Here is a 72089-nt window from a genome sequence, read left to right as displayed (position 1 = left end):
ACATATATCTGATGCATATATCCAGCATTCATCAGGAAAAATAAATTTAAGTTTGAAATATAGGAGTACTAAATTATTACGGAAGCTTATGGACTATGGAAGCTTAAAAAACTTGGAATCTTGGCAGGTGAACTTATTATAAAGCTCTCATTATCATCTGAACTTGACTCTAGGTGGCTTGATAAACTTCATTTCAAGCTTGTGTTTCTATGTCCTGGTACTACCTCTAAAGCAATTATTTCCAAAACAGAAAAATGACCTATTTTGAAGCCAGAAGTACTAAACCAGAAAACAACTTGAATTCATTCTATAGCTATTTATTGCCCATGCTATGCTTGCAGTACACAAAGCTATCTTAAAACAATTGATTTGGGACACAGAACAAGAAAAATAAATTGTATGAAAACAAAAAATGGAATCTGTAGTCCACATTAGGTGGCTGTAACAGCCTCTAGGAACAGCAATAGCCAGTTCAACCTATCCAGTTCTCACAGCTACTAACAGCAGATCTCTCTGGGAAGAAAAAAAAAGTACAGAAGTAATGTACAATTACACTTTTCCAGAACACCATCTCAGTCTTCAGCAATGCACAGCTCAAGAAGTCTTGAGGCAGAGAATATTTCTGTATTTTATGGAGTTGCTGGACTTCTGTCTGTGACTTTCAAACTATGTGGGCCCTTAATATAAAAAAAATACCTACTGACAAAGTACTCCACAAACAACAAAATGTACAGAAGGTGTTTCATCTGCAGTATGCTTTCTATATTTCACTTTCTACAGCTGGAATCTCACACACATACTGGAAGCAGTTTTCTATTTTCTCAAGTTTACCTTCAGAGCATACATGACTTAAAGACCTCCAGCATAGCCTCCTTCAGCCATCTCTTTTCTAGGCTAAAGACTCCCTGCAAAAAATCCATTCCATGCTTCTGACTGACCATCCTTACACTCTATTTCTGGAATCAGCAGATTACTTTTAGTTAGGGAAAGGAACACAAAAACCACAAGCAACAGTCAAGATACGAGTAAATCACAAATTAACACAATGGAGTATCAACGTTCTTGACTCTGGTGTAGTCCTCAAAGAAGCCTTCACAGATCTCCTTGCAAAAGTCAGCCTCGTACACAAATACAGTTGATTTCAAAGAGTTTTGAAAACCACAAACTTTTTTTTTTTTTTTAATATGCTAGATTAACAATGGTTAGATTAAAGCTGCCACCACATAACAAAAGTCTTTACTAGATGAAGAACCAAGACAGGACAAAGGAAAAAAAAAAGAAGCAAATATTTACAAGCTGAGAAACAGAGGAGTTTTACACCTGTGCTGCTTATGGCACACCTGAAACTACAGACCTTGTCAGAGGTGCAGAACTAATGCATATGACCTACCAAGTCAGCATCTTTCCTCTCATTAAAGAAAATGAAGTCATGCAGTTCCCTTACCCTACATCCCATTCTAATACCAGAGACTCAACACCAAGTGGCCTGGACAAAGTCATACATGCAGTTCTCCTGTTATTACTGAAGTGTACACACTGAAGTGAAATATATGACCACAAGCACATTTGTGGTATAGCCATACCACGCTTCTACTTCAACAGCACCATGACACTTCAACACTCACAGCAGCAGAGAAAGCATTTCCTCTGCTCACACAACCAGAAGCCTCCTCACTTCAAAGCAATTACAGGCCACCAAATGTCATACTTTTGCGTACCAGGAGCAGACCATCTGAAATGGACTGACATATTACTACGAGGGAACCATGCAACTCTAATGCACAGTGATAAGAGCAAGAAGAAAGCATCAACACTGTGCCTGTGCTGGACTTAGATCTGTAGCATAAGGTATCACTTTGTCATACAAGCAGTGCAAGGCAGAATTTGTTAAGCCACCTACTTAACGTTTGTACAAGATTCTGCAGAGGTTTGTATCTGAATAAATCCAGAAGAGATTTCCACAGGGACACTGAAAGAACACTGTGAGCTTCCAGGTATCACCAGCTTAAACACAAGGCATACTTACAACACTGTAAGCAAAAAGCCTGTCAGGACAATCATTTTCCTCTAAGTACTTTCACTCATTTTACTCATTTTATTTTCACTTATTTCTCATCATTTACTGAGATCAAATACTTCAAACAGCTAAATCTGAAATCAAACTCAAGCATCAAGAAAATCCCTAATGTTTAAGGATCAAGTTATTCAACTTATTTCTGTTCCTTCATTCACAGCTGTTTGCAGACTTCCACACTTCCTCCCAACATTTTAGTTTTCAAATCAAAATTACCCTTTTTCCCCCCCAAAAAAATTACAATAATTAACAACTTACTCAGCTCCTAAAGCCATTCAAATTACAGAAACTGTGACTGGACATAAATCACATGTCAACAAAAAAGAAAAAAAAAAAAAAAAAAACACAGAACAATGAAACAAAACCTGATCCAGAAGAATAATCCACAGCATAAAGGTAGAAGGAGTGGCAACATAGGTCCACCTAAAGTAAGGCTATCTGCTAACAACTAAAACTCTTATTTTAACCAGACAAAGCCCAGCAGGAAATCCAAGGTCAAAAGAGCTTAACCAAAACAACTACAGTCTAGCAATACTATATTTTGTAGGCAGAAATATCACAAGGGAACTGAGGAACTGGAATGCATTTTGTTTGTGAAACTCCTCTACAACATCTACAATAATCAAAGTAGTTTCCCATCAGGCCTGAGAGCAGAACTGATCAACAGACTGAAGAACTTCTTGCAATATTCACTAGAAGATGTATACTGAACTCCTTTAACACCTTGAATTAACCTACAGTTAGCCTGTATTTTCTTAAATATGCTGCACCAACGAGAACAGAATCAAGAAAAACAAAACACAATTTCTTGCTTGAGTCAACAGTATAAGCTACTCCCAGGGGAAAAGTCAGTAACTTACACATCACAATTTTGAACAAGGGAAATGAAGTTAGAGTAAAATTTAAGTTCACAACTTAATGAATTATGACACAGGATACTATTTGAGAAAACTGAAGTATGTTCTAATGCTTTATATACCCGAACTACAGCAAGATTTTACAGCACAGTCAACATTTCTTCAGAAACTTCTTGCAAGAACCTCCATTGTCATTTGATTACAGAACTAATATTGTCCCTGTATAAGATACTGAATTCCTTCAACATGTCCTATTAATCTCTAAATCTAAAGGACAATCAAGATCTGAACATGTGTCTCATCTGTTTGGAGATATGAAGAGTTAAGTCATCAAGCAACTATAGACATATTTTACTGGACATGTATCAAAAACCTTAAAACTTACACTAAGATGTTATCTTCAAAACTCCACGTATATTAAAAATGTATCTGAAAATACATTTGTTTTTTGCATGGGGGACAGAGGAGATCAGGACCTCCATAAAGCAAAACCAAAGAACAAAACCAAATACCCCATTCAGCTTCATACTGAAGAAATATTCCCCTGCAAAAGACAACTACAGGAAAAAAAAAAAAAAAAAAAAAAAAGTGAGTTGACTGCAGAACCAAGAAATGGTACAATCAGGAGCTGAGAAAGGACCACAGAAGTCCTTAATCTCCTCAATCAACTTTTTTTTTTTTTAGTTACATATGAAGTCACCAATTTTTCTGCTGCACAATTACTGTGCCTGTTCATAATAGCCTAGTGAGATTACAATAATTAGCATTTTACAGCACAATGTTCTGAACTGAATACATTACTGTGGTAACTGTACACTTACATTTGCTGCAGAATTGTTTACATTGTTTAAAAATCAGGATGCTAGACAGAAAATAGCATCAGCAAAAGTTAAGGACCAGTAATTAAAGAGCCTGATTTTCTTCCCTTTTTTGTCACATTTGCCATAAAAACCTCAGATACCAGACCAAGAACGGATTTTTTAGTTTGCTCAAGTTTTTCTTTTTAAGCAGAAACTAACCAAAGATTTTTATCTCACATACAGCGGCTCTCATTCTGACCTAACTGCTGTTTTATCCCATCCACTTACTTGAATATTGTTTCCTGCCTCAGGCCAAGGAAAAGCAGCTGCTCTTACACCCATCAGTACCTGTACTGAGGCAAAAGCCAACCACCAGCTGCCCAAGCCCGCTGGCACCGCTCCACTCGTTTCAAGGATCAGAAAGCAAACCATGCCTGCTTTCCACACTCCTGCATGGAGAAGGGCCTTGTGCGAGGCATGCACTGCAGTGCCAGGCAGACCCAGAGCAAGGCCTGAGCTGCTCCGCATCACCACCTTCACGGCGCAGGGTGACAGAAATACTCTGCATCACGCTGCAGCTGAGTTTATTTTTTTGTGAAAAGTGCTTAAGAACTGCTACTTTAGTAACTCCCAGGTAACTTCTGTTCCCGCTGTCGCTCACGTCTCAAAAAGAGCACAAGCAGATACAACCTACAGCTCAGCAACGCCCGAACAGACGCTGCTTTCTTCGAGTCACCTCTTTTCCCCTTACTCTCACACAAGAAAGCGTGACGATGCTTTCTGCAGGAGGACGCGCTCGGCCCAGCGCAGCACCTCGGTGCCCGTCCCGCCCCGTCCGGCAGCAGCCGCTGGCGGCGGACCGGCAGCGGAGCAGGTGCGGGGTGCGTGCCGACACCAACGGCTCGCCCCGACGCCGCTTCCAGCCACGTTACGTCAGGCACATCCTACCTGTGCCGAGAAATGAATGAACCGCAGCGTCGGGAGAAGCCCCGCGGGCACCCCGTGCCGCGTGCTGGCCGCCGGCGGACAGCAGGGGGCCGCCAGCCCGCCGCCAGCGCCCCGAGCTCCGGCCGACCTACGGAGCTCCGGGCCGGAGCGGGACCGCGGCTCCCGCTGCCCGGCACTTGCCCGAGGCTCCCCCCGGCCGTGCGCAGCGCGGCTCCCAGCCCAGCCCTCCCCGCCGCCAGCTCCAGCCCCGGAGCCCTCCCGCCCCCGGAGCCACCGCCCGGCCCGGAGCCGCCCCACACCTGTCCGAGAGAAAAGGATCGGGCGGCTGCAGCGAAGAGAGGCAGCCGACTGCGCTGCGCGCCGGATATGCGTTCTCGCCCCTGCTGCCCAGACTGAAGGAACACTCCCAAGCTTCCACCCCTCGTTCTCCCCGGGACGACTTCTTCCGTGCGCTGATGACAGCTGCGCGCGGCGCATGCGCGTAGCCCTCGCACGCCCGAGGTAGGGAGGACCAGGAGAGGAGAGGAGAGAAGCTCGGAGGCCCAGCGGGAGGAACACGTGACGGGGACGAGCGCTCACGTCACGTGCCCAGCGGCAGCCGATGCCGGCGCCGCCCCCGGGCGGAGCGGCTGCGGGCGGGGAGGATGCGCTGCGCGCGGCGGGTCACGTGGCGCCGGCTGGCAGGCGGCCGGGGGGTCGGTGTGCTGTGGGGCGGCTGCTGCCCCGCACCGGGCGACGCGCGGGTCGTGCAATGCGGCGCGGGCCGGGTTTGGCGGTATGCAGTCTTCGGTCAGCTCTAGTCGGCTTCTGTGTGCCAGTCCTGTACCGTCATGTCCCGTCTTGCCTTGTCCCAGTCTTTAACGTGACTTTTATCCCCGTATGGCAGAGGCTGAGCCCTACTATGCTGTCATGTATTTAGTTTTTATCAGTTATCGCTGTTTATCTTCCAGCTTAGCTTTCAGGCATTTATGTTAAAGTAGCAAAAAGTGACCAGAAGATAACTAAAGGAGAAGTCCCTTCAGGCGTTGGGATTTGGGATTGTTCAGCTTGGAGAAGAGGTCTTCCAGTAGAGAGTCCTAGGAAAGGGACCGACCTTGTACAGAGGTAGTGATAGCACCAGGGAGGGTGGATTTAAACCGAAAGAGGGGAGGTTTTGGTTAGATGCTAGGGAGAAATTCTTCACTCAGAGGACCATGAGGTACTGTGCACATCCCATCCCTGGAAGCACTCAGGGCCAGGCTGGATGAGTTCCTTCATAGTTTGATCTAGTGGTTGGCAGCACTGCTCACAGCAGTGGGATCGGAACTGGATGAGCTTTGAGGTCCGTTGCAACCCAAGCCATTCTGTGATTTGCTTCTTCAAATGTGCCCGTTATCATGAGAGAACTCTTCTTTTAGACCCAGATTTAGGCACTGACAGAACCTGAAAATGTAGCAGAACCTGAAAACGTTCCTCAAAAATGAGTGTATCTAATGCTATAACTTTGCTGTGCTAAGAGAATTTCATGCTGATTTGGTATCTGGTCTCAATACTACACCTCACAGACTGCAGTCCTATGTATGCAGTGTCTCCAGCCCCAGCTGCAGCTGTATTTAAAGATTCTCTATGGCACCACTGCTTCCACTAATGTCTGAAATAAGCCATCCTCATCTGCCTTAGGAAAGGAGTTTTATTTTGTACATTAGAAATGGGAGAAACAGAGCAAGTTTTGCCTTTTTTCTTAATCTTTTGCAGGAAGGGGGAAGAAAATGTTTGTGTAGTGGTTTCTCAAAGATAAAACAGCCCAACTGAATAGAGATTTTCTCGGTTCTTTCACTGACTCTGTGTTGATTTAAGATTGTTTTCAAGTAGGCTCTCTTTGGCTGAGGCTGACTACAGTGACTGTTGAAGCACTGGGTGAGCAGCACCTCTTTTCTCCCAGTCTTATGTCTGGCTAGAAGTGTGTCCTGTAGTGCTGATGAAGCATGTACCTCTGAATGCCACTGGTTCAACTTGTAAGGATGGGCTGAGGAAGCATCAGGGCAGTTTGATTCTATTAACCCTCATCAGAGTGCTACAGTGTGGATGATTGTGCCTTGACATCATTTTTCAAAGACCACCTCACAGCACTTCTGTCTTACTAGGTGGAAGTACAAAGACTGTTCTTCTTCAAAATGTCTGTGAAGCTACACATGGTCATTTGATCAGTATTTCACTTTTGCTGTGATGCAGTGCTTTCAGGACTCACTGATTGCCTTTCCTTTAATGGGTTTATCTTGGAGTACCTGTGGGATCAAGTGCACCCTCAACAGGTTTGCAGATGAGATTAACTTGAGTGGTGTAGTTGATATGACAGAATGAAGGGATGCCATCTAGAGGGACCCAGAGTAACTTGAAAGGTGGGCCCATGTGAACCTAGTGGTGTTCAACAAGGCCAAGTGCTAGGTGATGTGCTTACATCAGGGAAATTTCAGAAATGTATAGAGACTGGGAGAGGAAATCCTTGAGACCAGCCAGGCCAAGAAGAACTTGGTGGTCCTGGTAGATGATAAGCTGGACATGAAGCAGCAACATGCACTCGCAGACAGCAATGCCAACTCTATCCTGGGCTCTATCAAAAGATAGGTGGCCAACAGGGCAAGGAAGGTGATTGGCCCCACTCTGCTCTACCCTCATAAGGATCACTGCATCCAGGCCTGGGGCCCCTAACACAGAAAAGATGTGGAGATGTTGGAACAGTTCTAGAGGAGGGCTGCTAAGATGGTCAGAGGGTTGGAGCATCTCTCCTATAAAGACAGGCTAATGGAGTTGGGCTTCTTCAGCTTGAGAAGACTCCTGGGAGATCTCTGAGGTGAGGGTGGTGAGGTACTGGCACAGCTGCCCAGAGAAGCTATGGATGACTCCTCCCTGTAGGCATTGAAATCCAGATTTGATGGGTTTCTGAACAACATGATCTAGTGCCTGATTTAGTAGTTGATGATCATGCCTGGAGCAGGGGATTGAAACTAGATGATCCAAAGGATCCTTAACAGTTCCTTCCAGCCTAAGCCATTCTGTGGTTTGTTGACGTTCTACTGGCATAAGTTGTTTGTTTTCCTAACTGAGATCTCAGCAAGTTTTTATGCACTTTCCTTTTGCCTTTCATGTCTGGGACTATACATATGGGTTAGTGTTGGTTAGTAACACTAGTTACAAGACAGCATCTTTCATCTGGGAAGTAAAGGTTGGGGGCAGCTTGGGTTGTAGTGATCATGAGATGGCGGAGTTCAAGATCCTGAGTGGAAGAAGCAATGCAAAAAGTAGGATTGCTGTCCTGGACTTTAGGAGAGCCAACTTCAATCTCTTCCGGGACCTACTTGGAGCTATCCATGGGCTTGGGTGTTAGAAGGTGAGGGGGCCTCCAAGAGCTGGTCAGCATTTAAGCAGCTCTTCTTCCAAGCTCAGGATCGGTGCATCCCTGTGAGCAAGAAATCGGGAAAAGGTGACAGGAGACCTGTGTGGATGAGCAAGGAGCTCATGTGCAAGCTCGAAGGAAAGAAGAAGGTCCATGAAATGTGGAAAAAGGGTCTGACCACTTGGGAAGAATATAGGAATGTAGTCAGAGCCTGCAGGATGCAACAAGGAAGGCTAAAGCCCGCCTGGAATTGAATCTGGCTAAAGTGATAAAGGATAATAAAAAAGGCTTTTTTAAGTATGTTAACAGGAAAAGGAAAACTGGAGAGAATATGGGCCCTTTACTAAGTGAGGGGGGTGTTCTGGTAACGGGGGATGCTGAGAAGGCAGAGATACTGAATGCCTTCTTTACTTCTGTCTTCAGTGAAAAGGCTCTCCCTCAGGGTTCCCACACCCTGGAGGTTAGTGAGAGGATCTGGGGAATGGGAGACTTTCCTTTAGTCAGGGAAGAGGTGGTCCGTGAGCGCCTAGGCAGTACTAAGGCCCACAAGTCCATGGGACCTGATGGGGTGCATCCACATGTGCTGAGGGAGCTGGCAGAAGTCATTGCCGAACCTCTCTCCATCATCTTTGAGAGGTCTTGGATAATGGGGGAGGTCCCCAAAGACTGGAGGATAGCCAATGTCACTCTGGTCTTCAAAAGGGGCAAGAAGGAAGACCCGGGTAATTATAGGCCTGTCAGCCTCACCCCTGTCCCTGGAAAGGTGATGGAACAGCTTGTGCTGGATGCCATCTCCAGACAACTGGGAGAAAAGGAGGTTATCAGGAGTAGTCAGCATGGGTTCACCAAGGGGAGGTCGTGCTCAACCAACCTGGTGGCCTTCTATGATGTTGTCACATGCTGGGTGGATGGGGGAAGAGCGGTAGATGTAGTCTACCTTGATTTCAGCAAGGCATTTGATACCGTCCCCCACGACATCCTTATAACACAGCTGAGGAAGTGTGGGATAGATGAGTGGACAGTGAGGTGGGTTGAGAACTGGCTGACTGGCAGAGCGCAGAGGGTCGTTGTTGGTGGTACTGAGTCTGGCTGGAGACCTGTAACCAGTGGTGTCCCTCAGGGGTCGGTGCTGGGTCCGGTCTTGTTCAACATCTTCATCAATGACCTTGATGAGGGGACAGTGGCCACCCTCAGCAAGTTTGCTGATAATATGAAGTTGGGAGGATTGGCTGACACACCTGAAGGCTGTGCTGCCATTCAGCGAGACCTGGACAGGCTGGAAAGCTGGGCAGTAAGAAACTGGATGAGGTTCAACAAAAGCAAGTGTAGAGTCTTGCATCTGGGGAGGAATAATTGCATGCACCAGTACAGGCTGGGGGATGAGCTGCTGGAGAGGAGCTCTGCAGAGAGAGACCTGAGTGTCCTGGTGGACGACAGGTTGGCCATGAGCCAGCAGTGTGCCCTTGTGGCCAAAAAGGCCAATGGCATCCTGGGGTGCATTAGAAAGAGCGTGGCCAGCAGGTCGAGGGAGGTGATCCTCCCCCTCTACTCTGCCCTGGTAAGGCCTCATCTGGAGTACTGCGTCCAGTTCTGGGCTCCCCAGTACAAAAAAGACAGGGATCTCTTGGAAAGAGTCCAGCGGAGGGCCACAAAGATGGTGAAGGGCCTGGAGCATCTCTCCTATGAAGAAAGGCTGAGTGAACTGGATCTATTTAGCCTTGAGAAAAGACGACTGAGAGGGGATCTAATCCAGGTTTATAAATATCTGAGGTGTGGGGGCCATAGTGGTGAGGCCAGTCTCTTTTCAGTGGTGAGTGGAGACAGGACAAGGGGAAATGGACACAAGCTGCAGCATAGGAAGTTCCACACAAATGTGTGCAAGAACTTCTTTACGGTGAGGCTGACGGAGCACTGGAACAGGCTGCCCAGGGAGGTGGTGGAGTCTCCTTCTCTGGAGATGTTCAAGACCTGCCTGGATGCCTACCTGTGCAACCTGCTGTAGGGAACCTGCTTTGGCAGGGGGGTTGGTCTCAATGATCTCTAGAGGTCCCTTCCAACCCCTGCAATTCTGTGATTCTGTGATTCTGTGACACTGTGTAGCATTTAATCCAAACTAGTTCAGAACGTATATTATTGTTCTTGAATGCAAGTAACTGCTACATTGTGTAGCAATACAAGGAAATCCTTTCAAAATTGTAAGCAGTGTGTTTGCTTAGCGTGCCCTTAGCATAGCTATCTAAAGATGTGCTCAACTTTTGAGGAAGAAACCGTTTGCAGGTACAATTCCACTGCAATACTGCCCGAAATTCACGAGATGGCAGCAAATACCAGAAATTAACGTTATCCTCCCTCAAGACAGAGGCAATGAGAAATATTTTGTTCCTGTTACTTCTGTCCAGGCTATGCGGGTTGTTGCCGTTACTGTTACACCATCCTGAGCTAAGAATCAAAACATGAATGCTCACTGTTAGGATGTAATGCTGACTGAAATTTTCACCAGTGTGCAATTCAGTGGTGTTTGAATGTACATTGGGTAGGCTACAGAGGGAGCATAAAGGATATTTTTAACAAAGTAAGTGTTGTCAATTTTGTATCTTTGTCGACATGTCCTCCTCCTGAAATTGTTAATAGCATTATGTGAGCTTGTATCTCCTAGCAATCTGGAAACTTATTCATGTATGATACATACATTTAATTCAATATAGATTTTTCTTGTTCTTGACATTTTATATTAAACAGATATTAACGGATATTAACAGATATTTTATATTAAACCTTATTGTGTATAATGCTGATCACCTTCATGAAAAAGCTTACCTATCCAGAGAGTGTTCCTTTCAGCCAATAGATCTTTTTCCTCACTTACACACACACACATACACACACACAGATATTAGGATAAAGTAGAAAGACTGTATGTAAAAGATGCCTGTGAGACTGACTTGCCCAAGAACAGCAGTGGAGCAGTGCCTTTAAGGTCTCCTCTAGTGTGGAGTATCAGCAGCCCAAATTCTGGTCTCCCAGCCAGCGCAGATCAGCTATCAGATCAGTGTTGTAGATACACCTTTAAGTCTCGATTCCTAGCAATAAGCAAGCAGGCTGCCAATGTGCACCGCTTCCCCCTTTCTTTCACTCTCCCTTTCTGGCCCCAGGGTGTGGGCACACATAATATCGGGGCGATAAGGGAACTGGCATTACTAGAACTAAGCTGCTGGGTCACCCTGAAGGTGCGAGGAGCACCCCCTGTCGTGGTAGCTGAGCCCCTCAGCGTTATGATCAATGCACTGGTGCTGGAGTGCCAGAAGATGGCGATACCCACGCTAGAAGGGGAGATCTGACAGCACAGGGAGTACTGCCTATAAGGGGATGCTTAGACAAGAACCTCTGCTGACAGCTAAACCTGCGGTCCTTCATGACCAGAGATATCTACACTGCTTTCTTCTTCTTCCACAGACTGAAAAGTCCATGCAACTGAGAATTCTAAAAATGCTGTGCAACTATAAGCTACACTTATACACGATAATTTAGATAGATAATGAACTATGCTGATTGTAGCTTGTTTGTTGCTTTAAAGCAGGAATAAATCACTAATTTGACAACAATAATCATTAATCTGCCTAGGGATCCCTAAAACAACTTGCCTGTCCTCCGTAGTGTGAAGTGGCAGCCAGTCAACCTTTATTAGTACCCAAAAGTACACGTTGAATAAGGCTACGTTATTTGATGATACTAGATTTTTCTTTTACTTGTTAATGATTTTGCTGTCAGTTTTATGATAATTTTGTGCTAGCCTCCAGCACTATTGGACAGATGGCTGAGAATCTTGGTTGTACCGTAATGTGATAAAGGATTAAAAATATTAGGTCATCTTGTCTCCCCACTTGACCAGTGAAGTTGTATTCCTTTGAGTACAGCGTTGTCTGATACACTTTTAATAGCTTTAGTTCAAAATTTTCATCTACTTTCTGCGCATTGTCTATCAACTCCCACGCAATTTCACTCATTTTTAAGAGTTTTGTATGCATAAAAGGCAGTGCCCAGGATAATGACAAAGTGAAGGTGAGTATTTGGACAACAGTGAAAAAAGATTGTTGGTTTTGTTTTGTTTTGTTTTTCTTTTCACTGTAAATAAATAAAAGCAATATATATCTATATGCATGTACTTACCCAAAATGGGATGCAAAAACTTTTTCTCATTAAATATCTTAAGGCAACTTGTACCCACTATGTATTTGGCTTGTTGATATCAGTATCCACTGAAATACAGGAAAAGAAGGAGGATTTTTTATTACTTGTAAATTGGACATAAACTCATTTTTGCTGTGATTGGCTCATCCCACTTAGATAACAATTAATAAATTAGAGAGGAACCAGAGTGTTTTTACTGGGAAAGTGCCAGAAGTGACTTTCTAGGCTCACGACAAACAGAAGAGAATAACGCTCTCCATGTTTTAGAAGAGAAAGTTCTAGAGTTTATTTTGATCTACTGTGAGATTGCCTGCACGTTCTTTGTTGCATATAGAATCTGTGTTTTATTTCAGAATGCAATAGGTGGCAGTCTTTATCTTCTGTTTTCTTGTTGATAAGCATCTAACATGTCTTGTCTTCCACATCTGCTTATAATGAAACAACGGAAAGGCTGTAAAGCTTATCTCTGCCAGTAATCCAACTGGATATCAAAACTGACAAACATGATCCTGCAAGCAAGTGGTATTTAACCATTGCTGTCATTTTTTGCACTTGTCTGATTTGAAGGGCTGAACTAAGGAGAACGTATTCGCTTTCTTTATAAGGCAGAAATGTATTATTTTCTTTCAAGTTTGACCATTGAATGTGACAAGGATCATCGTTGTTTGTGTGTTTGTTATTTTCACTATTGCCAGGAAAAGCATTTCTCTGCACAGGAAGAGTAGGGTTAAGAGGAAGCATTAGACCCTAACTAGGCAAGTATTTACAGTAGGTTACCAAGAAATAGCGAAAAAGCAAATTTGGGCTGTCTGCTGAGAGTGATTTGAAACCATGAAAATAAATTGATTTGGATGAAATACTGTTGCTGTTGTGTTGAGGCTTTTGTTTGTTTGTTCACTTTTGTTTTCTTTTTTCCAAAAGCAGTTCAGAAACTCTACCAACCAAAAGAAGACAGCAGTTGGACTACGCCAGGGTTCTGCCACAAGTTGACCTAGACATCAGTCTGAAGTCAGTCTGTCTGAAGGCAAGTCTAGTACTTCTTTGATAGGAAGCAGAAATTGAGAAGGCTTAGTAAAGAGGTAGGCAGAGAGAGTGGAAGCATTCTCCTCATCTACATTTGTTATTCTGGATTGTTTTATTTTGTTTTTAATAACCCTTTATGCAGTAATACAAGAAGAAACTTTATTTTTGGTTAATTGTGTGGAACAATTTTAGTGGAAAAAAAAATTAACCAAGTGTATACAGCTGAGAATGTTCCCTCAAAACTCTATTTCTGTAATTGGCTCTAGCTTTAATATTCTTGATTCGTACTGACCGAAAGTTGCAATATTTATAATTCTTAAATTCTTAAATATAGTATCTTACAAACTACAGTGATTGTAGAAAAGAATGTAAACTTGAAAATTCTAGTTAGAATTAACATAAAACTGATAAATCTTACTACAATTGAGATTTTTAAAGGCCAATCATTATGAGAGTTAATGAGAATTGAAACCTGAAACAAATTTTGACTTGATTTTAACACGATATTCCTTATTTATTTATTTTCAATTTTAAAGTCTTTACAGAAATCTTTGCCAGGATCATATATGTATGAAATGAAATTTAAAGCACATATTGCTGTCACAGCTGTGAGAGGCAACATGAATTCAGAGCCTTTAGTGTCTGACAATATATCAACCAATAAATTCTTAAAGATAAATATATTTCTGACCCCACAGATGATTTTATGCAGCCTTTAGTGTGCTTAAATGCAGCCATCCATCCCATTAATAGTGCTGTATTAATACATACAAGATCACAGTACCTGAGGAAGACCAAGAAATATTCTTTCTGTCTTGACTTAACATAAATGATTTATTTATATTGGTGCTTCTATCTGTAAATCAGTTAAGCATTTAATGTAGTGGACTCAAACAAAGATTATATTACTGATGTTTCTGGGATGCAAATAGGAAAAAAAGTCAATATGTTTCAAGAGGAATGGTGAGAATTTTTTCCCCTCTGCACTGCCTTCTTTTCAGTGCAGTTGTGCAATACATATAGTAATCTGCTGGATGTCAATATGACACATGCCATGAAAAGCAAGATTCTTTCCTGTCCTGCTTTTAAAGGCATTAAGGAACTTTCAGATATATGACTAGGGTAATGACAACATTTTAAGAGACAATAGTTCAAGGATCTTTGATTTGAATGACATCAGTGACAGCTCCTATCCAGAGGTCATCCAAGGAAAGATAAGAAAGGGTCAGAAGTTCCAAAAAAAAACAAAAGTCTTTCATCAGCCTGATTTTCTTTCATTTCTGCCTTTTCACTCAGCTGTGCAAAGTCTGACAGAATTCCTGTTCAGCTCTAAATTCCCATAAATAAAAATCCTGGCACAGTGTTAGATTACTATTTGGATTACTCCCAGAGAAGAGGTTTAGAGAATAGGGAGTTTTAAGCATAGTTCATTGATGGAAATGAAATCTGTTCACATAACTTCCATTCTCCTAAGATATCCAAAACTTTAAAATGCATGAGCTGTGTTACGGGTTCAAGACAAATCCATTTCACTGGGACTTGCACAGCTGGCATAGCTTCTAATTTTTTTTAACCAGATGAAAATCTGAGGACATCATAAAATTAATTATAGGACCAGAACCTCAAATTAGAACTTCTTTTCAAAATGAGCAAGTCAGCTGGCTTAAGTAGGTTTTTGGAAACTCTCATTACTAAATTAGTGTTACTGTGCTCATACCGTTTATTTGATTTTTTTTTAAGAAGCAGATTCACCATTTGATCTCAGAACCTATTGCTACTAGTAATATTCTTTTCCAGCTGAGCCGCAGCTAACATGCCTTTTATTCTTTCTCCTCTGCGTCACTTTTATCACCTCAGTGTGCTCTTCCATGTGTTGCAAAGTACAGATGGTGAAATGTGTTGGGTCATCCAATGTTGTCTTTTAATTCTTTTGTGAGCTGTGGTGCCAGCTAATCTGCATTTTTCAATTTCTGATGAGTCCTGTGCAATCAGCCTCTTTTGATTTAATCATTATGCTTGAAATAAAGAATGGCTCTTAACAGCTAAAAGTCAAAGGCACTGAGCCAAATTGTTCTTCCACAGACTTTCTTGTGATTCAAGGGCTTTGCTGATGCTAAGAGGAATAGGAAAAAGGAAGAATTTACCCAGTTTTACACAGTGATGAACTCTTTACAAATATTAGAAATAAAGCTACAACAGCTACAGTATGTATAGAAGAGTAAATGTTCCAAACGCACATTCAAATGTAACTTATGTGATATTTTACTGTAAAGAAAAAAGGGAAAGAAAGCAGCAAATGACAAAGAAGCAAACTGTGTTAACAAAGGTGGTATTTGTAAGCAATGGCATATGGTGTTGCAGTAAAGATCTTGAAGTAATGTTTTGTATTAAGACAAGGAATGTGAAGCATAGGAGTGTGCGTGTTGCTTAACTCTAACACTGGAGAAGTAAGCCATTTGAAATAAAACAATGAGGTTACTAAAACACATATTCAAGTCCTGATGATAGGCTGCATCCAAATGCCATTTCAAAAAACCTGGTTTTATAATGAGAGCTGGTACTCTATGCATTTCAAAGGCATAGCCAAACAGAAGTGGGGCATTTTGATGGTGTACACTGCCACCTTTTATCTTCTGCCCCTAAATGTGTCAAGCTGTGGGTGGAATTTTTGTTGAATACAGGAAATTTTTGCTATGATAGCTTAGGTCAAGTCAACATTTTGATCCTACTGATGTGGAGGAGGCCTCTCTCTCTTTCTCTCATGCCATTAATCAAGAAATTTACAATCTATATATATAATTTTCTCATAAATCTGAACACAGTAGATTTCAGTATACATAAGGGGGTGTAAAGAAATATCACAAAACTACCAGGCACCTGGGGTGAACAGAAGAGAAACTGAAATCCCTCATCTTGAATGGGAACCAGTTCAAGCTGTTGCTGGTCATGTGCTTCTCTTTGTCTGTTGATTTATCCATTGATTTTTATCTGTAGTCTTGAAGTTGTCTGTAGCCCGTACAGTTTTTCTTTTGCTTGTCTTTTAAAGTCTCTTTTTAAAATCTTTAAAATAAATTAAAAAGGTAGCATTTTTCTCAATCATTTCTGCCAGAATAACACAGGGCATACTGTTAAGAAATCTGGTTAATTGAGATTCACACCCTACACTGGATAAAAGTAAGCTGAGCCTGATCACAGTTGTCAGCTGCTGTTCTCTACTTTCCATTTTAAAAGACAATGTGGGAATTCCTACATTCTTTAAAAAATATATTGTTAACAGTATCCAGCTGTGTAGGTGGACGTACCTTTTTTTACTTCCCTTTTTGGTGTTCTTGCAGTGAGAGATGTCACAAGTATACTTCATATGTATGCAGAAATTAAATGAGCTGCTTTGATACGTATATGCAATTTCATTTAGTCTTCCTCTGCTATTTGTCCCTAATGTCCTGCAGTCCAGGTATCAGTCTCCCTGTTCCATTCTAAACATTACTATGTAGCAGCACATACTGCTGTATTTGAGTTTATATTCTTTGCTGCTGCATCCACAGCAGATTAACTTCTTCATCTGAGCTGGGAAGGCGAAGGCGATGGCAAGCTTATAAATACATGGGATGCTGACAAGACACTGATATTATTGAGTAAACTTTGTAAGATCTGTTAAGAAGTTATTGAATGTTCCAGGATCTTGCTCCATGATTTTTATAAGGGACTTCCTTCCTCTATTCCACAATGCAAGTTAAGTGCAACAGCTGTGGCCACCACTGCAGCTGGTGACAACCAGGTCTACGTGCTGTAGCTGTTGGATGACAGTAACTGGTAGTGTAAGAGCAAATGGTAAAAAAAATAAGTGGTTTCCAGTGAAAGCAGTGAAGCAGTTTATTCCAGTGTGTTGGCACGAAGTTGACTTTTTCTTTCTTTTGTGGAAGGAAGAATGCTGCAAAAGAATTTCCTGAATGACTCATATTTCTTTTTATATATCCTATAAGTAAGGGTTAGGAAGTTAATTTACAGATAGTTTTACAAATAATTAAATTAAATTAAACTGACCTTCACAAAAAAAAAAAAAAAAAAAGATTATTTTTCCTTCTCTAAATGAAACAGCTGAGAGATGCTTTAAACTTTTTTAGATTATGACTACAAATGTGCTGTTTAGTGAATGGAAATCCTAAAATGCAGTGTGAATGGATCTAACAGTGTGTTGCTGTAGCACACTCTCTTTGTCTCTGCCAGACTTCTCTGTTGACTGATCCAGAGCATTAACCAAGCAGAACACTAATCCAGAAAAAGAAAGATGTATCCTGCACAGTCACCATGAAGAAATGGTTCATGATCCAGAAAGGAAGTGGAAACTCACAACTGAGGAGAAGAGATGGGAAAACATAAGGAAGAGTGACATGACTGCAGTGAGATATAGCTCTGCTAAAAATAAGACTATTCAGATCTTATCAACTTGCGGTTTTTGTAATGCTGCGTTATGAATCAATACAATATTACTGTAGGGCAGAGCACTAAAGCTAGTTTTGCCAAATAATAAAACATCTGTATAATCTGATACTATGAGAAGATGAAGATGAATATGCAGTCTAACAAGTCCTGCTAGCTGTTGTGTGTTACAGGAGGTTTTTTTTAAGTCAAAGATTGTAGTTAATTCAACAAAGAGCCAAGTATATTAAAGTTATGCCAACATTTCTGAAGAGAAAATGGTGTCTTAGTCAGTGCTGTTATTTTGATCCACAGAATTAGAGTACAAAAATGAGAGTTAGGATAAAGTAAGTAGCTTCTGCAGAAAGATGTCCAAAAATATACTGAAAGTAAATAAAGAGTGCTTAGTGCATAGTTGTGCTTAGTCAGGTCTCAGACTGTGTTTCTATTTGTGGAAGAAGGAAAGATGACAAATCTGATAAAAGAAAAGAAATAATAGAGCAAGGAGAAAGCTGCTTTGGAAGAAAATTTTGAGGGAACAAATTATAACTGAGAATCCAAAAGGAGCAATAAAGTGAGGAACATGCAAACTAAAAATATTATTACAAATTGTAGACTCTAGGATCTCTGGAATGCAGTGCTACACTCATTTTCCTTGCTTAGGCATGGAAGGCAAGCTTTTGGAATGCCCTGCTGCTTTGTAGTGTGGCTACTGGCTCGAAACCTGAATGGCTCAGAGGATGGAGCACCAATCTGCCATTTCTGCACAGAAGGACTAATTGTAGTATGAGGTTGCCATGACAGCAAGTAACTTTCTTCCCTGTTTGGCTGAGCTTATGCCAGATGAAAGAAGGATTTGAGATTTTATTCAGTATCCTTCCTGTTATCCTGAGTAGAAATGCACAGAAATTAAATCTTCTTCCCATTATCTGTTTTAACTCAGTGCAACTTTCAAGACTTTTTCTCTTTACACATTTGTCATCTGAAGCTCGTTGGATTTCAAAGTACAATCTCATATATATCTATACATATATTACGTATATATATTAATGATAAATGTACAAAATATGTACCTTTTTCCAAAACTTATTATCAAAATGCCACATACAGTGCTGATGGTCAAGATCAGACACTTAAGAAAAAAAAATGGAATAGGTCTGATCCTGCTAATTTAGCAAACTGAGCCTTCTACTTTTAATCTTGCTACTGAGATATGAGAAACTAGACACACTTCTGTTTCATTGGGCTCAAGCACCAACCCCTGGATGGATTAACTGATCTAGAGGGTTCAAGAGAGGTAGGAAAACATAACCATATCCATTATAGAAGAATAGAAATTTACAAAGTGTGGGAAACAAGTTGCCCGTGACAACTTTTCCATGATGGAAAAGGAGATAATCAGTTTCTTCTTTTCTATTTGTGAAAAGAAAAAGTGTTGGTAGCTTAGCAAGAAAAATATTTTAGTCTACATAAAGCAAAAAACAGTGGCAGAATAGTGGTATTGTATCTTACTTAATGATTATTAAGATAGAATATGATTTCTGGATAAAAGCTTTGGAAGATAAGATTATAATTATTTCAATTTCAGATTTTCATGGAAAAGAGTTTTAAAAAGAAAAATGTTTTGTTAATGAAAAGAAATGCCAACTCTGAATCTATTTGAGTAAAAACTGGAGTCACTCAAGGGTCTTAAATAAACTAAAAGTACAAAATACTGGCCTCATTTCAGAACAGTTGAGTTAAGTTTTTCAGTGCTGTGGTTTCAAAAAGCAGCTATGGAACAAACATTTCTCCCACTGGTTATCGTTATTTTTAAAGCTGGCATGGTATCCATTACTGCTCTGTAAAATATTTGTATTTCTCTCTGAATCAATGCAAAATGACTCTCATTTAACATTCTGTTCTTTCTCATACCCAAGCAAACGCAGATAATATTTACTTATCAGATGAGCTGGCAGATCCCCTCCAATCAAAGGCCCTCGCACGCTCCATCCCAAAGGCGTTTCTGTGGCCCATTAGCTCCCTGAAGCCCTCTAAAGCTTGTGAATGGAATACTCAGATTTGTCAAAAGGCAAAGATCATGAAGGCATTAGGATTCATACCAGCATTATCTTCCTATATCCACTATCAAAATGAATTTCACGGAGCAGAGGAGTGTATAAGTAAATCTGAGACTGGATTGTTGGGTGGGAAAAGGAGTTTAGATTTTATATTAACTTATCATATATTGCTGTCAATTTGATGTTAAGTTCTCTGCTAAAAACTATAATTTGACTGATTGTGAAGACTTCTTCATGAGAGCTTGAACAAGAAATACTAGTTTGCTGGGGAATAACTAACTTCTGAATTCATTGGGAAGCAAGTTAATTTATGTAAATGGTTTAAAGCACACAGAAAGAATCATAAATAGAATCATGAATATTTTGTGTGTTTATCAAGCATGTATGTGCATGAGCTGTGAATGGGATTAAAACCTCAGACAAGTAAAATTATTTTTGTAGGGAATAAAACCCTTCAAGCTGTTTTTTAATTAAACAGACTGTTGTCAATTTTCAGTTTATCAGTGAAAAATATCAAACACTTAATTGCTGTATTCATAGTTATTACTTTTAAAACATTTTCATAGGTCAACCACTCTTGTTCTGAAAGTAATTATACTGCTTTAAAGTCATAAGTCTGCAATTATGTGAGGTCTCCTGATCCACTGACTGTTACATTTCTACAACTATTTTCTACTTCACAATTAGTGAAATGTTCAGTAAAAAAAGGTTAAATTAAAAAAAAAAAAAAAAAAAAACTTAGAAAAACACAACAAATGTTAATGGAAGATAACCAATTTCAGGTGTTGCTATCTGCCTCTTTATAGTCATAGAATCACATAATCCCGAAGGTTAGAAAAGACCTACAAGATCATCCAGTCCAATCATCCACCTTCCACCAATATTTCCCCACTAAGCCATGTCCCTCAGTACAACATCTAAACATTTCTTAAACATCTCCAGGGAGGGTGAGTCCGCCACCTCCCTGGGCAACCCATTCTGCTGCCTGACCACTTTTTCAGAGAAGGAATTTTTCCTAACGTCCAACCTGAATCTTGCAACTTGAGGCCGTTCCCTTTAGTCCTATTGCTGTTCACATGGGAGAAGAGACCAACTCCCACCTTGCCACAACTTCTATTCAGATAGCTGTAGAGAGCTATAAGGCCTCCCCCAAGCCCCTTCTTCTCCATGCTAAACAATCCCAGTTCTCTCAATGTCTACATATAAGACCTCTGTTCCACACTCCTCAGCAGTTTTGTTGCCCTTCTCTGGACATGCTCCAGAGCTTTGATGTCTTTCTTGTACTGAGGTACCAAAAACTGAACACAGTACTCAAGGTGTGACCTCACCAGAGCTGAGAACAGAGCTAATCACTTCCCTGCACCAGCTGGCTATATTATTTCTTAAACAAGCCAGGGTGCCATTGGCCTTCTTGGCTGTCCAAGCACACTGCTGGCTCATATCCAGTCAAGAGCTGACCAACACCTCCAGGTCCGTTTCTTTTGCACGGTCTCCCAGCTACTCTGCCCCAAGCCCATAGCGTTGCATGGAGTTGTTGTGGCCAAAGTGCAGGACCTGGCACTTGACCTTGCTGAACTTCATCCCACTGGTCTCAGCCCAGCAATCCAGCCTGTCCAGATTGCTCTGTAGGGCCTTCCCACCCCCAAGCAGATCAACTTTCCCCTCCAGCTTGGTCTCATCCGCAAACTTACTGAGGGTGCACTCAATCCCCTTGTCCAGGTCATTAATAAAGACATTGAATAGAATAGGCCCTTGTACTGACCCCTGGGGAGCACCGCGCATGACAAGTTGCCAGTTGGATTTAACTCCATTCACCACCACTCTCTGAGTCCAGGTATCTAGCCAGTTCTTCATCCAGCAAAGTGTTCATGTCCAAGGCTGCCAGGTTTTCTAAGAGAACGCTGTGGCTGACAGTGTCAAAGGCTTTGCTGAAGACTAGGAAGACTACATCAACAGCCTTTCCCTCAGCCATCAGGCAAGACACTCAGTTATAGAAGGAGATCAGGTTGGTCAAGCAGGACCTACCTTTCATGAACCTAATGGGCTACCTAATCATAATTCTTCATGTTTTTTCATGTTTTACTGAAGGAGTTAACATAGGAGGTGTGACCAAGGAAGCAGAATCTAGTCCCTACATTTCATTACCAACCTTGTGTTTTATTGTTTTAAGAGTTCCTGAGAGCCAAGTCCCATTAACAGATGTATGTTGCTTACCTTGATTAAAAATTGCTTAGGCAAGAGGGCACAGGCTGCATTAGTCAGTGCTCCTTGCCCAGCATTTTTCCCACAAATGAGCATAAGCTGTTTCTTTAGAAAGGCATATTTCTATCTTTTAAGTTTATTCTAAATTGATATTGATCAATAGAGGTTTAGTGTTGAAGCAGTGAGAAGGATCCCCGGTTTTAATTCAGATTACGTGGCAGAAATTACTGTGGTGGCACATTGTTTTTAAAAGCAGTTGTCACTCAGATGAGGAAGTGCAGTTGCACTTTGCTTGTTTCTGGTTTATGTTAACCTTAATCCAGTAAAAAGTAAAGGTGAGTTGGTATTATTATTTAATCCAGCTTTTTCAAAAGGTTGCCAAAGACAGAGTTGCATAATGTCATTTTGCAATTGGTATACGTAAGTACAGACAAGATACATTTTAAATATTTGCATTTAGCAAATTTTATTAGCACTGAAGATGAAGGTGATCTCTAGTATTCTCTTCACCACAGCAACAAATTAATAGACTGCTCTTAAGTAACTCAGTATCCACTGGAAAACCAAGATGCATGTTTCAGATTAACCTGTGGATAACAGGCAGTGTATTCTGTATGAGTAGGTATAATATGAAAATATATAAATTCAGAGGTGCTATAATACTGTGGAAATTCCAACTCCTTGTTTCTGTTCATTGATTAATGAATATTTTGCCAGGTATTTATTCAAGAGAATGGCTATAATGACAAAATATTATGAGATAGTGGATCCTTGCTGTGTCATCATTGTTTTTAAATACACTGAAGGAACTGTTAGTAGCATCTGAGATTTCTCAGTTTCCTTCATCATGGTATATTTCTATGCTATTTTACCTTTTGGCTGGGACATAACTGTTACATTTTGTACCAAAAAAGATCTGAAAATCATTAAATGAAAATGTATGCTTGCTTTTGCCTTTTGAATCTAATCACTAGATACATGCAGCAGGACACTGTTTTAGAATATTTAGAGTCATTAATGTCTCCCTAGAGCACTTGCCTTATTTAGAAAATAGGGAAATAGGTAGTTACTTGCTTTTTTTAAACCAAAACAAAACAAAACAAAACTTTTCTTTCAGAGCTACACTTATTTTTATTCCTAACTCAGTTCTTCCCTCTTATTCTCCTCTGCTGATCAGTCCTGTCTCATCACTATTTGCTTTTTTTCCTTTCACACAAACCTTATTTTCTCTGATCAGCATTTTCTATCGACTGTGAGCTGGAAAGCAGCATTTTTCAATTTCTTGCTGTAGTCTACTTTTGTAGATGCTCCCCAAATCTGTTATTCCTTTTTCACTTGAGATGGGATTTCAACTCAATATACTGTATGAAATAACAATTTTCTGAAGAAGAAGTGGCCCATTATGGTGTTAAAGAGTCTTGTTAAGAGGCAGGGTTTGTGTTAATGCATCACTGCACAGAGCCAATTAATTTCACACGGCTCTTTGGCCAGAGCTGCAGAGTCGTGACCGTACAAATCATGTGCCATCAGTGTCGAGTTCAGGGAGTGTAAGTGAATGTTAAGTCATGCTGAGATCATGCCACCCTGAGGTAGTGCATGCTTGCTGTAGCTGTAGGATTTACAAAAGTTATGGCTGAGCTCTATAAGAAGTCCCCAGTGAGTGTATATGAACCAGTTAGTTTAGAAGCTTTTATCTTAGACACATTCAGTCATTTTATTTTTTCATTTTTTTAATACAATCAAGGAAAGGATATATCTAATACCAGAACCAGACCATTGCAACGTTTTCAAGTTTTTCCAAGTTATATGTTAACTAAGACGTTATGTAACATTAAAGTATTTATTCAGTTTTGATTTCAGAGTCAGATTTTTCAATATTGATCAAGATTTGTTCCTGGTTTGTGTTGATCTCACATAGCATAGTTCACAAGGCATTTGTAAAATATCAAATAAATTGCAAATATATTTAAAGAAGATAGGTGAACCAACACTAGCAGCTGCTATCACAAAAAGAAGATAGGTGAACCAACACTAGCAGCTGCTATCACAAAAAGAATGTTTCACTCCTCTGTCCTTAGACAGTCTTGCAGTCTCCCTTCTGCTAGCAGTGATATTCATCCTCAGTGATTTATCAGACAGATAGCTAAGCTCTTATGTACTATATCTGCATATCTATATTTACGTTTATCTCTCTCTCTCTCTCTCTATATATATATATATATCATATGTATCAAATATATATGCAGATATAGTCAGACTATGATCAAACAAAATGCCATAATCAGTTGTAGGCCACCTAGAACCCTTATAGAAATGTTGTTTTGATGGCATTGCTTCCTTTGTTTGCAGAACATTTTTAAGCAATCTCTAGAAGTGTGTTGATAAAAATCATTAAGTTGTTACATCTCTGGAAGCAACAGCCTTTTTTAGTAGATGAAAACTCAGAAACTCTTCTACAAACTCAAAAGGAGTTGCCAGATTTCTTTTTCCCAAATATTTTACTTTAAGCTATAAAGAAGAAAGAAGCATGTCCTTAACACAAAGTTTCTGTGGTTTACAAAGAGTGCTTCTTAAACCTTTACTTCAAACAGAGCAGAGTAATATCGTTGTGTGACTGATTCAGTATTGCAAAGAGACTTTATTCAAACTCTGGAAAAATAAAAACTCAGAAAGATGAGGACGTGTGATCAATTCTGTAAAGAAGGAAGGAAATTTAGTCAGTGACTTTCAAACAGTTGTTTGCTTTCATTAACACCTGTTTAACTGAAAATCTGGATAGATTTCTGAATCAGTTTTTTTGTTGTGTTTTGTTTTGGGAGGGAGGGGGTTGTTGTTGTTATTGTTTCTGTTTGCTTTGTTTTATTTGTTGTTTTGCTGTTGTTTGGGGTTTTTTTTTTTAACTTTTTCTGAACCTGTCATCTCAGCTGTTTGTATTGGTTTACTTTCTGAAGTAAAACAAACAAAGGTTATAATTCCATTTCTAATACAAAAATACTAAAACAAAACCCCACTTGTATGCAAAACTGAGTCCTCTGAAAAATAACCTTTTAGACTTCCTGAATTTTCAAACTCTACACAGTCTGTACATAATAAATTTAACAGCTAGATAAGAACAGAAGAGGAAACATGTTTACTTCCCAAAGAATATCTCGGAACCTTGCTGTTGTGATACTGCTGTTAAGGTAAGCAGTATACGGTTCTCTGTGCTAAGAAGAACTTCTTTATTGCCTAATAAAACTAGATAGGGCAACAGAAGTTCTTGCAATGCAATGTGCATTTCATAGGTATTCATAATAGATAACAACTACAGATATAAATTATTTGAATAGGCAATGCTGTAATCATAGCAATATTTAGTATTTAAAAGCCGTGGACACAAATAACTTGATAAAGAGTGTAATGTAACAAGTATTAAGTAACCAAATCAGTATTCAAGATTACCTTTGAGCTCACCTTTGAACCAAGTTAAAAAAAAGAGCAAGGGACAAAAAGAAAGATTTAGAAAATCACCCAGTCAGCAGTGAATAATTCCTCCTGGCCTTCCCCTCTGGTGGGTTTACAGAGGATGTTGGTAGGACTTCTGTAATGATTCATAGCAGATTTTTAAAAGCAGAACTTCAGTACCAAATACATGCTAGACACAGGAGCTATGATAATTAAGAAAACAAAACAAAATAAAGCAAGAAGACCCACAGTCAATTGTAATCCTATAAACTTGGGAAAAAGTATGTGCTTGCCTGGAGACACAGTGGCAGCTGTGCTGCCCCAGACGTGTCACAGAGATGTGAGGCAGCTCAGCTTGTCAGTGCGAGGGAGCGTAGTGGCAAATGGAGAACAAACCCCACAATGTTTGGAGCCAGTGCAGTTCTCTCCATGTGGGAAGCATGGGTGACTCTGTACATACATGACCTTAGACATAAAAGGAGGTGGAGTAGGAAAACAGCTTGACTCTTTTAAGGGTGCTAGCACTTTTTTTCTTCTTTTTTTCTCTTCCCCAGGACACTGGAAATCAGTCAGGAGTTTAAAAAATATTCTAAAAGCTTGTGGACAAAGTAAATCTTCAGAAAGGCCCTACCTAACTGCTGTTATGGCTGCTTCAGTTGTCAGAGAAAGTCAGGGCCCCACGTGCACCAGGAGGCTTTGCAGGCCCTGGCCTCACTGGGCTGGAGCAGCTCAATTTCACCTCACCACAAGCTCTCAGCCGTCTTGTATGATCACTTGTCTCCAAACCAGCCTGGCCCACTGCCTGGAGGATATGCTGATCTTCTGCAAGTGCTGCCAGGGATCTAAGTTGTGACCTGGCTTCACATCTGTGTGCTGAATGGACTTGAAGTGCAAGCTGAAACCTTGTGTCTAGTCCTGTCTCCTGTTCTGTTGCCTTCTGCTCTTGCCTCGAGCTTGTGCATGGTCCCTGAACCTGGCTTGTCCCTTACTTGGGACTGCTGGGGAATCCTCTTACAGGCACCTGGCTCCTCATCCTGCCTATGCCTTGCAAGACCTGGCTGCCATGTGCACCTGCATCTCAGACAGTTGGCCTTGCTGCTCCCCAGCAGAGAAACTGTGCTGAGGACATCCACTATCTTACAGGAAGCATAAAATTCTTGTCTTCCTCACTCATTTCCCCACATCAGAAAGGAGGCTGGGAGGGCTTAACTGAAAGATTAATAATCAAGGATGCTCGAGGATTCCACAGAACTTTTCTTCTGAAATCTCGGGGATTTTTTAACATTTTTCTCCTCTTTCTTTCCTTCTCTTCCTCATAGCCCTGTACTTCCTAATCTCTTCCTGACTCTTTGTGTCATTATCCTTTGTCAAAACAGTCATATCAGTAATTTATTTGATAAGAAAAAAATTGTATTTGATTATTTAAACAAAAATATGAAAGTTTGTGCTCTCACTTGTGCCTATATATCTATCTATCTATCTATCTGAGAAATATGTACAAAACCTTAGTAGGTACACTTGCTGCATTCATTCTGAAGAGAAGAAATGCATTAGAGCACACAATCCTCTGTGCCAATAGTTCACTTTTATTACTTTGAGATATGGGATATACTTTTAGATTTATGATCTGGAATTGCAGAATATTCATCAACCGATCTGTGGACTTAGCAAGCGTGGTACAGAGCAGATTTGTTATAGATCACCAACACCACAACTGAAACAGAAGCTGCCCCCTGTAGCTGCTGGAGGTATGGGCGTGTGAGTGATAAAACAGCCTTGAGAGGAAGCACAGTGAGCTTTTATTGTAGTTCCAGTTGACCAAATAACTGAAAACAAAGGCAATTTTAAAATACATGAATTGTCAGCCCTAAGTACTGTACAGGGGTATTTCTGAGTTTGGAACAAGTAAAGGACTGTATTGCCCGAGGGCTGACAGTTAAAAAAGATAGTTTTAAAAGCTTAAAGATTTATTATCATAAGACATAAGGCTGCACAATGAACATTTTACTGAGGATGCTTCACTGCTGTTCATAAAGAAACAACATAGTACAGTACTATTTGGCATGATAATGTCATGGGTTCTTCATTAGGAGGAGGTTCTTTGAAGGAGGCCCTAAGCAAAACCATAATGTTCCCTGGGAAATTCACCAAGCCAACCTTGTTACTAACATATACCTTATTTTATGATCCAGCTGTGGTCATTGAAAGTGTAACAGTGCTTAAAGACTGCAAAAATGCATACTACTTTCTTTGGCAGTAGTGGCTAAATCAAGCTCTTGAGGACTACTTAAGAATTCAAAAATATCTCATTGATTCTATCTACTCTTACCACAGCATTGCCTATTCTATTGCATATTCTGCTGCTAGGTTATCTGAACAACGTGCTGTTATATTTAAGGATGTGACAGCTACTGCCTAGGTACAAATTCCACACAATACACAGTGCCCTTGACTTTTACTGGTTTAGAAGTAGGAAAAAAGCAGAGGTGGTAATTCAGTCGTCACACCATAAATTCTGTACACGCAGATGTACTGTTGAAAAGTAATTTTCTCCCCGCTGATTTCAAGTGGGAATTGCTTATGAGAGAAATATGATGTACTGCTTCTTTAAGTGAAGAAATAAGCTTAGGAAAAAAAAAAAAAACAACAACAAAGTATTTGTGGCTTGATGTATTAGGTAGAAGTCTATACTATTTATATAAAAACAGCTAGAATCCTTTTTACTTTAAGCAAATAATCATGCTAGAGTTTAAGTATTTCATGAGGATAAAGAATCTCAGTAAGGACATCTCAAAAGGTAGTGATCACCACAGTACATCTGTGTATTGTAACTTTTGTTTTCTAAGGACTAAGTTATTTTGTTTCTTGTTATTTATCTGCCTACAAGCATATGTATAAAACATGCACACGAAGGTTTTTGCGATCTGTTTCTCCTTTCAATAGTTTAGTATTGGAGGAAAAAGGGAGAGAAGAAGAAAAATAAAACAACCAAACAAACAAACAAATGAAATTTCCAAGCCGTAACTTGTACAAATTCAGTGCAAATAGAATTAGAAATAGCTGTGCTGAAACAGATGTCCTGCACCTCTTGTGTTTCTGCTGGTAAAGTGATTTCATGATTAGTGTTAATGAGGATGTCCTCTATCTGGATTGACTTTCCTGATAAGACTGGCAATTGAGAGGCTATTTGGTAGGATTCCTGATATACCAGACACCTTTGAAAGCCCTGGTCATAGCTGATAATTTTATTTTAAAAAGCCAGCAGAAGTGATCATTTCAACAGAAAAAAAAAAAAAAAAAAAAAAATCTTTTTGTTGAGCAATTTCTATGGAAAAAAATCTTACATCAGGGCAGAGGTCAGCATATGTAAGAGTCAGTCTGCACTGATACATACATGTTTTGTATTGTTTTACTTGTTGCAATGTCCTTACTATTTTAATAGTTTTTTGTGGCTTTAAGGAATAGTAGGCTGTGAAATATAAAGTGACTGATCTTGAATAACGACCCCTTACGTTGACAAAAGTGCTTAAAAATTAATGCCTCCTATTTTGTTATTCTGGCTCATGGTGTCAGAGGTGGTGGCTGGTGGTACAGCAGTAGAGGTTCAACATTCCCACCAATATTCCCGTACATTTTGTTGCTGTGTGACAGATGGCAGCAGAAGGGAAGTCTGAAGACATGATGTCTGACATGGATGTGCATATGAAGCGGAAGTGTGATTTAGCTCCTCTACAGAGAAAAAAATGCACCACTGACATTCATCAAGACTTGCTGAACATTTCTGGAAACCAAGCAGTGGATGTGAGCACAGTGAGGTGGTGATAGTGTGTTTCAGTAGTGGTAACAGCAACAGTGGGTTGCTGCCACTAGTGCAAGACTGGCATGAGCTCTTTTGTTCATCACTGGTAAAAATGCGTATTTAATAATGTTGACTACATCGAAAAACAGTATTTTGTATCTGAGAATGTGTTCTATCAAACTGTGTTGTGTTCTTTGTATCTGCTGTAATTTGCATGGAAATAAATAAAAGACATTGCTTTTGGAGCATCCTATGTATTTCACTAGAAGTTTACAGTGTTTGGTTGGCAGCTCAACAAATTTGAGAAATAAACTTCAGATTTCTTTATCTATCTATCTATCTATCTATCTATCTATCTACCTTTCTATAGAGAATTCTCACAGTGCTGACTGACTGATGAAATACTTGGGACAAGTACCTATAACCTTTTTTTACTTACTTTGTATTCCTCTTTAGGCATCTGCAATCATACAATGTCAGAAATAGGCTTCAGAGGTGCAGAAGGTTTATGAAGAGGAATAGTATATTCTAGGCTCTTTGACCACTACATTTTGGGTTGTTCTAAGCTGCTTCTTATTGATTGTATAGCAATTCACCAGGGGACTATTCTCATATAAGTTTAGTTATGTTGCTGCTACCAATTACACACTTTTTCCAGCAGAATCATATCAAAGGTCAAGCTTTGGGTGTCCAAGCTCTGTCTAATTACTTGAATGTGCTCACTAGGTGAATACATAAGCATCTCTGATCTTTTTCAATTTAATAGCCTTAGTAGGAAACACTGCAATCCTATCTTTTCTTCTGGGAAGTTTCCTTCCTTCTCATGTGTGTGCAAAAACAGCTACTTCTATTGCTTCAAGTTTCTGAAATTTATTTTTATATACAATTATAGGCAACTGTTTCAGTAATATCCCTCCCTATTCCACCACCACTGTCTTCCTGCAATGCTGTGATGATCAATGTGTTTAGTGTTCCTAAACAACCCATCTTTATCACATTTCTTTATCTCACACTTGTAAGATACGTTCAACCTCTGGAAGGCCTAATATGCTATCCTTTCACTCCAGACTTCAGCACACGGTAATATGCTGTGCAATTCCCATTTGAACAGTCATTCTACAAACTACTGATTCAAAACTTTACTTTGTTGCCGGTCTCAGTCAGTATTAAATTCTCAGTCTCTCTGATACCTACTTGTAAACAACTAACAGTCATCTGAAGAAAAAAAAATGAGCTGAATCAGAATGCTTACTCTATCTTTTATTCTTTTCTATCACACTTCCTTTCTTGATTCCTGTGGATAGGCATCCTCAGGCCCATCTCATGCTTTATTGGCAATATACTTTGAAGTGATATACTTGTTTGAAGCTACAGGATCGGATACTTTTTTTTTTTTTTTTTTTTATCTTGACACCAGAGCTCCATTTTCTATTACGTCTCTCATTCAGGATTGCTATCTTGATTGTTAATGCCATCATACAATTTTCAGGAGGCAGCCAGAGGTTGGCCAATTATTCAAGATTGGCCAGGCTTCTATCTCTGCCACAGTGACTGCGCATAGCCTGAGCTGAAATGAGTTTCTGAAGGAGAAAGCTTAGTATCAACCAACCACTCTGACTGTGGTGCTTTCCAGATGAAGTGTCTATGTCTTGAGACTGCAGCCTTTTTCACCTCCACACTTCTCCAGTCTCACCCCTCCCAGGCATCATTTTCAAGTCGAACTAAAATTGGATTTATTTCTGCAAGAATCAGCAATGTGAGTATACATGGTTTGAGATTACTTGTAGGCTTCTATATTCTCTCAAGACTGCACTTTCTAGAGCAGTATGTGGTCCCATTTGAGCAAACAATCCTATGAGAGCTACTAATTCACATGAGCTGTCTGTAATGGCTTATTTGTAAGAAATACTTTATAGAAGAAATGATTAGTTATCTCATTATATTCAGAAGGCAAGCAGCAAAAACCATCATGCAATCAGGATGAAGTCAATGTATCTATTGGGAATGTACTTTATCTGTTATTGTTATTCTGTTTAAAAGTTGGCCTCTCCTGAAAAGCCACTTTGTTCTGTTACTTGTGAATAAAGATAGACTTTTGTAACTACGTGGATCCTATCTGCAAAGAGGCAGAACTGAACAGAGGAAATCATGACTCCATACCTCACTCTCTGACCCAGTGTCACCCCAAGCTGAAGCAGGTGGAGGCAGATGTACAATATGCCTTATGCAGGCATTATGGCCTTATGCAGGACACAGCGCCAGATGGTGATCCCTTCCAGCCCTCCTCTCTGTCCCCTCCACCTTTCTTACAGCTTCACACCAAACCAGAGGGGTGAGTTCCTGAGGATATTTGAGCTAGCTTGTGGCTAGGGATTTCTCAACTGCTGCTCCTTCCTGGGGCTCTCTGTTGTACGTAACAGAGCCATCACTGTGCCACAAAAACTGCCTCAGAATGAGGTTTAAAAGGTGAGACCCACAGTACAGAAATAATATACATTATTTACAAAATGTTATCCAAATAATTCTGTTTGCATCATTACTTTAAAGTCAGCTGATTCCACATTTCTGCTTATTAATGTTGGGTCTATTCAATTCAACCCACGGCAACAAAGAAAATACTATCCAGTAGTGATTTAATTATCTAGAAGAGTGATTGCTTTGATTAGAGAGATCTCAGACACCTATAATGAAAATTACATCTGTAAAAATATCAAGCGCCTTCAAATTCTGTCTTCTGAAAGCTCTGCTGGAAAACAGCTCTTGAAGACCATCTGTGCCTTGAAAGGAGAACAAGATGATCAGAGTGTGAGAAAAAATGAGAAACGCAGACCTGTTGAGGTGCGTCCAGTTGAGGGCCACAGAAATGATCCGGGGATCAAACACCTCCCTTAGGAAAACAGGCTGGAAGAGCTGTGGCTGTTCAGCCTAGAGAAGGCTCCAGGAGACCGGATAACTTTAAGTATCTTAAAGGGGGCTATAAGAAAGAAGGGGTCAGATTCTTTAGTAGGGTCTGCTGTGATAGGACAAGTTTTTCAAACTAAAGGAAAGATTTAGATTGCACTTAAGAAAGAAATCTTTTACAATACACGGGTGAGGCACTGGAACAGGCTTCCCAGAGAGGTGGTGGATACCTCATCCTTGGAGGCATTAAGGGTCAGGCTGGTCAAGGCTCTAAGCAAACTGATCTAGCTGTAGGTGCTCCTGAGTCAAGGGCATAAAGTTGCCAGAATGCCTTTGCCTGACTCAGTGGCCACCAGCATCTCTGCCCAAGCCACCTGCAGATGTTCACTGCAGGGAATTGCAAAGATTTGGGTACCACAGTGCTGAGCAATGTTAAGGGGTTGGACACGTCAGACGAAGACACAGCTATGCATGTATACATACGTACACAGCAACACAGTGCCATCTTAGACTGCTGGGTCCACTGGGAGAATTTAACAGTGCTGCAGAAGTAAGAGAAGATGAAGGCTGCGGCGGCCCTTTGCAGCCCAGCAGAATGACTAAATGACCATCAGCGCTGCGGCCAGGCACGGGGCGGCCTCGTCCCCCTTCAGAGACGCGCACAAAGCGCCGCGCGGGAGAATTTTTCCTTATCTGCTCCGACAGCCCCCGGGCCGGAGAGCGACGCAACGCCCGACCACCTCCGCATCCCTCGCGGGGCCGGAGCGGGGTCAGGGCCGGGCGGGTCGGCCCGGCCAGGGGCGTGAAGATCAGGTGGCGGCGAGGAGGGGCGAGCGCGGCACCGCCTCTCCTCCCCATTGGCGCTGGCGGCGGGGGCCGCGCCGCACCGCCCTCCCCGACCACAAAGCGCGGCGCCCGACGGTGGCGGGGCTGTGTTAGCGGGGCCATGCAGCGCTGCGGGCGCTGGTGGGGGCGGCTAGCGGCCCGCGGGGCGCCGGGGCACCCGAGGCCGGCGGCGGCGGCGGCAGCGGCGGGAGACCCTCCGCGGCAGCAGCGACGGTGGGGCAGCGGCGAGGCGGCGCGGTGCATCGAGCAGCTGCTACCGCGGCACGATGACTTCTGCCGGCGGCACATCGGCCCGCGGGAGCGGGAGAAGCGGGAGATGCTGCGCGCCGTCGGGGTGCAGGTGGGTGCCTGCGGCAGGGGCGCCGCGCAGCTGCGGCGGTGCGGGGCGGCTAACAATGCTATGCGGCCGCCTCTTTGCAGAGCGTCGAGGAGCTGATGGATAAAACCATCCCGGCCAGCATCCGGCTGCGGAGACCGCTAAGGATGGACGACCACGTCGGTAAGTGGCCCCGCTGCCGCCCGGGCGGCCTCCGCGCTCGGCGGCTGCGCCCCCACCCGCGTAGCCCACCCTTCTCCCCGGCTCAGGAGGGAGGAAGACTCGTACGAGTCCGCTCCCGGCGATGCGATGCTACTGCTTTGTCCCAGGAGCCCCATACGGAGGGAAAGGCGTGGCCAAAAACCGTGCCTTCCTAGTGCTGCTTCGGCTGGGCTGCCATCTGTCTGCAAGACTTCTTTGTGTGTCCTTCCCCCCTCCCCGAGTAGCGTGTTGTAACGGCGTGCTAAATCCTGGTCGCCGTGTAACGGCCGCGCCCGAGAGCAGAGGCAGTGATTGGGGGGACGGGTGAGCTGCGGCAGCGCGGAGCTCCGCGCCGGCTGTTGCGGCACAGAACGGTTCAGCGAGCTGCTGTTCAGACCTGGCGTTGCTTGGTGAATCCTCAGATACTGACGCCTTGAAGTTATCGATCACTGCGTGAAATCTCTGTCTGCAGTCTTAACATACGAACATCGTCCTGCGAGCCCAGGAAGCGAAGGAAACACTTAAAAACACACTGAACTCAACACTTCCACCAAAATTTACGGACTGCAGTGTCCGCTCAGGTACCAGGGGTGTTTCCATCAGTGTCAGCATCACATCTGTACCTGGATCCTCTGCCCAAGTTCTTAAGCACAGGGTCCTCACTGCCTGGTCACTGCGGGCCTCCAGGGCTCTGTGTGAGTCCCAGGTGGCATCATCACTACTTCCAGTAATAGGATTGTGGGGGAAGCTGGGGCCTGTGGGGATGCGGCCTAGTGTTGGTGGGGGAATGGGTCCTGCTGGTGAAACACCCTGTGAGTGCCCGGTACTTTCCTGTCGTGTGGGAACAGCAAGAGAGGTGGAATTCAGTCACTTCCTTTCATCTGTGTGAATGCTGCAATTACTGCTCAGTATGTTTTGCTATGGTTAATATATGTGGGTCAGGATTTTCCTGGACTGATGAGTTGTCATTATTTAACCCCTAGTGCAAGGAGCTTTTTAAATTTTATTTTTTAAGTAAAAAAGGAGTGGGGGTAAATGTAGGTTGTCAGTAATAATCACATCTCAAATAACCGCCTCTCCAATTTCTGGATTTAATTTGAGGTTGCGAATGTGCAGAACTATGATACAGCACAGTTTGGCACTACAGTAATTGTGTGCTAACGAAATACAAGTCAACGATGCTGGCTTAAACCAAAATCCTTTTACAGTTTTATGTATGTGAATGCACACTGGTCTGTTTGAAGCAGTTCTCTCCCACATCACCATGAATTAGTGATGTCCTGTTACATATAGGCTCTCACTGTGCAGTGGGACCTGTGAGCCAGTGGTGTGTTTTCCTCCATTTGTTACGCTGTTCAAATTCCCTTACAGCAAAATCTGACAGAACGTGGCTATGATGCCATCTTGCACTACGTGCAGTGAGTTCTCAAGAGAGATGAAGCGCTGAAAACCTCTGTCTGTGCACTGCTGCTTGTCTTTGTTCTCCCCTCAGCGTGGAGGCTGACTGCCTTTGTAACTTACTGTGTAGCTTTCCCCTCTGTTGGCAGTGGGAAACTCTACAGATTGTAAAAGAATAGTTGGAGGCCTCTACTTACAGTGCAACTTCTCATTCAATATTTTGGACCCAGAGCTCTCTATTCTGAGTAAAGCTTACCTCCCTGTTAATGCATCATTAGAGAGAACACTGCTTTCTTATCACTAGTGTAGGATTCCTTATGTTAGTATGGTATATGACTTCTCTATCCACTGCCTTGTATTAAAAGGAGATGGCAAAACTAGGAAAGTGACAGGAGAACTTTTGTCCTTTGGAATCACAGAATTGCCAAGGTAGGGGAAGCCCTCCGTCCAGTCCAACCATCCGCCTACCACTGATATTACCCTACTAAACCGTGCTTTAAACACGTTCTTCTCATTTGGGTGAAAATTCTGCTCCCACCATCCCCAGATATCATTCACGTAAGGGAGAACAGGGCAAGACAATTCAGAATGCGTTGTTCAGTGAGAGTTTATCAAGTTCCTGATATATCGATTCCTAACAGTTTAAATACATACATCATTTCTTTTTCTGTACAAAAAAGCAAACAATAAAACCATAATGATTGCCCAGATCAGCCTGCAGCTGGGCAAATCAGCTGTGTTCAGCCTGTTCCTTCATACAGGGAAATGCAGCTGAGCTTACCCTGAAGTCTTGCTGAAGTTGTTACTTAAGGCTAAAATTAGATCTGTAGCCCAGGAAAACCATTAATATACCACCAGTGTGATGGATGAGTGTCATACGTCTCTGTAATTGTTTTAATTTTCTGAAGATTTTATAGCTTTAGGCTTAGCAGGTGTGAACATGAAGTAACATAGCTACGATCCTAATGAACACTGCTATAGAATTTTGTGTGACCCAAGGATTACATAGGAGAGCAACTTTTGTTGCCACACTTGCTATACACTTCTATAAATGATAGCTTCCTTTGGATGGTAGGACTCAGCACCTGGAGCAGGCTCTTGTGCTGTCCTGCAGTGTTAGTGCATGTCTGGCCTTTTTTCTTGTAGCAACTGCTGTGAGGATCTTGCTTCCTTGATATCAGAAGGCTTAAAAAAAAAAAAAAAAAATATGTTTGAGGCCTGGCATAGTGGCAAAATGATGAAATAGTCTCCTTCCTTTTACACTGTAGATTTTAAGTTGTGTATCTCAGTCTTCTCCTCTTGTCTTGATTCCTCTCCCTTTCCCAACCTTGTTGGGTACCATATTTTTTTGCAGATACCAAATGAAAAGCAACACTGCTACACTAACCACTGAAGCATTAGCAGGAATAATAGTATTGTCATTTTATGACCAAATAGCTCATTCCCACGTAATATTTTTGTGATGCATTTTGCCTTTTCCATCTGTGGATGTCACAGTAGCAGCCCTGAAGTATTCTCACTGAACTCCTAGTGGGAACTTCATTGAGTTTTCCCTTCAGTTATTTGATAAGAGTAATGCAGGATCAATGAACTTTCTTCTGGTATACTATCTCTGATCATGTTATCTGATGTAACGATGAGGGGAATAAAGATCAACTGTAATAACTTACCTGGGAATTTTATTTTCTGCTGAATAAGGTTCCTAAAGGATTTGTAGACTATTACCAATGAAGTGAATTCCAGATAAAGATGTTTCAATCATGTTGTTTTAGAAAACTGGAAAATATCTCTGTGCAATGGCCAGTTTCCCACTGTTAGCAGTAGTCAATTCTTTTTATTTCCACATTTTGGATGCTTCTTTATCTCTCTCATTGCTGAGGAGAGCTTAAAGAAATTGGAAACCTGACACTGAGGTAGGTGTTTTTAATGCACGTGTTTTGAATCTTTATGAAATACTAGTCTTGTTCACATATATTAGCTTTAAATAAACACAAGAATACAGTGTTTTGCTATGCGTGCCCCAAAGTCTGCATACTGTACAGCAGAAAGAATCTGTAATTCTCTGGATTTACTCATGTTCTGGCTGACCAAACTGAGACCTCAGCCATTTGGTTTTAAATACGAGAAGGGATGTTTAGGTATACATCGAACTACTCATCACTGTTCTGCCTTACTGCTATTGTTAGTCATTTGCACAGAGCAGTCAGTGCAATGCCAGCCCCATTTCACAGGTCACCTTATGGGAACATGCCATTAAAAGTTGGGCTAGGTGCAGTGGGGAGTGCCATAACTGCTGCTGATGGGCAACAAAACTGCGGTCCTGCTGGATCTGGTGAGGCCTCGAGGAACTCTGCAGTCCCACCGTGCCCAGAAAAGGCCCTGCTGGGCTCAGGCCAGGCTTCACCCTGCCATAGTGTGAGGACCCTGATTAAAAGTAATTATTTGACTGTCTCCAGGGATAACTTGTACAACTATACCTAAAATCAGTGTTGGGGTCTGCCTGTGCAGCTCCTCCAGGTGAATGCCGTTCTGCCTTTCGCTTGGAAGTTTAATTGCTGCTTGTGCTGCTTACAGTCTCACTAAGGCTCTTTCCCTTGTTCCTTGGATTAGTATGGAAATGTTAGTGTTATTTCAGGGAGCAAAAGTTCAGTGTGTGCATGTGATAGTTGTTAGCTGTGTTTGCTGAGGAGTAACTCTTAACTTTCTAGATTACCTGTTCAATGAGGCAAAGGGAGTGCTATCAGCATACAGTACAGTACTTGTGGTATGTGCTCACTATGGAATTCATGCTCTTGATGCATTGTGGTATGACATCAGGCTAGTGGGCGAGTTAAATGATAGCCTGCCTCTGCCTTTGGCTCAATTTGGAGTCAAATAAACAAAGACATTGGAATTTCCAAAAAATTGCTGAAGTTAGAATTTTGTAAGAATACAATGCTCTCCTTCAAATCAAACACAAGAACATCTTTCTTTTTGGCTTGCAAATGATAGAGGAAAGTATCTGTAGTGCTAAAGCTTTCACTAAAAGAAAAGGGGAAAAGGTGGTAAAGTAGTAAAAAGAAAAAAAAAAGTCTGGAATAAGCAGTGTAGCAGGAGTATGGAGGAATGGAACTTCACTGCTATTTAGAAACTTTGCTTTGGACAGGGCTGAGATGAAATAAATGCTTGACTCCTGAGCATCCAGGAAAATTGCAACAATTCACCAAAAGCAAGAAATCAAACATTATACATCAAATGTAACAGTGACTAAGAGGCAGAGAAAGGATGAAGAACATTGTGATTGAAACTGAAGATCTGTAAAAAAACAAACGAAAAACACCTTTGTAGAAGTGTTATTGCCATTTAGGTGACTGTGGAAGAAACTAATCGAAGGAAAAAATTAATTTTTTACATATTAAATGAACTGTCAGCTCTAGGAGTAAAAGGGGAAGCACAAGTTTTGAAGTCAGAGATGAAGTGATTGTCTTATGTCTGCAGAAGATATAAATTTATGAACTTGATGTTTCCTATGGAAAATAATTTGCCAGCAGATTCTAGAGTATCAAATATTTGATCTCTTCTGATGGAGTAACCCGCAGTGAGAAACAAATTTTGAAATATCCAGGGCTCAAGTTTTTCTGTGTTGGTGATTTATAGCCTCATATTCCAAAGTCTGACTTTCAGATTGTAATGCAGAACAGACAGAATAACTCAGTGCAACTACGGTACTGCTGCTGCACAGCAGTTTCCAGGATCAGAATTGGGGAAAAGTAACAAAAAAAAAATCTTTCCAAGCACCTCATCTAGGAGGTTTGGTGTCCAGTTTCACCAGGTTTGTTAGGTTGGGCATGGTTATCCCTCCTCATATTGTTACAAAGCTTACTGACCACTTTCTGCATCCTCAAGTATTAAGGTTAAGGTAGTTGGTGAGTCTTTCCTTTTGGTTGGTGTTGGTTAGAGTTATTTGCTAGAGGGTTTGACAGTACGTGATTTTTGTATGGGCATGTGATCAGTGAGAAGCATGTTGAAGCAAGAGCAAAACTGGACTGCAGCTGGGAGAGACAGGACGTGCATTCACCTTTCATCTGGACACTTCAAAAGTGTTGTATTGTAATTGCTAAGCTAGATTGGCAGATTCTAATTCAAGCTAATCTTGAATGGAATTTCTTAAGCTAGAAATGTCTGTTCACATTTTTTTATTTTTTTATTTTTTAATTAAATAAACCTCTGAAGGAAACTTAATATTGAATGAATAAAACTTTTCCATTTTATCAACTGTTTAGGGAAAGTGCCTAACGTCTGTAGAGGGGGAAAAAAAAAGTTCTCTGATGAATGGTTCCTTCTGAGATGTACTGTAACACATATGCAAAAAACCTGGAATGCACATTGCCTTACAGCAAAAAGAACTCCACAAGACATGTTTCTCTCATTATTAATTTCACAGTGGTGAAACTGCATTTTCTGGAGAGAGTAACTGCCTAAAATGGAATATTTATGACTGAGCTGTCAAATCTGATTAATGTGATAGGACAATAGAGGAAAAGTAATATAAATATTTCCATTCAGATGCATCCATATCAGCTGTTTCTTAAAATTAATGGGGACAAATGCTCATATTTTGTCGAATTTAAGCTTTCCCATAGTGCTTTAACATTTTGGCCTCACTCTGTTATTGTTCCTGTGTCAGTCACTACTGGTAAGTTTCTATATGAGGGAATATTTTATACAAGGCATTTTAGTTAAAATCTGTTAGTGTTGTGTGTAACTGAAGTTTTCTGATGTTGCTTTTTCTCAATCAGGTGAAAATGAAATCCTTGAAACGTTATACAGTATAGCAAGCAAGAACAAGATATGGAGGTCCTATATAGGCATGGGTTATTACAACTGCTCAGTGCCACAGCCCATTGCACGGAACCTTTTGGAGAATGCAGGATGGTAATGTACAGCATTTTCGTGCTAAATACATATTTATAAAATTAGAACATGTTTGAAATTCACCTTATAACTACTGCAGACAGATATGGCCCAAATCTATTTTTATGATTAAGGCTCTTGTGTTTTAGGTACTAGTGTAGGGTGTAGAAAATGTCTTGCTGTTACTGAAGCTAGAGAGAGGAAAGAAAAATTTTTGACTTTAGAAGATACATTTTCTGTAAAATATTTCATAAAATCGTAGAATATTATTGACCTAGAAGTCATGACTTCCATATACAGTTATCAAACCAACAATGTTTTAGTTTGCTTTAAGGAAGTGTAAAAACTTACTTCTTGAACTTAATTAGTTCTTTCACAGCTTCTGCTTAAAACTAAAGCAGCAGACTCCTCCACTGCATTTTTGAATGGAGGAAGTTAAACAACATGCAGTAGTTTGATTATTATATTCTTATGAGGTAGAAGGCAGCCTTGGAAATCTCAGAGGCTTTTCATCTTAAAATTCTATCTCCGTGAATCTGGTGAATCTGTATCCACAAAGTATGTTCTTGTCTGAACAAATAATTGATTCCACTGATGCCTGAATGTAGATAGACAGTGATAGTTGATAACTAGTTTTTGAAAAGGCAGAGGGCATTTTGATCTTATCATTCAATGAACGTTTAGCTTTTCGAGACAAGCCTGACTTATGGACTCGAATTGGACTCATTTGGCTTTTCTCAAATGTAAAGAGGAAATCTTTTAATGCATTAATTTGTATTTCATAAACAGTATTAGTCTAAATGAAAGTGGGATCTTTAAGGGTTGCTTATATTTAGAGGTTATAAAAAAGCGCTGCTTCTTAGACACTGTATCTTTTGAGTTTCCATAAATGGATCTTTGTATCTGCAGACTTCCAAGACTTTGAAGTGTTTGCTTTGAGTGCTTCATTTGTGTCTCAGATTTTTTGAGTTGACTACAGAGTTGCACTTTTTGTATCTAAGGAATCTACACAGTGTATATAAGCCAAATTTTAATTAGTCTCATCCCTGGTCTCTTTTTCAAAACATGTAAACTAAGTATTTCGGTAGAGTGTAACAAGTAACCACTTATTAAAGACGGTAGAAAGTGGACCAAAAGGAACTGTATATTTTGAAATCCTAACAACTTACGTAGTAGTATTAAAATGACTGGTAGATTGTATCTAGAGATCTGTTCTTGCAGTGTCTAGTAAAATCAGACTTTCTATAGAAACTGCTTTGAGAAACCACGGCTCTCCTTATGTCATCTGAGTGTTTAACTATCAGTGTTAAAGCAGTGTGCATTATGGAGCGGGGGAAATTCTGCAAGTGCAGGTTTGTTGTTTCTTCCCAGTTCTGGCTCTCTCACATGACTGCTTGGCAGTCATCAGAGGAAAGCTTGCAAGATGAGTTTGAAAAAGAATGCTTGTAGGAGACTGAGCGCAGAAATGGAGGACTTTCGGTTTTTTGAAGCAACTGAACTTGCTAGAAGGAGGCAGGAAACACAAAGATAGATTTCAGGAGAAAATTATTTTTGAGCAATGTATTTTCAGCTGAAAATGAACCTACTCAGTAGTGGATCTGCTTTCTTCTAATCTGCCAGAAACATCTTCCCAAATCTCAGGTTCTGCTAAGAAAATAACACTGCTGGAGTTTCAGAAGTTTCTGACAGGACAACTGTGTATAGTATCTGTTTGCAATATAAGCTTAGTTTTAAATAAAACTGTCTGACAGTACCATGCACTAATTTACTGCCTAACAGCATTAGAAAAGATTGGACATCCTTACCTTTTAAGCCTGAATCCCATCCGAAAAAGATCCATATTCATGAAAGAAGCTACTTGAAAACCTTTTGGATAGATATTCTTTATACAGTTTTATATCCAACAAACACTTTGATTCAAAGAAAATAAGCAGAAAACCCTCTGTAGTGAAACAGAGCTTTACTGGAATGCAGCAATTAAAATTCCTGTCTTCTGGTGAGGCATTTGATTTAGACACAGAGTGTACCCCTTATTTTTGATACTTGGTTTGCTTTTGGTCTTGATGCTAGCTGCTAACAATTCCTTGTTCCTGGCACTCTGTAACTAGCAGCTCTATACTAATAGTGGATGGATGCCTTTGATGTATTTTCCATACACTACTGAGTTGTTAAGAACAAAAATATTAGCCTGCTTTTTTAAAAAACCAGAAGCAGGTCAGTATGTATACTTGCTTTATCTTTAGAAAAGACAGTGCAGACAGAAGGATTTGTTTGCGGGCATATTACCCATTATGTGACATCCAGCACAAGCCCCTCAACTACATAAATACCCCACCTGTCTACTGGCTTGAATGAATAGTGTTTATTCTGCTGTGTCTCATTTTCACATGAGTTTTTTTACACCAGATGTGCTGAACTCTTGCCTAAATAGCACTCAACTTTGTCGTTAATGTGAACATAAATGAATGACTAAAGATATGAAGGATATTTGGCTTCATAATCAGCTTGTAGGGTGATTAGGCTTTTTTGTTAACATATGCGTTTCTTATTAAGGTATATATCAAAACAACATAGTATTTACATTACTACAACAGATACAAAGAGCACAATGACACTATTTGATAGTATTTTGTAGCTGAGAATTTGGTCTGTTTTTCAACACAGTCACCACCATTAGCTATACATCCTCACCAGCGATTAACAAAAGTTGTGTGCTGGGCCTGTACCAGTGGAGGTGACCCACTGTCACCACAGCTGAAACACACCACTCACCACTTCCCTGTGCTCACGTTGACTGTTTGGTCTCTAAAAACATTAACCAAACATCAGTGAATGTCAGTGGCTGCCACTTTTTCTGTGTGGAGGAATTCAATTCTGTGCCTTTGCTTCTTATGCACTTGCATGTCAGATGCCATTTTGTCATACTGTCCCTCTGCTGCCATCTGTTGCATGGCAACAAAAGAATAGAATCATAAAGGGGCTTAGGTTGGCAGGATCTTGAAGACCACTTATCTGGATGACCTGCCATGGGCAGGGCTATCACCCACTAGCTCAGGCTGCCCCAGGCCCCATCCAGTCTGGTTTAGAGCACCTCCAAGGGTCAGACATCCACAGCTTCTCTGGGCAACTTGTTCCTGTACCTCATCGCTCTCTGAGCAAAGAATTTTTTTCTCAAATCTAGCATATATTTCCCCTATTTTAGTTTGAAGCTGTTCTGCTTGTCCTGTCACTATCAGACTGTGTAAAATGTCAGTCCCCATCTGCTTGTGAGCTTCCTGTAAGAACTGGAAGACCATAATGTGATCTCTTATGCAGCCTTCTATTCTCCAAACTAAACAAACCCAGCTTCTTCAGTTTTTTGTGAAAGAGATGCTCCAGATCTCTGATTATCTTCATGACCTTCTTCTGGACCCAAACCTGCAGCTTTCTTGTACTGGGAACCCCAACCCTGGACATAGTACTTCAGATGGGGACAATAATCCCCTTGACCTGTTGGCCACCCCCTCTTTTGATGAAGCCCAGGATAGAGTTGGCCTTCCAGACTGCAAACATACACTGCTGCCTTTTTTTTCCACCAGGACTCCCAGTGTAACTGAACGTTGGTGGGAAAATTCAACTTCTATGGTCCTGCCATGAACATACACCTCTGACGCTGTGGTCTGATGTAATAAAATAGGAGACATTACTTTTAGAGCAGCCCTAGTATATTTGCCTATCTATCAGGCCTTGAAAATCTGTGAGACATTTCGTAACATCTTGCAGTGGAGCATGGTGCAGAGATCTCCAAAGTACTTCACTTTTTTTTATCCACAGGCATAAAGTATGTAAAAGTGAAGTAATCATACCAAGGATATCAACAGTCTTAACATCACCTCTGTAACATAGTAGCCAGTAGCACTTAGCTCTCAAGCACTGCATTGTAAAATTTACTGTATATGATACAAACTTTAAGCAGTTAAGCAGTTATCTTCCACTTGCAGACTAGGTACAGAAAGCTGCACAAGCAACTCACAGACCATGCCAAATTGGCAGGAAATTCAGTGTCTGTGCTTTGACTGGAAGCTGGCATGTCTCCATGCCTATCACAGGACCATCCTGCTTTCTCAAATCCACAAGTAAGATACTGCTTATGTAGGTTGGTTTGAAATTATGCAAGAGGTCTGTCTTTACTTTACATTCGTGTTAGTTTACTGTCAGATCTCAAAAAGAAAACTCTGTGACTGGAAATACAAATAAATGCCAGCTCTGGCAATACATGAGATTCATGTTGTGGATGTCTAAAACTGCAAGAACAGATGTTATAGTGGAAGTATGATGTTGTTTATGAGTACAATAACTTTCCAGATATTTAATAAAACTATAGAAGAAATTACTGTAGGAGGTATATGGTGAAATGTTTTGACCATATGTTAGGAAATAACTTAGACATACCTTCACATTTTATTGACTGTGCATTTGCAAGTACTGATCAAGAACTACTTCTCTGAGTGTTTTTTGATAATGGAGTCTATGCACATTCTGCCATTTCATTAGTATTTCCCAAGGGAGATATTTTAAGGTGAAGTAGAAGCAAGAGCTAACTTTGGAATAAAGAAGCTGTAATTGTTATTTTTGCAGTTAATGTATTGGTTTTCCTGTTAAATCTAAAACAACCCCAGCTCCTATGTACAAAAACTGCTCCTTTGTAAAGCAGGATTTTTGATCAGCAGCCTAGCTGTGGGCTGAAAGCATGTTTCCTGGATACAGCTTGCTTTGATGCCAGTCTGACGATGCCAGCCTTGCAGGGACACAGTACTTAAGTGTCTTTCTAAACCTTCCTCAGTGTTGAAGTTTGTATTTATGTAAATGTTTCTGAGTGCAGGATGAGGCAAAGAGTGAAAAGAATACCCATGTTTGAAATAGCTACAAAAGCAACAGCCATTTAACATCAAACTCCTGACTGGTCTGACACAGGCTGTAGAAAGACTTTGTTAGCTTCCTGTGGAAAGTTTCCTGTGCCATGTCCCATCTGCTATTGTGAACTTGTGAGCCCAGGTCTGCAGAAACACTTTTGGTCCTAAATGATATCAACTGGAGATGGTATTTTCCTCCAATTTTCTTGAAGAAAAAAAAAAAAAAGGCAGTTTGCAGTTTGTATTCCTTGTCATTACAGTAATTTAATTGAATGTTGATGCTAGTGGACTTCCGCATGCAAAGTAGCCACTAACCTAAGCAGAAGAGAGGTGCTGGTTGGTTTGGGTTTTTTTTGGCTTTTTTTAAATGTTGCTTTGATTGAGGGATAATTTAGTGTACTTCTTAGATTTGATCTCTGCAAATGTTTACTTCAAAAATGAGTTTTGCTTTTAAGGATTTGACTTGTAAATGACTTTAGGAACATCATTTAACGTGAAGTAAAGATTGTCATACATATTCAGGCAGGAGTTGCGTTGCAGACTAAAACCAGCTATTTTATTTGAAGAAGTAGTGGAGAAGTATCGTTATTTTGTGAAAGTATTCAGATGCTTGAACAGTGCCAATCAACCTTTAAAGAGAAGATTATGTGTTTAAATAAATGCTTCAGTTCTACTGAAGATTTCTTCACTAGTGAAGCTGTTAAGCATGAGCAATGGTTGTTTGCTCTAGTACTGGAATTAAAGATTTCACTGTTGAACTTTGTGTCCTTACTGAAATTGGTAATTTTTATTTCAACCATTTTTAGCATTCAAAAGGATAGCATTTATCTGGTGTGTTATCCTTTCTCTGCTGGAGCAGTAGGATTGAGAACTATCAAATTTGCATCTGCTTAGTTTAAGAATAGATTAAAAAAAAATAAAACAACAAATGGTGAAACTTCATTTAAAAACTGTTTGATTATAACCTGTGAGTAGAAATCCTTTTAAAACTGCCTACTTGCAGTTCCATTATACTAATTGTCCATTCTCAAGAAGTGATGTGTTGTTAAGCCTGAACCTGAGAAGTGCCAATTGCCTTTCCTCCCGTGAGTGCAGAGTACTTGGCAAGCACGAGGTTTCAGAAACAGCATGTTGACAGATAGCGACAATACGCTTGTTCAGACACAGAGATGTGACTCAGTTCTCTCACGCTCTGATCCTACTACACCTCTCTCTTCTCCAGTAAGCAATCCTATGACAACTTTAGAAGTTATTTCTCTTTTCAAAATGGAGGAAGATAATTCATCTGTAAAAAGCCAAGTCAGAATGAAGTGAGAAGATACCCTCAGGTTTTCAGGAGAATAATAAATTATAACAACCTAAAAATAAATGTTTTCTAATTGGTGGATCATACTCAACAACATCATTTTGGGTTGTTTTTTTTTTTTGTTGTTGTTGTCGTTGTTTTTTAATGGTATAAACCTGTTAGGTATTCTGTAACCAGACTCTGAGTTCTTTCCTTACAGGGTTACCCAGTATACTCCTTACCAACCTGAGGTCTCCCAGGGCAGACTGGAGAGCCTGCTAAATTACCAGACTATGGTGTGTGATATCACAGGAATGGATGTGGCTAATGCATCTTTGCTGGATGAGGGGACAGCTGCTGCAGAAGCTATGCAATTATGTCACAGGTACTATGTTTAAATTTATGGTTAAATTACAGCAGGGAGGAATTTGGTGTTTGAAAGACATGTCGGCTATGTAGGCATGAGTAGTTTGAAGTTGAATGCGGCCTTTTCACTGTGAGCAGATTGCTGAATAGCTAAGGCTCATGCTAGTAAGCCTCACCAGCAGTTGCCAGTGTTAATGTGTTTGAGAAGTTTCAAGCCTTCAGAAATGTAAGGACCCAAAAACTAGAGTGAAAGGCTGGAACAAGGAACACTTATCCTTGGTGGAAGAGGATTGAATCAGGGAGTATTTATGAAAATTGAGCATACGTGAGTCCTCAGAGGCTTATAGAACCAGGTTTCCTCTCCAGAGGGGTCTAAAGACAGCGTGCTCCAGTCTTCGGTTGACTCACCAGGGGACTCATGGACCATCTGACTATCCATCATCTGAGTCCTCATACTGGCACTCAGACTCCCATATGCACACATATGCAACGCAAATACGGAGTGCCTCACCCAAAGAAAGGAATTAAACCAGAAGAAAGGAAGACTACACCATTCAAAAGTGTGACTTATCCAAATCAGCCAGCAGCTGGCCCCTTTTATCCTCTTATCTCTCAATTTTTTCGTACTCAAAATCACTTTGATCTATGTTTTCCTTTGATTTTTCATACTAATATCCCATAGTAAGCCCTGAAATGCCTTTCTGCTGCATCCCATAATGTATCCCACACTTCTGGGATAGCACTGAGGTTGCCAGGCAAGGTATCCCTTCCTTTGATTCTTTATCTTGGTTCCCACCTCCCTCTGCACTTGCAGAGGTGACTTCTAGTGGACTGGTGTCTCCTCAGATGGATCTGGAAGTAGCAAGAACAAGGTGTGACCTGTGGTCTTCATCTGCCCTTGCCTTGCAGTGCTCCCTTATGGGGCTGCAGGGGAGCTTAACCTAACAGTCTGTGGCATCAGATTCTCATGTCCGTATCCAAACATACTTTTAAAGAACTGTACTGTAAGGGTATTTGAAAGGAATCTGTAAATCAAATGAAGTTTGAGGGGCATTACAGAAGGTCACTGGAGTCTCTATTATCAAGGAGGAGACTATACTGTCGCTCAGAATGTCAGCCTGACATACAGTCATGCCATTTTACTGGAGAAAACCAGGCAAATATGCAAGGTTCTGTTTTATTATTTCAGTAGCACCTGTTTAGTTATCCAGGGAAATGCAGATAATCTGCATTGGAGGATGCAATTGTACTTCTTTATGAGAGTAGTTGTGAATGAAGGCATTCTTGATGCTTTGTCAGTTGGCTCCTGGTCCTGTTTCATAGCCTGCTTTAATTTTTATTACGTTTGAATCTCACTGGAGTGTCTGCAATGAACTTTGCTATTCTAAATTGCCTAGAACTTTCATATACTTAATGTACTTATGAACATCAGAATTTGCAACTTCCTTTTTACTTTATGAAAACTAACATTTAGAAAACAGGTTAATTCCATAGAAAAAAATGTATTCTTAATATAGATCTCTTTTTTTGCTCCTTTTTTTAACAGGCACAACAAAAGAAGGAAGTTCTATATAGATGCCCGATGCCACCCACAGACTATAGCAGTGGTCCAAACTAGAGCAAAGTAATGTTCTTCTCCATCTTCCACTGTATCTTTTAACTTAAATTGAATCATTTTTCATCTACATGATATGCTTGACATGCTTGAACTGCAAGACTATGCTTTCTCAGCAAAATAGAAGCAGAAATCTGTTAACATTTGGTGTTGCTTCTAATTTTCTATTCACATCTAACTGGTGAAGTAAACCAAGATGTTTAAAAAGAGACTGAACATATGATAACAAGAAAATATTTATTTTTTTCCTTAAATTTCTTTGTGCAGATACACGTGTTTGCTTTTTAATTCAGTTTGTTCATCTCTTTTTAGCTGGGAAATAACTAAGCTGAGATAGTAAAACTTCCCTTTTAGTAAAAATTAATTCCATTCTGAATTTGAAGTCGCTATCTTTGAAAAATATTACTTCTTTCTGGAAGTTAAACTTGCAGCAAAACCTTGAAATTAAGTAGGCTATGAATAGTCTGCTCTTCTCCTCTGCATATTTCTGATGATGATATCATCAGATGCATTTATACTTTCTGAACTTTCTGAATGTTGTTGGTGCTGAGCAGGATCAATTATATGTATGTTAAAGAAAAGATTCCTTAGTCCGTAGAAATATCTTGTGAAGTATCACTTCAAGGCAGGAAATAATTTGAATGTGTTGTATTGTACACGTTCTTGTTTTCCAGTTATACAGGTGTTATTACTGAGCTCAAATTACCCCATGAGATGGATTTCAGTGGAAAGGATGTCAGTGGAGTATTATTTCAGTATCCAGACACCGAGGGAAAGGTGGAAGACTTTTCTGAACTTGTTGAAAGAGCGCATCAGAATGGGGTAAAGTAAATGTTACTTGTCTCATCAGATTTCACTCCGACGCATAAAGCAGCTGTGGTGTCTGTGCAAAGTGTTATGTGAGATACTGTGTAAAGGTTACCATTTGCACATCAGCACTGTGCAAGTGAAAAGAAACCGTTTGAAGGTGTTAGAACCTAGCTCCCATGCAAGCAGCATTCCTTCAGAAGAGAGGCTGACTGCTTTGTTCACTTCCCCCCTCAGACTCTTGCCTGCTGCGCTACTGACCTTCTGGCTCTCTGTATTCTGAAGCCTCCTGGGGAGTTTGGAGTAGATGTTGTCTTGGGCAGCTCCCAGAGATTTGGCGTGCCACTCTGCTATGGGGGACCCCACGCAGCATTCTTTGCAGTCAAGGAAAACCTAGTGAGAATGATGCCCGGCAGGATGGTGGGCGTTACGAGGTAAAGGCTCCCCTCACCTTTCATCTCTTCAGGGAAAACCCAAATGAAATAGACTTTACAAATAACATCTGACCTTATCATTGTACCAAACATCTTTATTTCTTGAAAACCAGGAGACTAAAGATTAGCTTCGGTTTTTAGGAAGCAAAATTAAAGCATTGCATGGAATGATGTCGTGCCGTGCCCTGCCTACAGTGCTTGCTTCCATGGGGGATGAAGAAATAACCTACACTGCAGAGATAATTAATTATGATGGAGTGAGGCTGTGCAAACTGATTTATTCTGCCTGTTTGTACTGTAATATCCCTTTCTCTTACACTAAGTCATCAAAAAACTGGGAAGTAGAAAGTACAGTGACTTGAGGAAAGTAGTCTGGCTATTCATAACCCTACATATGTACATATATACATATGCCCCTGTGCATTGCAGGGGAGCTGGGCTGGACGACTTTTAAAGATCCCTTCCAACTCTAAGGTTTTTATGATTCCACATATGCAGATTTCTATATATGCGTAGAGTTCATTCTTCAGTGTCAGTGAAAGTGGTTGTAAAAGGATGAAGGGCTGGTTCTTAGTTCTCCAGTCTCAACATGCTGGGAAGGGACCCTTTACAGGATGGACTGACCATAGTCCTCTTAGTTACTCCATACGGCTGTGTTGTGCAGGTTATTTCCATGTACGAACCCTGCATGCTATTGCTGGACATAAGAAAAGACACTTTATGATCGGTGTTCACAACCGGGCTACATTCATTAAAACATTTAAAGCAGGGACACTCTGTGATACCTTAAGGAGGGTACCAGATTTTGGTAGAACACTTTTTATGCACTGTTCCTGGCTGGGCAGACTTGCCAGACATGATGTAAGAACAAATCAAGAGACCTTAGACCCTGTCTGATGTTCCTTCTGTGCTTATAGGACAGTCAAGGTTAGTATGCATAGAGCTTGGTCTCTTAGCTTGCTGTCATTTTGAAGTAATAAAAACAGTACTTTCCTGTGTGTCTTAGAGATGCAAATGGAAAGGAAGTTTACCGACTGGCTTTACAAACCCGAGAGCAGCACATCAGGAGGGATAAAGCTACCAGCAACATCTGCACAGCACAGGTGACCCATCTTCTCTGCTTCCATAATATAACTGTAATGTTGAAGTCATAACACCATAGTATTGTGGTTTGGCTTTCCTTCTGAGACTTTTTATTGAAAAAGGAAGAATGTTGAAATATACTCCCTTGTGTTTATGTTTCAAGTCCTTTGGAAAAATGGGACTATGCTTGAAGAGAGGGTAATAGTATGTATTTCTTTTTAAAACAACTTGAGCTCAGAATGAGCCCATGTATCCCTCTGCTTTGCTGAGTAGTGCTGTTTATTACAAATGAGACAGATTTTAATAAATTCTGATCATCCGAAACTTGCAAAATTCAAAGCAAAAATTCTGTTCTGAAATTCAGAGTCTACTTAGACATAAATACAGATTGACAATTTGAATATGGGATTTGATGCAAAAATACTGCATTGCCCCAAAACTCTCTTTAAGTAAAATATTATGATTAAATTTGCAATTACTGTAAATAGTTATCTTTAGCATCTGCTAGACAAGTTTATAAACTTTTCTGTTCCTACTGATATATTGTTCACACTCTTACTGTTGTGCTTTATTTTATAGAATAATTGTTATTGTTAAAAGAGCTGATTACTTAGCATTCATGGGATATTCCATAAAAAATTTATAGCAATACCATACATCAAGTTTCTTACAAGTCTAGTTTTACTTACGATTCTTCAGCCTTCTTTGTTGCAGTAATTGAATTTTGATTCATGTTAACTGACAGTTAAATTTCAAAGGGCATTGAGTTCATAGTACCTACAGTTTCATAAATACACTTTGTGTCTCCCACCTTTTATTTTATAGGCAATTACAATAAAAGTGTAACATCAGCTGGGGACATGTGACTCTCCTGGTACTAAAGAAACATCCCACCAAAATAATGTGAAGTAATATTTGTAAATAATAACATGTTAAACTGTATTTGGATCCTAGGCTCTCCTGGCTAATATGGCAGCCATGTATGGTGTCTACCATGGATCTGATGGATTAAAGGATATTGCAAGACGGGTACACAATGCTACATTAATCCTGGCCGAAGGTGAATATTTAATGATTGCAGAAGCCCTTCTTCAGTCCTCACACCTTCTTAAATAAGAGACTCTTGTGGTTTGCTTGTTTGCTTTGCCAGCTGGTGTCTTTTAGCTCTCTCAGATAAAGGAGTATGTTTATAGAAAATTCATGGCTAATGTTTTTCTTTTCTTTTGTTAATGAAATCCAAGAATTAGATACATATGCAAAATGAGCTTGCAGGTGTTCTATTTCCTTGGGAAACTGGTAGAAATCATCATAGCAAGTCTCCAGCTGATAATGCTGTTTTCCATCTGCAAGACCTGTGCTTTGCTTTTTGGACCATTCTGGTTTACACCCAGAAACATGCTAATAACATATCAAAAATAGATAATAAATGAGATTAAAGAAAGGGGAACATTTCAGTTCAGTTACATGGAGTGTCATACTCTGTACAAACAGTGAAATCCCAAAGCTTAATAGCTGTCTGAAAGAACAGCATTTGCAGTAGTAAATAATGACAGCAGCTGGACTGTGGTGTGGAATTTCTTTTAACTGATGTGTCATTGCTGTCAGGAGGAGCTGTGCAAAGCTGGAATGCTGTGAGCTGGAGAGGGACAGAAGCAATTATCCGTGCACTGTTTGCCAGCTCGGCTAGAAGACTGCTTGCTGCTTTTGAAAAGCACTAAGCCTTTAAACTTTGTAATAGCAAATTCCATGACAGCTAACACCTATTTATGTAGGAAAATTTTGCTTTCCAATCTTGCAATTTTGTCCTTATTTAATTTGTATACTTATTCTTCTGAAGTTTATGTATTTACAAATCTGTTGGATTTGTCAGAAAGGTCTTCTGTCAGATCAGTCTGCATTACTAACTAGACCTGAATCTGATACAGATGCATTTCATGCACAATGGTATTTTGCTATTAAAGCTGGTGATTTCACTGCTCTGTACACAAGGGGAACGTCTCTTTTTAGTGTATAGCAGCATTTACTTGCAAGTCTGATGTAGTGTTGCTGTGTAAGCAAGCACTAGAGCAGACGATAGCATTAACTTAACGTGTTTTATAGGTCTCAGGCGAGCTGGTCATAAACTGCATCATGATGTGTTCTTTGATACCTTGACGGTCACATGTGGATGCTCGGTCAAAGAGGTTTTGGACAGGGCAGCTCTTAGGAAGATCAATTTTCGGATTTACAGTGATGGCAAAGTAAGCAACTTTAAACCTTTCAGAAATTTTATAGCATGACTTTTTCCACTCATAATGTGTTGAAAAGAAGGAAATTAATAATTGATAGAAATTGAATAGAAAAAGTTTCTTGTAATTTGGCCAGATATAACAGTCAATTATAAAGACAGTACAAAGAATGTGCCAAATTTCCAGAAAGATGAACTGTGTTTTCATTTTATGCTTAATAGGTTTTCTAATTATTTCATTTTAAATATTCCATTAAGGGCTCTATAGAGAGAATCTAAACTGTGGAATTCATGACCTGCAAATTTCAGGTCCTTTGGCTCTAAAGACAGATGATAATATAGCCCACATTATGGTAGCCACTAAGGACTGTGAAAAATCCTGTTCTTTAAAATGAGATTGGAGTGGCAGTGGTCTAGCAAAATAGGAGATTTTCCAGTTTACTTAGAAGTGTTAGAATTGAAGTCACAAATTTTCCAGCTTGTGATCTGTTCAGTGTGGATGACTTAGAAAGGGAAAGGTGGGAATCAGAAAATTATATATTAATAAAATTTGTGCCTCTGTTACATAAAACAATGTGACATTTGCATACTGTTGCATGCAGAGATTTTTGTCTTTTTCTTTTGTCATGTGCATCTGGAATGTCTTTTTCTTGGCAAAAACAAATAGAGTATGCCCCCAGAAATGACAGCTTTGATTAATGAGTGTTGCTTTTGTCCGTAGCTTGGAGTATCACTTGATGAAACTGTAAATGAGAAAGACCTCGATGACATATTATGGATTTTTGGTTGCGAGTCTTCAGCCGTAAGTGGACAACAGAACATGCATTAAATTAATCTGAATGTTTCAGAAATGCAGTGAAAAACAAAACTGTGTTTTCACGTAGGGGTTATCTTTATGGCATCTGTTTGTTAAATACTGACAATTTCAGATCCTGCCTTACAGCGAGAGACAGAATAAATCAACAGTGATGTATTCAGTTGGTTATGAAGCTTAGTTCTTTTGGTCAGTCTAGACACACTATGTTAACCCATTATTGCTTTGTGGAGTTGAGGGCATGGAGGTCAGTTATCTTTGTTCCACAGGATTTTTTTTTTTTTTTTTTTTGCATATCATTGGTAATTGGCAGCAGTACTTCCAAGATGAAGGGACTACTGAGACTTCTGTGCCAGTTTTACTATACTGTTGATAAGCTAGATAAAAACATGTACATATGCTAATAGTGTTTTCACCTGGAGAACTGACTATGGCTTGTGGTATGCTGCTGATTCAAGCTATTTCTTCTAGAAAGTGAAGATGAAAAGAGAAATGTATCTGAAAGTCTCTGACTTTGTGTTTGTTTGTGTCAAAGGAACTAGTTGCTGAAGGAATGGGTGAAGAAACCAAGGGGATCCTTAGCACCCCGTTTAAGAGAACTTCCAAATTCTTGACACATCAGGTTTTCAACAGGTTTGTGAAATTGCTGTAAATCTGAGTTTTAAAATGGAAACTGATAATATTGTCTTTCAAAAGTTGTACTGGGAAGTCCATTGAGTATAGTTTTGTATCTGTAGTCACAGTCACTTGTTACTAATTGAAATAATCAATTTAGTAGCATTTTTAGACAACTTTTAAATTTTAATTGAGCAAAGCATGGTCACAGGTAGAATGTATGTTTTCATCAGTTTGCTACATTGTACCAGTATTATTTGAGACCTAATATTGGCAGACTTTCTTGAAATCGCAAAGTCAACGTTCAGTGATAGCATTTCTCAGCTACCGATAACAGCTGCTTTTCATCCACATTATTCCTAGGTAGCATAAATTAATGATTTGAAATAAGTATCTGATAAAAACTAAAAATTAAAGGGGTGGGTGGGCTGCACTTACACCTGCGTAGTCTTACTTTTTTATTATTAATTTTTAAGAATTATTATTATTATTATTTTTCAGTGGTGTTTCCTTTTCGGAGTATAGATCAGCCTGGTGGTAGGGCTTCTCTTGCTTGCCTTAACACCATGTTTTGTGTCCTCCAGCTATCACTCTGAGACAAATATTGTGCGGTACATGAAGAAGTTAGAAAACAAAGATATTTCTCTCGTTCACAGCATGATTCCTTTGGTGGGTATTTGCCAACAAGAGAAAAAAAGTTACATACATACGTAGATCATCCTGAAAGTAATGCCTCCTATTTATTTCCATGGAAATTACAACAAATACAAAGAGCACAATAACACTGCTTGGTAGAGTAAATTTGCAGCTACAAAATACTAGTTTTTAGTGTAGGCACCACCGCTAGCTATTCACTTATACCAGTGATGAACAAGAGCCTGCATGCTGTGGTTGTAAAGATCTGCACAAGTGGAAGTAACCCACTGTTGCTGTTGCCACTGCTGAAACTCAGTGCCCACCACCACTGTTGGTCTCCAGATGCGTTCAGCAAGTGTCAGTGAATGTCAGTGGGTGTAATCTTTTCAACCTGAGGAAGTCAGTGACACACCTTCACTTCATCTGCACTTCCATGTCAGTCATCATTCTGTCAGAGTGTCTCTCTGCTGCCATCTGTTACACAGCACCAAAGTGTAACAGGGTGTTGGTGGGAAAGTTCAACCTTGACTGCCATACACCATCTGCCTCTGACACTGTGAGCCAACATAATAAATAGGAAGCATTACTCTCAGAGCAGATCTCTTAATATATACTGACAAATGGTTTTCCATTTTTAGGGGTCCTGTACAATGAAGCTCAATAGTTCAACTGAACTTGCGGTAAGTTGCAATAATAGTGTCTTACCTGCAACCTACATTATGCAGCCAGTGTCAATGAAGACACATGAGAAGTACAGGGTGGCATTGCTCTAGGTCTCCATAAGGGAGGAGGGGGGGGGGCGCCCCAAGTTTCAGAATAAGCTAATGGGGTTGACTCTGTCTTTTACTTTGAAAAAGCTTCAAGAAGTTCGTAAGGAGTGCAGCAAAAGCAAGAAAGTGGCTTTGAAGGCTTCATCTGGGAAAAAAAATAGACATGTATTTGTAATATATGTAATAAATATTAGGTGTTACATTCATGTTCCCTAATGCTGTTGCTGTACCTAACTTCTAGCTGTTTCACAAATCTTACAGTAAAACACAGTTCTTGCCTTTAGACAATTTGCTGCTCCTTAGGGGAACTGTCCTTGTTCTCAGGTGAGGAGTTGGAGTCTCCATCTATCTTCATTTCTTTACAGCTGGTATCAGCTTAGCCAGCATTGGGTACTGAATACCCTTTGATTTTTTCCTCTCTCTCCTTGTTGCTACTTGCTTGCTAGATTTCTCCCCCTCCTCTCAGTCATTTCTGTACCTTGTCCCTACTTTTTTTTGTCTTTTATATTAAAATTGAAATTAACAGAAGTTTATGAAGCAGATTGTTAGGCACTGTTCCTTGAATCATCTCTTTTTGCCCTGTGATCTCACAGCTGCACATAAGCACAAGTAACTAAAAAGAAGCAAGTGAGGATTTTAAACATCTCCTGAATGTTAAAAAATGTTTTTGAGAATCATCCTTCACATAGGTTGGGAATTTATGTTGACATGCAAGAAATACTTGGTCTTTATTTGAGCAAGGGCAGCTTATTTTCTTTAGAGAAATTAACAACAAAACAGAGTTGTCTTCAGAATTCTTATTTTTACAACACTTGAGGATTTTGTTTGTTTGTTTGTTTAAGCCGATTTCATGGAAAGAATTTGCCAGCATCCACCCTTTTGTGCCTTTGGAACAAGCTCAGGGCTATCAGCAGCTTTTCAGAGATTTAGAGAAGGACCTATGTGAGATTACTGGCTATGACAAAATCTCCTTCCAACCAAACAGGTAGGAGGTTTTTTTTTTTTTTTTTTTTAACATTTGCTCATTCACAAGGACTCCAAAAACTTATTCCTGAAGAAAATGTGAAAGACAAAACTGGCAGAAAGCTTCTGCAGAGTGGTAATCCGTTCTGATTCATGTTCTTTCTTAACAGTCTTTGTTTTTCTCTTGCAGTGGAGCCCAAGGAGAGTATGCAGGTTTGGCTGCAATCAAAGCTTATTTAAATGCAAAAGGAGAACGCCATAGAAGTGTAAGTGTCAACGCTTGTCTGGGGAGGAACTGGGGGTGGGAAGTGGAGACAGGAGAGTTGGTTTGGAAGCTAGGGCTCACCCAAAACTAGGCTGTCCTTGTGTCCTTGTCTCTGACAAGCCTTTTGTTATTCACTGCTTTCCTCACAGATCATGTGTACTGTATTAAAAGTATTAATTCACTGAATAAGCAGTGGGAGTGAGGAAAAGTTTTATCAAATGGTCTGGATCCATTTTGAGTCTGTCTGGGATGGGGTTAGCTTTGTTCACAGCAGGCCGTATGGTGCTGTGCTCTGCATATGGAGCTGGTAAAGCACTAATAGTTACACCGTTATTTTGTCTACTGCATGCAGAGTGTCAAGGCTCCTCTTTCCCATTCTGCCCTGCACCCCATCCTCAAGTGAGTAGGCTGGGTGGGCAAGAAGCTGGGAGGTGACACAGCCAGAACAGCTGACTGAACTAACCATAGTGGTATTCCACACCATGTAATGTCATGCTCCACAGTCAAAGCTCAGGAAAAGAAGGATGAAAGGGGCAAGTTCATGGTTATGGAATTGATTTTCCCAAACAACCATTAAACATGCTGAGGCCCTGCTTTCCAGGAGGTGACTAAATATGTGCCTGCTGATGGGAAGTAGTGAAGGAATTCCTCTTCTTGGTTTGGCTGTGGACACAGCTTTTGTTTTCCCTATTTAAATTATCATTATCTCAGTCCATGAATCTTCTCACCTTACCTCTATTTTCTCCTTGTCCCACGGGAGAGGGGAATGAGTGAGCAGCTGTGTGGGTGTTTGACTGTTGGCCAGGCCAACCCACCACTGTCCTTTTTGGTGTCCAACGTGGAGCTAAGGTAATTACAGTTTTGATCTGAGCATGCCAATCTGTTTATTGGAAGGCTCCCTATGCTGGTCACAGAGCTTGTTGCTTTACTGTGTATCTGAGCTCAGGGCTTTTAAATGGCTGCTTCCAGACCTTGCAGTTTGCTATGCTGCTTATCACTTCATTTTGCTGTGACTGGGAACATTCTGATAAAAGCAATGGCCATGTGTCTGGGCTGACATATGTCCCTGGAATGATGCTGTTCCTGTTCTGTGTGAGCTACCCTGTGGAGACGAGGATTACACCTCGCTTTTCTCCTCAGCTGTTGATCTGTCCAACTTTCTTGCATGAGCTCTTGAGTTTTTTGTACATCCTTACATCAGATGTTTGATTTTATTATTTAACATCTTTGGCTTGTTACTGTGTGTGTGGAACCTGTTTTGGTGCTGGCATAAGAGTGAAGAACTTGTTGTTGAGGTGACAGAAAAATGTGCCCCAAGAAGGTTGAACCCTGTGAGACAGGGGATGGGAGGATTTGGGCTTTTACCTGGTGCTGCTGATACCTCTGATATCTTGGTACTGTCTACCCAAATGGGCTTGTGGTCCCATTCCCAGCAGCTCATACTGTTTTGTGCCTATCCAGCCTCCATGTAGCCAGAGCAACATGGTAGGCAAGGCACGGGGTCTGACAGCACCACATTTGAGACAAGGCCCATTAACAGGAATCACCTGTATCAAGGCTCATCCAGTTCTTGACTATTTAAACTGCTTCAAATAAATTTCTGTAAAATATGTGAAGATAGCCTTTCTTCTCAAGCTCCACAAAGTTCTGGATGAGTAATGGAAAAGAGTTTTCAATTATAATCTTCAGGTGGTAAGGCTAGACTCAGAAGTCTTAATTTTTATTCTCTTCAGTACTGTCTACCTGAAACTTTGACCTCAAGGAATCACTTCAAGCTATACCATTGAAGCCTGATAAAAGAGAGTTCTTGTAAACCTGAGTGGTGATATAGCTAACCCCAAAGACGAACCAGTTCTTGCTAGGAACCGTGTTTAATAGTTTTAGTTCTAACTCTAGAGATTAACTGTGCAGGTACTGCAGCTGCCTGCAGAATTTATTCAACCTTCCTTTGTGGTGATGCTTTTGTTTAACTGTAACTAACTGCTGGTTCTGTTTTCTCTGTTTCACATTGGAAGGCTACTATGTATGCGATGCAAAGAAAGCCTTATATAGCCATTTTAAATTTAAAGCAGTAGTGAAAAGGGAAAGATTGAGTGGCAGGGCTCATTGCTGGTAGGCAGCCTGATCTCTGTTCTAGACACATGAAGAGGCAACAGAAGAAGGTCTGAAGTGTTTAAGGTTAAAGTCACTGCTATGGGACTTCATTACTACTACAGTGTTTAATACATGACACTGTAGCATCACTACTTTCTATGAATTAGCGTCTGTCCTTGTAAATTTCAAGTTCAGATCTGTTTCATTTCACACCCATTTCTTTCCATATATTGACCATATTATAGAAAGTAGAGGTGTTCTCACTAGCTTCTTCTGCAAAGCATACATAGTGTTGTGCTAAGAGATTAGTTGGGCTTTTTGTTGTTTGTTTGTTTTCTATTGTTTTGCTTTCTTATTTGTTTTGCAATTTAGGAAAGTAAACTGAAGCAGCTGATCAAGCTTCTTGCAGTCAGCCTCATTTGGATCTGGTGCCCTCTTCTGGAAAAAAGACCTACAACCTTACATTCAATTACAGCTCACAGCATCTGTTTGCTTTGTAGTCTAATCAATAACTTCTGAATCCAGCAGCTGCAGATACAATCCACCAGGACTGGGTGGCACTTAACATTACCATTTAAAATTACCATGGAAGTGTCACAGTGGATGTGTCACCAGTAGAGCCGTGATCTTTGTATTTCTTTCAGCACAGCTGCACAGTGAAACACTGTTATTTCAATGCAAAAAGAGCAAATATCCATCTGCTGAGACTGAGTGCTTAGTAGCTTGAAATAGCTTTTGAAGTAATCAGCATTTGTCTTAGCATCTCCATGGAGCATGAGGTAGAGGTCACAGTGCATTTTTCTGTGAAATCATCCAAACAAACAAGAAACCCAACCGACAGCCTTGATGTTAGTTATTTAATACAGCTCATATTGAGTAACTTACTGAGCTTTGTTAAATTAATCTTCTCAAGAGAATCGTAATAGACAAAATAGACAAATATTTTAATATAACCACTTAATAGAAGTAAAAGAGCTTAAAAAGAAAGGAAGGAGGAAAGGAGGGAGGAAAGGAGGAAGGAAGGAAGGGAAGAAGGAAGGAAGGAAAAAGGTGTATTTATTGACTTTAGAATGGATGGAGTTCCTGATAAGTGTCTGGGAACTCCAGATCTCTATTTTCCTAATTGTCACTGATAAGAGCTAATATTTATATAAGTAAAAGCCCTTCCTTTTTTTTTCTCTCTCTTTCTCTCTCTCTTTTTTTTAACTGAGCTGTAAAGAGGCTGTAAGTAACTGCCTGAAACTTGTTAGTTATAATAAAAGAAATGGCAATAGAATAGAGAAGGAAATGCTTAAGTCAGTTGGGATTTAGTGGAAGGTTAGAATCAGGTAGTTTTTCCTGCCAGGTCATTATACTCAGCACCAGACTGGAAAATAAAGACAATAAATGAATAATTGCAATAAAAAGTCTCTGAAATGATGTTCTGGAAACACATTTTCCACAGTTTCCTAAATATGATTTATCGAGCAAAAGAAACTTTGTTTTCCTAATGGGTATTTTGATGCTTCTTCCTGGTTTCTCCAAAGAAAACTAAGTTTCAGTGTTTGATGCAAGTAGCAGTTTACTCATAAACATTTCCTTTGTCTCCCTTTTAAGAACTGTGATAATGAGTTTGTGCTGAGTATGAACCGTAGTATTCAAAGACTTGTATGACTGGCTGTACTATAGACCTGCTTCTTTTTCCTTCCAAGGTTTGCCTTATTCCTAGATCTGCTCATGGTACAAATCCAGCAAGTGCACAAATGGCAGGAATGAAGATTCAGCCAATTGAAGTGGATAAAAATGGGAGCATTGATATCTCCCATTTAAAAGCGATGGTGAGTGTTTAATCAGCTTTAGCGTTCAAGGCAGGAGCACTCCTTCTCCTCAACAGGTAATAGTTTTGACAGACAAATTGGATACTCATCTGAGAGAAAATAGGGCAGAAAATAGTGAATATGTACTTGAAAGGAATGAGTATTTCTTTCATTTTTTCTCATTCAGATTCAAGCCATGTGACTTACGAGATTTCCTTTAATTTGAGGATCTTTTGTGCAGGAGTGGCTGAGTGAGTCTCAGCAGGCTCTTTTACAGCAAAACGTTCCCATCTGCGTTTAGTATTTGAAATGAAAGGAGCGTGTTTGTGAGGCTGAGACCTTTCAGACTGCACTGTAGCATTTACTTGGTTAAATTCAAGAGCATCTCTGCTGGAGAGGGTGTTGCTAGGCAACTTTTTTCACTTTTTTGAGTAGATTTGCTGCAGGTGAATCCTGGGAATCCAAGGAATTAGCAGGACACATTTCTAAAAATACATATTTGAGCAGCTTTTTATGGTAGTAATAGATCTATGCTGCTGAAAACAAAGCTATAACCTGTGCATGACGTTACCTTGAAGAGCAAGTGTTTCACCTGGTTTGTTTAAAGGTCTCAAAAGTGTCTGCTTTTTGACTTCTCATACCACGCTTCTGCAATTTAAAATTCTGACCTATCAAGAAAACACTCCTTCTGCTTAGGTGTTGGTGAATATGAGAGCCGGTACTTGCTTACTGTAAGTGACTTAGGCTGATAAACATTAGCTGAGTAGAGGTCTTGTCTTGAAGGAGCTTTATGAGCCTCAGTGACCTTTTCCTCTGCCTGCCTCTCTGCCTCCAGGTGGACAAGCACAAAGACAACTTGGCAGCCATCATGATCACGTACCCTTCTACCAATGGTGTATTTGAAGAGGAGATTGCAGATGTGTGTGATCTGATTCACAGACATGGAGGCCAGGTTTACCTGGATGGAGCAAATATGAACGCCCAGGTATATGATCTCCTAGGCAGATATAATACAATTGAACCTGTAGTTTCTCTGGGAAAAAAGTATCCTGGCAGTATTCAGTTCAGACTATAACTTCATTACAAGATGATGCAGGGCTCAGGGGAGGTGGTGAGGATTCCTTGAATAATAATAGGAGTTAGTTGCTGGTATACCTTTTGTTTATGTAAATTTGCTTTGAAATACCAGATGATCACTGTGGTCCTTTTCAACACAGGCCATTCTATGATTCAATGAAAATGACTTAGCCTGCCTAATTTTTGTCAGAGGCATTCTTTAAACATGAATGAGAATTCCTAAAGCAAAAAACTCACAGCGTTTGCATCAATACTTGTTTGTGATGCATCATGTTAAAGGAAAATGGGAAAATGTGTAACATCTCTTACAGTGTAATTTTCTTGAGGGCAATGGCAGCAGGTCTTTCAATGCCAGGAGATCAGTTCACATATAAGTATTCACTTCACAGGTGGGTCTGTGTCGTCCTGGAGATTATGGCTCTGATGTCTCTCACTTAAACCTTCACAAAACCTTTTGCATTCCCCATGGAGGAGGAGGACCTGGAATGGGACCAATTGGAGTGTAAGTATATTAAATTAAGTTTTTTTAAGGAATTTATTTAAAAAAAAAAAATAAATCCAGATAGCAAACAAACAAAATCCCTTAATGAATCCTGATTGACAGTTCTTTTAAGTATAGAGCTATTCGTGTGAGAAGTATATTGCTGTTTGTAAACTTTAGTCCTTCTCCTGGATAATCATGTCATAGAATCGTGCTGATTTGTTGAGTGATGAGGCTCATCGGTATTTGCAAGCCCTGACTGCATGTTGGCACTTAGTATGAATGGCAAATCCTGCTCAGCAGTCTGGTTTTTGAATGGATACAGAACTGATCTGTGGGCTTTGAGAACTGATATTGTGTACAGTCCACTGAAATGGTGGATGAAAATCTTGATTCTATCCTACAGACCAATTTTATTGTTAAAAAAAATAAATCTTGTTCCTTTAAAATATTATTTTTATTTGGATACCTGCATGAGTATCTTCTGATGGTCTATAAAATGAGTGTCATCCTACGCTGGCAACAGTTAAGCTACTACATTTTCTGCCGAAGAAGACATTGACCAGATCTCCTAGTGGACTGTGTTTGGAAGGAATGTGAAGAGAGTCTATTGCTGAAAATGTTCAGGAATGGTAACACAGCAGCACATTTTTAAGTTCTGAAGTCAGTCTTTCTGTTTTAGGAAGAAACATTTGGCTCCCTACTTGCCTACCCATCCTGTCATCAAAATTCAGACGGATAAGGATGCTTGTCCTTTGGGTACTGTCAGTGCTGCACCTTGGGGTTCCAGTGCCATATTGCCCATTTCCTGGGTGTATATCAAGGTGTGTAGACTTTTTTTAAGGCATATCAGCTGAAGGGCTGTTTCTCTTTCAGCAGACCTGAGTACCACTATCACTAAAATCACATAGACAGTTTAAGTGCAGTGCACAGACTGCAGTGCACCCATGGCATAGCCAGAGATTTTTAAAATCCTTTGAATCTCCTTATTTTCAGGTAGAAATGCCTATTGCCATCTGTTACAATTATTAATATGGCAGGATGACAGTGGGTTGTACCTGTACAGCCTGCATTCTTCTGACTCTTGTCAGTAATAATTCTAAGGCAAGTGGACTTGCGGACAAGTCTGCACAATCAGGCAAAATCTGCTGTCAGCCTTGTCCCTCTGCTGTCTCTGACATTAAATTTTTGTTTAAAAGCTGGTTGGAAACTACTTATTTTCCCAGTTGTCCCATCTACAGAGAGAACTGCAAGGGCTGCTTTGGCATTCTCCCTGTCAGCCTAACTCAAAGTCAAACACTAATTCCAGCCCTTCCCTCTGAGAATTAAGTATGCAATTGTATTCAATTGGCTCTAATCTTTGTTAATGCACAGTTTCATCTGTGATATGACACCAAAGCAGTGTCTGTTCAGGCAGCAGAGTCTGCTTTTCAGGCAGCTCTGTGGGTGCCTTTTGCCTGAAGATGCAGGCAGTGGCAGGGGCACAGGCAGAAATAGAAGCCACTTGATGAAATTCACCAGTTCTGCTCTCTTCATTTCAAAGCTGCTCCATCTCTGGAGTTGAGTTACTCACCTGTTTACTTTCCACATGTGGTCTTAGGCACACAGCATTCTAACAAGCCATGTCTTCCATGTGCTTTCCTGTGAGTCCAGTGTGGAAACCTGCAGTAGCAGTGTGCTGCTGTAAATGAGCCACATGTGTTCCCACTCTGTCATTTTGTTGGGATAAGAACATGCTTATCTTGCTTGAAGAAACAGATATAAAAACATTCTCATGTTATTCCTCTTTCAGACAATGGGAGCAAAAGGTCTTAAACATGCTTCTGAGATCGCTATATTAAATGCAAACTACATGGCAAAGAGGCTAGAGAAGCACTACAAAATCCTTTTCAGAGGAGTAAGAGGCAAGTAGTGGCAATTTGATTTCCTCTACAAAGCTCTTTTCAGAATGTTTTGTGTAAAAGCTGGCTTGCAGTATAGCTCTTACCTAATGCTATGTGGCAGCTGAATCTCAGTCTTCTCCTGTTCCATACACAAGGAGAGGAATAGCCTGCTACATCTTCTGTGGAGGTACTGCAATGGAACAGAGGTAGCTGGAGGCAGAACTAAAAATGCTTTTTTTTGTAGTTACATGAAATGATGGCAGGAGATGGAGTAAATGTTGGAAAATCCAACTGTTCTCCTTGAAGTCTAACAGTAAATTAATGACGCATTAGAAAAAAAAAGAAGCAATGATGTCAGGCCTCCAAGCCTGTTCTAATCTCTCTATATCCCACATAACAATGTAAGAACTTTTCATCATAAACTTCCGCTTACATACAATCCTCTGAGAAAAAATGAAAAATATCTATCCTCACTTTGTTTCCTTGTTCTGTTTTATAAGGAGGATGAGAATCTCTTTGACAATGGGAAATACTTCAGCTACATTCCAGCTCCCTAATGCAACTCTCCTGTCCTGTAAAAGTAGGGAGTAAGAAAGGACACAATTACCTGTCTGTTACACTAGACCATCATAACTATAATAAAATGCTATTTTGCTTGTTAAAGTCAAATGGCACTGGAGAAAACTTGAGTACAGTATGTATGCAGTTCAAAACACATTTATTGAACTTAAGAGTACAAACTGATTAAACCTGCAGGTTGCATTTGAGGAGAATATATAATTTCCTCACGGAAGTAAATAAAATTTTCAAATTTTGAAGGATTCACTAAAGAAATGGAACATAGTTCTTCGGAATTATGACTTTGGATAACTTTGGTCTTTAGCCTATTTGTAACAACAGATTTGAGCTTTTCTCTGATGTAACATGAAATCAGTTTTCTTATATGTGGCTAATTTGAAAAAGTCTGTGATCCAAATGATGTTGGGCTACAGACAAATCCATTTATTTTCCCAGAGCTTACAAACAATACGGAGCTACTTGGACTACCCTCTCCTATACATCTTGGAAAATGAGGCCTCTTAAGCTCATGTGGGTCTTGGAGGACCAGTGTTCACATGCTGGGTTGTGTAGCTCTTACCTGGTACTTTCTCTGGGTAGAGATTTTGACAAAGCAGATATTTTTTACTTTGTCTCTTTATCATATTCTACACAAAACCAATGAGGATAGACTGCTCAATGGATTGTGCTATTCTCCCAAAAGTAAACCACATTGCTTTTCTTACAGGTTACGTAGCCCATGAATTTATTTTGGATACAAGACCTTTCAAAAAAACAGCAAATGTTGAAGCTGTGGATCTTGCTAAGCGACTTCAGGATTATGGTTAGTCAAATGTCTTTTAAACAGCAGCCTAAAGGAGAAATTCACAAATCTATTCTAAAAGGTTCCCAAAACGTCTCATTCTTACGGATGAAGAATCTGCCTTGATCATCTCATCATTTTTCAACATGCTCATTAAGCTCATTAAAGAGCTTTTGCATCTATGAGGTTGTTATAACTACTGAAGAACCTGCTGCTATTCCCTGCCTTTGTAAACTGCCCTCCCAATTTGCAATTACATGACTGAGTGGTTGGGCACTCCAAGGTTGTTTTTGGTATGCTTGCTCTGAAGAATGTGATCTGCAGCCTAAAGGCTGTGTTTGGCAGCACTGCAGGAAAGAAATGATAACAAGCAACCCATTTTTTAATTCATCTCCTACTGCACAAATCTGTATTAATCTTGCATTGGCATATGATAAGAGGATGTAGGGACCAAATACTGAAGTGAGCAGCAGGGAATGGCAATAAACCTGAATAACGGGGCTGTTCAGCCTGGAGAAGAGAAGGCTTTGAGGTGAACTAAAAGCAGCCTTTCAGTATGTAAAGCTTCAGGAAAGAAGGGGACGGACTCTTTAGGAGGGTCTGTGGTGACAGAACAAGGGGAAATGGTTTCAAGCATAAAGAGGGTAGATTTAGCTTGGATATAAGGAAAAAGTCTTTTACAGTGAGAGTGTGAGGCACTGGAACAAGTTTCCCAGAGATGTGTTTGCTGCCCTATCCCTGGAGACTTTGAAGGCCAGACTGGATCAGGTCCTGGGCAATCTAGCTGTGGACATCCCTCTTCATTGTAGGGGAGTAGGACAACATAACATTTAACAATCCTTCCAACTGTAATGAACCTATGATTCTATAGGCCAGGCTGTCTCTCCTCTGTGCCTGGAACAATTATGGAATATTTCTTCCTGAAAGCCCTATTAAGACACGTGGAAAATAAAGATGAGATTCACCAAGGGCAAGTCATGCCTGACAAACTTGGTGGCCTTTTATAATGGGGTTACACCATCAGTGGATAAAGGAAGAGCTACTGATACCATCTACCTGGACTTGTGCAAAGCGTTTGACACTGTCCCACGCACCATCCTAGTTGCCAGTTGGAGAAAGATGGATTTGCTGGATGGACCACTTGCTGGATAAGGATTTGGCTGGATGGTTGCACTCCGAATGTGGTGGTCAATGACTCAGTGTCCAAGTGGAGACCAGAGATGAGTGGCATTCCTCAGGGATCAGTGCTGGGAGCATCTCTGTAGTGGACATGGACAGTGGGATCGAGTTTTCAGCAAATTTGCAGGCACTACTAAGCTGAGTGGTGCAGCTGACATGCCAGAGGAAAGGGATGCTAACCAGAGGGACCTGGACAGGCATAAGAGGTGGGCCCATGCCAACTTCGTGAAGTTGAAGTTCGGAGGCTGGTGCACCTCCCCTACAAGACAGGCTGAGAGAGCTGGGGCTTTTCAGCCTGGAGAAGAGAAGGCTCCAAAGAGACCTTGTAGTGACCTTCCAGTACCTGAGACTGAGGAGGGACTTTTTATAAAGGCATGTAGGGACAGGATGAGAGGAAATGGTTTCAAACTGGAAGAAGGTAGATTTAGACTAGATATCAGGGAGAAACTGTTTACCATGAGAGTGATGACTTACTGGAACAGGCACAGACAGGCTGTGGATACCCCTCCCTGGAAGCACTTGAAGGCCAGGCTGGATGGGGCTTTGGGCACCCTGGTCTAGTGGGAGGCGTGCCTGCCTACAGCAGGGGAGTTGGAACTAGATGATCTTAAAGGTCCCTTCCAACACAAAACATTCTGTGATATTATTGAAAGATAATATGTGTTGAGTTAAAAACAGAGCAAAAAGCGCAGTTTTTAAGATCATTTCATTATCAGTGAATAACTTTAAACCCTTTCGTGAATAAGATAATAAAATTGTCTTTTAAATACTTTAAAATCTGTCTGTACACTACCAATCCATGCGCTCACTCCTGTAAAGATTAAAGGGCTGAATTTTGAATCCGTTGCTAGCTGTGCATGTGTTGGCTTATGACCCGTTGTCAGTGACTGATTCTGTTTTCAGGTTTTCATGCTCCAACCATGTCCTGGCCAGTGGCAGGGACTCTCATGATTGAACCAACGGAGTCTGAAGACAAGGCAGAGCTGGACAGGTTTTGTGATGCAATGATCAGTATTCGACAGGAAATCGCTGAAATAGAGGAGGGCAGGATGGACCCCCAGGTTAACCCTCTGAAGGTAAGAAGACACGTAGAGCAAGTTGCCAGCTCCAGCTTTACTCTTGAGACTTACTTAAGCCCCTTTCCCAGTCTTTCAGTACTCCAGAAAATAGCTGTGTGACAGTGAAGTAGCAGGGGTTACAGATTGAAATTCTTTAGAAACCTTGAAAGTTCTCAAAACCTGGAATTCTGACTTTTTAAAGTAGAAGCTCAAACTTCGCAGACACAGTAGAGAAAGTTACTGAAAGAAGCATATGATCTCTACTTTTGGGGACCATCTTAAATTAGTGAAGGAGTACTGCTTACTTATTTATTTGATTTAAGAAAGGAAGTGAAATGACCTTAAAGCTAACAGTTAAATGAAGACCAGATGAATTACTTAAGCTACTATGGCACAATACTGCTACAGGCTCAAGTTCTGGTTAACTGTTGTGAGGCTGCACTGAATCTTTAAATACTGAGGGAATGTGGTGAAAAGCTGGAAGCACGTTCACATCTTGGGTGATGTTGGACAAAATGGAATGCATCTAGATACTGGGTGGCTTCCTGTTTTAGATCCACTCCTTTTTTTTTTCTTCTCTTTTTTTCCCCCGAGATACATTGTGTCTCAAGGAGATACCAGACAGCAGTCTGTATTATTTTTTCTGTAATGACGTGAATCTTAAGGAAGATTCTCAAAGATACGTTCAATTGAATCGAGTAATTTCATGTCATACACGCCTTTGTGCTTGCAGATGTCACCACATACTCTGAACTGTGTCACTTCTTCAAAGTGGGATCGCCCTTATTCCCGAGAAGTGGCAGCATTCCCACTGGTGAGTAAACGATGGAATGTTAGTGATGTGGTAATGCATGAATTTGCTTTCTGCTCTGTGGTTTTCTGATGTATTGCAGAAGAACTAGTCTGGTAGGAATAAACACTTCAAAGTACTTTTTGCCATTACACAGTTTGTTTGTGTGAGCTCTACAGCAGTTCTATAAGTTTTCTTTTTCAAGACAAGGAAAAAGATCTTTAAAAAAATCTCTAGACATGAAGGAAACGTGAACTTGGATTTGTAATGCCAGCACTTGGATATTGGTTATTCTTGGTGGAAGCAAGTTACAGCTCCAGTCCCTTCAATTCAGACATACTGCACCACAGCCTCTGAAAACAGAGACCACATTTAATGTTCAGCTCTGCTATGAGGAGCTCAGAGGAGGGTTTGATGAGATGGAAAGGCAGCATGGGGCAGGCAGCACCAATGCGAGTCAGCTACAGAGGACAGACTGGGATGCAGTGTATCTGATTTCTTGGAAGCACTGTGTAAAACTGCTTTTTCCGCAATCTTGACAGTAACTTTTCTCACCTGAAACTGAACTGCATCTACTTTACATCTGCCTTATTGCCATGTACTGTTTCAAAGAAGAACAATTTAACTGCACTTAGGAAGTTTACCACCTTATTATATTTGTTTTACTTTTTTTTTAATATAAATTATTACTGCATTGAACAGCTCAGATCTTGATAGTCTCTTTCACTTTTCTTTGGTTTCCGCCCATTAGCCAGTAATTCAAGGGATCACAGTTTCTGTTTATTTCATGACTGCTTCTTTGCAAGCTCGGGTCAGAGGACAGAGATGCACTTTTTCGAGAATCTAAATTTTCCTTTAACTAACTGCCATTTTTGTTATACATACTTGTTGACTTTATGGGATTGAAAATGCACCGGAGGCTTGATTTCACACTCCAACTTTGGTTGTTGTTGAAACTTCAGGCGTCTGTTACATTTACGCAGCTGCTTAGCGCAACAGTTAAAATAATGTCTTCTTTTATTTCTGCATACAGCCTTTTGTGAAGCCTGAAAGCAAGTTTTGGCCCACGATTGCTCGCATTGATGACATATATGGAGACCAACATCTGGTTTGTACCTGCCCACCAATGGAAGCCTACGAATCTCCCTTCTCTGAGCAGAAGAGAGCTTCTTCATAACACTGCTTCCAGCTCGAGTTTCTGAGTCCATCAGGATGGCCTTTTCCTCCCAGACCTGATAGGGGATTTATATACTGTGTATATTTTGGATAATCACCACATTCGTTAATTGAATCACCACCCAGTCAAAATGTAAATACAATCAGTATAGTAGGTATGAACAAAACGTGTTTGTTCCACAGCAGTTGATGTTGAAGTTGCCTCGATTCAGCATTTTCTCTGCTCTGTGCTAAAGCTTTAACAGTTAACTCTCAGTTCGTGATGTGGTATACAAAATACGGTTACAGAAATTAGAGAAGGTGCAGATGTGTAAAGCTATAGTAATAAACATTAACTGTAGGACTAATTGTTTATATTCTGTAAAAACAGATGAAGTAGATTGTTTAATTCATGTACTACCGGTAGCATTGCTAATGTTAATATTTTGTGCTGTTTTTTATCTACCAATGTTAGTATTCTAATAAAGTTGGTCAAAATTTAAGTATCATAACCTTTTGAATTTTAACTCTTAAGCTGTTTTTTTTTTTTTTGTATGGAACTGAGGCTTCTGAGTCTGAAGTTCTAATTTGTCAGAACTGCCACAGCAGTAACAGATTCTACATGAAGCAAAATGCTGGCAGAGATTGAGATAAATCTGTCATTTTCAGTGATTAGGTTTACTGAGTGGTAACAAACTTGCCTTCTGTCTGTATCACATCAATTCTTCCTTGTAGTTCCATCTACTCCTCTCTTCTTATTCCCGAGAAAGCATGAGACAACTTCTCTAGTATACTGTGAAGTGCTTAGTTTGAGTTAAATCTTGTCTAACAAAGTATTCTCCTTACATCATTTCTCAAGTATCTTGTTCTGGATTTTGGTTTCGATGTATTTAGCTTGCTTTGTTTTGTAAGTCTACACCCTGTGTAAACATTATCTGAAACCTGAACTCTAGCAATCCAAGACTACTGATGGTGCACTCAGGCCAGTTTCCTGTGGGTATGCATAATGCCATATTCAATTAAGTAGCATGGACTCAAATGTTAAAGGTCATCTTCTAATCTGTTCCAAGTCATATTTTATAAAACCTAGCTCTCTAGGTTTTATAGAGACAGACAGTGCACTTGACACCAAAGAAATGCATCCTGGCTTGTATCAGGAATTGCAGGACTAGGGAAGTAACCTTGCACCTGTACTCAGCACTGGTGAGGTCTCACCTCGAGTACTGTGTTCAGTTTTGGGCACCTCACTATAGAAAGATACTGAGGTGCTGGAGCAGGTCCAAGGAAGGACAACAAGGCTTGTGAAGGGCTTGGAGAATGTGCCTTATGAGAAGAGACTGAAGGAACTAGGTCTGTTTAGTCTGGGGAAAAGGAGGCTGAGGGGAGACCTTATTGTTCTCTTCCAGTATCTGAAAGGTGCTTACAGCGAGTGGGACTGGTCTCTTCTCAGTGGTGACAGGTGACAGGACAAGGGAAAATGGCCTCAAGTTGCACCAAGGTAAGTTTAGGTTGGGTATCAGGAAAAACTTCTTTACAGAAAGGGTTGTTAAGCACTGGAATAGGCTTTCCAGGGAGGTGGTTGGACGTGTTTATAGACCATTTGGATGTGGTGCTCAGGGACATGATTTAGCAGAGGGATGTTAGTTAGGGTAGTATGGGTAGGTTGTGGTTGGACTCAATGATCTTGAAGGTCTTTTCCAACCTGAGCGATTCTATGACTTGGAGTAATGTAGGAGCTGGTCTGTGCAGATTGAGTTGTGTTTGACACAAATGGGCTCCCAAGCCGTGACAGCCTCATATGGCCATGTGAAGCAGGATTTGGTAACACTCAAGAGAGCACTACATTTTACAACCAGGAACCACACAGCCTCTTCATGAAGGTGTACACACAGTCATGACCAGGGGCTCTCTCTGAAGGGACACAAACAGCAGCACCTCAAGTACTGCACTTCTTCTGTTTTGGCTTTGCAATGTTTACATTACTTTCCATAGGACTTTCATGTGGAATTAGTTAACCAGAAAAAAACAGAACAAAAGATGATAGGAATGGCTTCCATTAAAGGAAGGTTGGGCCAGGTTTATCTGCACATAGGTCCCCAAACGTCTACATAGGGAGAGAAAATTAGAATTTTCTAATGAAAAACCTATTTCCGAAAAGGCAATTATTCTTCAGGCTACTGCTGTAGCACTGGGGAAGGGGGAAGAGATAAAAAGATATGAAACACCAAAACACTGCCATAATCACCACTTGCAGTGTGAGGAACGGACAGGCATTCGGACCTACCAAGCTAACTGTACAAAGCCTTCCCAAATTACTTTTACCGTTTGGTAAAGAGGCACTTTCATGGTGTCTGATGATGTCTGCTAACTGTGTCTGATAAAGACATTAAAAATCTTTTTTTTTTTTTGCACATTTGTATCAAGTAATGAAATCTCCACTGTTGTCTTTAAACTGACAAATCTGTAGCTGATGGTAAATCAGCAGCAAACTCAATAACAATAAAGTAATTAATAGAAGTCAGAAATAACCACATTTCCTAGAAGACGACATTTACTAATTGTTCTGCATTAAAAATAAGTTTTTATAAGGTAAGACTTGCAAACATAAATCTGAACTACTCACTTAAAAGTAACCATTCACATAATAAATACTAAAAATGCTACCAACGTTCATGTTAGACTGGGGCACAAATTAAAACTCA

At 40.5% G+C, this 72089-nt stretch overlaps 2 protein-coding genes across 3 annotated transcripts in view; one reads left to right on the top strand and one right to left on the bottom strand.

Moving 5' to 3' along the window:
• Nucleotides 1-5183, bottom strand: part of KDM4C (lysine demethylase 4C) — a 301610-nt gene extending 296427 nt beyond the window's left edge. For both annotated transcript variants that reach the window (XM_042877489.1, XM_042877490.1), the window contains exon 1: nt 4979-5183. The gene's annotated coding sequence lies outside the window, so the exon portion shown is untranslated. The remainder of the gene's footprint in view (nt 1-4978) is intronic.
• Nucleotides 5184-33034: 27851 nt separating this feature from the next.
• GLDC (glycine decarboxylase) lies at nt 33035-69899 on the top strand. Its single transcript, XM_042877342.1, has 25 exons — nt 33035-33274; nt 33355-33433; nt 39628-39763; nt 46140-46304; nt 47832-47909; nt 48575-48722; nt 48945-49141; nt 50148-50244; nt 51179-51284; nt 52325-52464; nt 53173-53253; nt 53801-53898; nt 54465-54549; nt 55155-55196; nt 56129-56271; nt 56440-56515; nt 60300-60425; nt 61240-61389; nt 61871-61983; nt 62645-62786; nt 63755-63866; nt 65131-65226; nt 67288-67460; nt 68176-68256; nt 69266-69899. The coding sequence occupies exons 1-25, from the start codon at nt 33035-33037 to the stop codon at nt 69407-69409; spliced, it is 3048 nt and encodes a 1015-aa protein (XP_042733276.1). The 3' UTR covers nt 69410-69899.
• The last annotated feature ends 2190 nt before the right edge of the window (nt 69900-72089 follow it).

This window comes from Lagopus leucura, unplaced genomic scaffold (genome assembly GCF_019238085.1).
Source record: "Lagopus leucura isolate 7727_CA_CO unplaced genomic scaffold, USGS_WTPT01 Super-Scaffold_100018, whole genome shotgun sequence".
Taxonomy (NCBI): Eukaryota; Metazoa; Chordata; class Aves; order Galliformes; family Phasianidae; genus Lagopus; species Lagopus leucura.
Note: the sequence above shows the minus strand (reverse complement) of the source record. Positions and strands in the feature narration are given on the sequence as shown.

Bases quoted from the DNA above. Each gene is read 5' to 3' on its own strand.
- GLDC (XM_042877342.1), top strand. From the start codon at position 33,035: ATGCAGCGCTGCGGGCGCTGGTGGGGGCGGCTAGCGGCCCGCGGGGCG. The intron at 54,550-55,154 runs GTGGGTATTTGC...TTCCATTTTTAG, and splicing joins TTCACAGCATGATTCCTTTG to GGGTCCTGTACAATGAAGCT. The intron at 62,787-63,754 runs GTGTGTAGACTT...TTCCTCTTTCAG, and splicing joins TTTCCTGGGTGTATATCAAG to ACAATGGGAGCAAAAGGTCT.